Source organism: Nicotiana tabacum, chromosome 22 (assembly GCF_000715075.1).
Source record: "Nicotiana tabacum cultivar K326 chromosome 22, ASM71507v2, whole genome shotgun sequence".
Lineage (NCBI taxonomy): Eukaryota > Viridiplantae > Streptophyta > Magnoliopsida > Solanales > Solanaceae > Nicotiana > Nicotiana tabacum.
Window position 1 is genome coordinate 9,701,229 of NC_134101.1, and position 72,089 is coordinate 9,773,317.

The 72,089-nt window shown below is 34.4% G+C and overlaps 5 long non-coding RNA genes across 21 annotated transcripts in view; 3 read left to right on the top strand and 2 right to left on the bottom strand.

Annotated features, from left to right (window-relative positions):
* Positions 1–21,364: 21,364 nt before the first annotated feature.
* Positions 21,365–24,238, bottom strand: LOC107760051 (uncharacterized). Its single transcript, XR_001642333.2, has 3 exons — positions 24,108–24,238; positions 23,445–23,628; positions 21,365–21,646 (listed from the first exon to the last, which is right to left on the bottom strand). It is a non-coding gene; the product is annotated as an uncharacterized LOC107760051 (long non-coding RNA).
* Positions 24,239–25,815: 1,577 nt separating this feature from the next.
* On the bottom strand, positions 25,816–35,054 carry LOC107760049 (uncharacterized). Of its 13 annotated transcripts, XR_012704854.1 has the most exons (7): positions 34,539–35,054; positions 33,865–33,996; positions 30,376–30,787; positions 28,296–28,965; positions 27,175–27,271; positions 26,411–26,873; positions 25,816–26,328 (listed from the first exon to the last, which is right to left on the bottom strand). It is a non-coding gene; the product is annotated as an uncharacterized LOC107760049 (long non-coding RNA). The 13 variants fall into 13 exon arrangements; XR_012704851.1 differs by having other exon boundaries at positions 26,411–28,725; positions 28,852–28,965; XR_012704852.1 differs by having other exon boundaries at positions 26,411–28,473; positions 28,632–28,965.
* A 796-nt stretch (positions 35,055–35,850) lies between these two features.
* On the top strand, positions 35,851–37,250 carry LOC107760048 (uncharacterized). The gene is made up of 2 exons (XR_012705340.1): positions 35,851–36,068; positions 36,459–37,250. It is a non-coding gene; the product is annotated as an uncharacterized LOC107760048 (long non-coding RNA).
* A 9,699-nt stretch (positions 37,251–46,949) lies between these two features.
* Positions 46,950–55,462, top strand: LOC142176442 (uncharacterized). 3 transcript variants are annotated; one of them, XR_012705061.1, is made up of 3 exons: positions 46,950–47,162; positions 49,454–53,996; positions 54,119–55,462. It is a non-coding gene; the product is annotated as an uncharacterized LOC142176442 (long non-coding RNA). The 3 variants fall into 3 exon arrangements; XR_012705062.1 differs by having other exon boundaries at positions 50,436–53,996; XR_012705063.1 differs by having other exon boundaries at positions 50,756–53,996.
* Positions 55,463–65,157: 9,695 nt separating this feature from the next.
* LOC142176437 (uncharacterized) overlaps positions 65,158–72,089 on the top strand; it is an 8,555-nt gene continuing 1,623 nt past the window's right edge. The window contains exons 1-2 of one of the 3 annotated variants that reach the window (XR_012705054.1): positions 65,158–65,370; positions 67,655–72,089. The exon at positions 67,655–72,089 is cut by the window's right edge and continues 108 nt beyond it. This is a non-coding gene — a long non-coding RNA (uncharacterized LOC142176437). The remainder of the gene's footprint in view (positions 65,371–67,654) is intronic. The other 2 variants (XR_012705055.1, XR_012705056.1) reach the window with 2 other exon arrangements.

Below are 72,089 nucleotides of genomic sequence, written 5' to 3' on the forward strand. Positions count from 1 at the left end.
AAAGCAATGTAGTTTTATGATAATTTAGCATTCAAGTCACAACTTTAAAAAACACCGACTAACAAAACAAGTATGATGACTATGCCATACCAATATAACTAAAGACTTACCATACATAAATTGTGATCAGATAATATTATCCAGAAAAGGACAAAAACCCTATCGGTAGGACGCGACAAAGAGGTCAGAGAGAAGTGAACGGATCCTTATAGTAATATTAAGGTGAAATTGGTCATAAATTTGAAGATATAAGAACCAAACATGACTTGTAAAGAAAATGGAAGCTATAGACTGGAAAAACTCGCACTTACTGTTGGATAGTCCAATTGTTCCCTAATAGCAACTCCACTTTGCAATGCTTAAACGACTTTAATTGTTGCACATCAATTTTCGTCGTCTCTCCCTTGGCATAAGTTTCAGCTACATCGGCCCTCGATAAAGCATTTAGCTCCCTTTGGATCAAATCTGCCACAACAGTGTTAGCATTGTCCGTTGTCGAAACAAGAGCACTTTTAAAAAACATTGCCTCTATATATCATAGAGGCGTGAGCTCCTTCCAACGCTTCACGAGTCTCATGCTCTAAACCTTGAATCTTCTCGGTTGTGGCAGTAGCTTCGGACTCGGCTCTACGAGCCCTCTCCCTTAGATTTTGAGTCTCTGCCCTCAGGTGTTCTTCCGTCTCCGAAGGAGATAACATTTGCACCGGAAGCGTGGTAGCAGCCCGCCTTGCCAGATATGTATCATATCCAGCCTTCACGTACATGAATACACCCAATACTATAGAAGTAACACTGAATCGGACCGTATCTTCTTTGAAATCTCTCAATGTCAGCCCAAATAACAATCCAGCACTCGAATTTAACAACCCGAAATCAGTATTGAGAGGCATCAATACCATGATAAGAATGAAAGTTGCAGTGGTGAAACTAAAAATTGACACAAATAATTGGTCAGAAATTGGAGCACACGAGGTTATTGGTTTGCATGATTTGCCCACACATTATATTCTTCTAAGACCTTGCATTGAGTGAACAACCAGCCTATCAACCTTCCAAGAAATGGACCCAGAAGTTTCAGTTGCTTCCCATTAGCAGCCGACACAATAGCAGGTCGTTTACCGAAGAATGATGCTTCAGCTGAACGATAGCATAATATGACAGTAAATAAAACGCAACACATCCCGCCGGCAGTGCCATAGTAGACAAATATCTCTTCCCCTTTGTCATGTTTGTAACCATGTAAGGCAAGGGCCAAAATAGAAGTAAGATAGGAGATTATTGATAGAACTCCGCGTAGGAAAATTTCACATCCTTTCAACCCAGCCATAAAATATGGTCAACAAGAAGTGCATTGGCCAAAGAAATATGATAAGAATTGTTAGGAAAGCTTCCCAAAACTCTATAATGGCTTCTCTCATGGCTAACTGTTTGTGAGAGAAAATGAGAAAGAAGGAGCTACATATAAGCACTGTGTGCCCGTACGGAAATTTTTGAATTTATTTGCCTAAATAGATTCATACGCAGTATTTCTTTTTTAAGAGGCTATATTGTTTGCGTGAGACAAAAAAAAACGTAGTGTGTGATATTCGTTGAAATATAAGCAAAACTTTGCAAAACTCAAGCAGCTCTACATTTAGGACCCGGCCATAGATTTTGTCAAAATAAACTTGGGTTTTATTTGTCAAACACATGTTTGGCCATAAATTTTATCTATATTTTGGCCAAATCACAAAAAACCAGCTCAATAGCTGGTGTTGGGCAAAAATATCACTATTATATTTTTTAAAAATTGCCCCAAACTTTTATATTTTATAAAAGAGCCCACCATTTATTATTTTGTAATATTGTTGCTTCGTCCTCTCGGTCATCTGATAGTGTATCATGTAGTTCATTATAAAAATGATAATTTTGTATCAAATTTATTTATGTTCAGGACTATGGTTTCGATAATATAATGAATGTTATTGATAATGGTACTGTTGAGTATTTGTGATAATTTTTAGAACTTGTGGGTATAAGTCATATTTCATGTTTTACCAAACTAAACTTTAACCAAAACTGATGTCCAAACACATTTTCATTTTCAAACAATACTTCACCCAAATCAGATTTTTCAAAATAAATTTGGGAATCTATGGCCAAACGCTAGCTTAAATTATTCCTCAATCTTTCAAGCGAATATCTCATTGGCACCTATCCCCTTTAATTTGACGGCATTTAATTAACAGTTTTTTACCCTCTTGATTTTTTTTTAACTATTATTTTAAAAAATAGCATCATTTATTGTTTATTCCATAAAGAGCACTTTTTTTCATTATTAGCATATTACAAAAATTAAGCCCAACATTCATCTTCTTCACTCTATTTTTAAAATCTGATGCATATGTGAATACCACCTAAATTCAAGATGTATTGATTTATACGTCTTTTATATTTTGTATATCAAGTATCACTTTAATTCAAAATGTATTTTTATGTATATAATTTTTGTATATTTATTTGTGAAGTGCCATCTTATTTTAAGATGTATTTTTAATGTATATTTCAAATATATTTTATATGTCAAGTGTCATTTTAATTCAGGATGTATTTCTTATATATATGTTTTTTGTATATTTATATGCCATCTTAATTAAATTTAAGATATATTTTTTAATGTATATTTCATATGTCTAAGTGTCATCTTAATTGAAGATGTATTTTTTATGCATATTTTATATGTGTTAATTTAATATATATTTTTATACCTTTTGTATATATTAACGTATATTATTATCGAAGTAAGATCTTTATGTTAAGAAAGGAAGAAAGAAGGAAGAGAAAAACTTAAGAAAGATAATTAAAAAGAAAACGAATGGAACAAAGTTAAAAAATATATTGGCTTAGACAGAAAATAAAATTAAGAAGATGAATAAAAAGAAGGAAAGCTAATAGACAAAGAGGAAAAAAAAAAGCATAATTTTTGTACAAAGAATTATTGACTTTCTATTCAAATTGCTTATGTTTAGAGATTAATAATTAATATTCCTATTTTAATGGAACAGTATGCTACAAATATAAATATTTTCCTGCCACAACTGTAATATTAGATTTCATGCTACGGATTTGTTATATTTCTTTTAAATTATGACAGTTATGTAAAGTTCCCTTTAATTAAGCAGTGTAATATGTTCATCTTTATCTAAATTGGCATTTCATTAATGTTTAATAGTACTACTTTAATTTATTCCCTAATTTAACAAATTAAACCGTATGTTAACAAAGATGAGACTAAAAAACGTAGTATGATTTGCAAGACGTATTTTTATCCAAGTAAAACAGAACATATTGTTCAAGCGGAAATCTCATTAGCAGTTGTCACCAATATATATAATATGCTTAATATTTTATAATTAAATAATATTAGCATATATGATCAGCAAAAATAATATATATATATATATACCAATATATTTTTTGGAAACACATATGCATAAAGACAAACACATAACATAGGTGATAAAAAGAAAGTGCATTTATTATATTAAAAAAGAAACAGAAAAAGAGTAGTTCCTACAATAAGGGTACGTACTGGTCATGAGTACCAGGTGCAGATATCGATGCACAGCCCCTCGCCCCTAACCCTAATCCCTGCAACATGATAATCTGTATCCATCTGGGGGCTCGTGAAAAGCACAACCTTTAATTTTCTCCTTTTTTCTGCTTCAAGAACTGAACATGTTAATTCCTCCATTTCTTTTTCTTTTTCTTTTTAATTAACTCAGTTGACATAGAAGAGATATAAAATTTGTGGTACTACCAAATATCAAAAAGATTAAAAAATATGCATAAAAAAGATTTTTCAAAATCCAAACGAAAACATTGTATATCTTTTTAAATTAGTTTTATAATAATGATCTTGTTGATTAGGAAGAGATGTTATAAACATTGCATGTCACATAACTTCTCTCATAGTTCTTTCCTAATTAAAGGATGTTCACAAATAATATCACTATAAGTATTACGGTTGCATGCATGGTGATATTCGTATTCAAAGTCTTTTATGTTACATAATATGCACTTCACTAATACCTCCGAATCAAATGATAGAGTGTATAGAGTAAATTAGACTGAAGAGCCGTTTGGCCATAAAAAAAAAAATATATTTTTTCGAAAATTTTTTATTTTTTTTCGCAATCAATGTTTGTCCATAAAATTTACAATTATCGCTTGAAAATGGATCTTGAAATTTTTTGATAATTTAAAAAATTTCAAAAAGTTATTTTTCAAAATTTTCATTCAAATCACTCATAAAAATTCAAAAACAACTTAAAATTATATTCATGTCCAAACACAACTCTAATTTTTAAATAATATTTTTATTTTTAAAAAAATTATTTTTTTCGAAATTTTTACCTTTATTATGTCCAAACGCCCACTTAACGTAATCAACTTGTGAATAGTACGCTCCTCGAAAGAAACCACCCTCATTTAAAAGATCCTCTGGTTTAGCGAAAAAGAGGGAAGTGAATACCCCCTTTTTATTCCTTGGAACCAGAAAGTTAAATGATGAGAAAGACAAATCAAACAGCCTCCTAGATCTTCTTCTTAACAGAAGAGAAAAGCAAAAATGTTCTTCTTCTTAGTAGTAATAAGAAAAACGATAAATCACATCAACTCAATAATTCGAGATAAATTGAAAAAAAAATTCGATTATGATTTAGTTTGATTTGATTTGATGTTAGAAAAAAAAAAATCGATCATAATTAGTTTGTTTTGATTTTAACTAAAAAAAAGTCAAATCAAAATCAAACCAACCCGATATTACATATATAAAAGTTTTAAAAATATTTTATACATAAACATAATTACTGTAATATAATTTATAAATATATTTTAAATTTTTTCATAGTTCTCTCCTTTAATATATTATTTCAAGATTTAGAACTTTTGAATGATCAACTATGCTTTATAACCCATAAAAGTAAGTGACTCAAATAAAGTCCAAAGCAATATCAAATCAATAAAAATGCTAACAAAAAAATTCGATTCAAAGCTAGGAATGATAATAGTATTGTATATTTATTTTCTTAGTTTTCATTACTTTAGATAGTGAAAATACATAACTTACTTTTAATATTATTTTGTCATGTAATTAATGGAGTAGTTAGTACTTATTAGTCGCACTTATTTTTAACATGACTTTGTACTTTTAGATTATTTATTTTTATTATGACTTATTAATTAGCAATATTTATTTTATGCGATTTGTTGAGTATTTTAGTATAATTATGACTCATCGCACATTATTTTTGTATTACTTTATTGGGTAACATCTTATATAGTTTTATCCTACTAGGACCTAAGAAATATTAGAGAACAAATTATAAATTTTATGCTATGAATATTTTGTCGGAAAAAATCCGAAAAACCCGAGAAAATCGAAAAAACCAAGAAAAAATCGAGATTGAAAAACCCGACGTCCGCTGGAAAATGCTTCAAAAGAAACATTTAGGCAAACACTTCATAGATTTATAAATAAAATATTTTCTTTCACATCTTTATGCAAATTTAGGTAAAATCTAATAAATTTAACCAAATGTGTATCAAAAAGATTTTAAAAAAAAAAGGAAAAATTGAGATATATGCAAGGTTGTGGAATAAGGCGAGGCGTAAATAGAGAAAACTCTTCTTTATAGTAAATTCAAGTCTGCCGTTTTAGTTAATTTATTAGTGTTTGCAACAGGTAAAAATGTCACCAAGAAACCTATATCTTCTATACCAAATCACACCCATGAAGGGTACAACTTCGGCTCAGTGACAGCTTCCTGAAATGTTTTACTTTTCTTCTGTCTTCCTCTATTTTCTTCTCATTAGAATATTTTCATTGTTATTTCCGATATTTCAAAGGAAAATAGTTTTAAATTTTTTACTAATATTCTATTATTTAGATAAAAATAACGAAGGAATCACAATATCGATTATGTAAAGTACACCGCCTTTATGAAACTAATATTTCAACATTTATTCTTAATTAAATACTTATTTTCTTTGATAGGGAGTTTTTTGTATTTAAAATGAGACTTTCATACTAACATCCCCCAAAATTGAATAATTTATTTTGATACGACATTTTTAAATATGCTCTCGTACAAATAAAAAGTCATTGAGTGAAGGGGAAAAAACATAACTAGGCAATATTTAAAGAAATTTTTCAAAATTATAGCAACATTAGTTAATTATCATCCACGGCACTTAAAGATTAACATATCATAAAAGCTTTCAAATAAATGTTTCTAAAATTTAGCTGGACAAGAATCAACCCATAGGAAACTGTTCTTATTTTTTCCCTCAAATTTCATATCTTCCATAATTGATCCAATCATTCCATTCTTTTTTTTTTTTTGACTTCCCTTTTCTAATGCCTTTCTTTCTTATTTTCTTTTTATATATGCAAAATTCTTTCTTTTTGTTTCCTTCTTTGGAGTTTAAATTTGGATAATAACATATATTAATTTAACATGTTACAACTTTGATTGGTGGTGCTTATATATTTTTTATTTCAATGTATATGTGATAAATTATATAATTATGATATATATAAAGTATAATACACATCTGTATAGAATAAGTATGGTATATTTTGTTTATTTATATGTATTATGATGTATATAAATAAGTTATATATGTGGTATAAAATATATATAAAAATATATATGACATATTGATGGAATATTTACATTATGAATTATCACAATATAATATACTTGAAATATATTAAAGGTATATTTTGAGTAAAACTAAAATTGTACATAAAATAGTTTAAAACCCAAAAAAAATACTAAAATTCTCATTGTGCAGAGGGAGTTATTTTTGAGATACTCCTATTTCAGAATCTTTGATATATTTGGGTATGTATTATTTATGGAAGAGAAAAAGAAACTATGGAAGAGCGAGGGAAAAGGAATTGTAGTAAAAAGTATGTTAATGTATGGGATCCCTTAGTTAATGGATTATCAACGTGAAAGTGCTAAAAAGATTTTTTTTTTTAAATGACGTTTTTTGAATAAACAAAGCCTACTATCATTTACGAGAATAAATTTTAAAAAGGGAGCAACCATGTAAAAATTTCATAAAATAAGGGGTTTGTATATAAACTAGAAGAGGAGGTAAAGCCCGTGCTGCACACGGGTTCAGTATTAAAAATCTAAAATTATTTTTGAAGTGTTCGAATAATCTTTTCAAGTGTTTAAGGGAGATTCTATAAAATATTTAAGTATTTTACTGCTTATGTGTGTATATTAGCTGATGAATATTACGGGCCCAACAATTTATGTTATATTATCTTGTCTAAAATGTGTTTCAAGATTTTTGCATACTCATTAAGAAAATCAATTGATAATAGTAATTATAAGTATATTTTTTAACTAAAATTATCTCTAGCCCTGTGCTCTCCACTTAATCAAGTTTGTGGTATAGTTAAAAGTAAAATATTTACAAATATGTCTAGGCACCTAGGCTGATTGCTACTCCAACGAATAAAAAAATGCTTTTTGTCAATATAGTTTATTCTTTGTTAGACTATCATAATATTTTAACTACTTAATATCATCTTATGCTATATTAAAAATAGACTACTATATGGTTGTATGGAGTGAAGAGAGTGCTATATTAAAAAAATATACAAAGGATTTTTTTTTTGCAATATAGTCCGATATAAATATTTAATCAGGTGCTTTTCACCGAAAATAAATAAATCGTTGATCAAATTAAAAAACATGTTTCAATATTTTTTGTCTTATTTGTTTCACGGATAAGAGTGAGTTGCTCTAGTGGTGAGCACCCTCCACTTCCAACCAAGAGCGGTTGCTCTAGTGGTGAGCACCCTCCACTTCCAACCAAGAGGTTGTGAGTTCGAGTCACCCCAAGAGCAAGGTGGGAAGTTTTTGGAGGGAGGAAGCCGAGGGTCTATCGGAAGCAGCCTCTCTACCCTAGGGTAGGGGTAAGATCTGCGTACACACTACCCTCCCCAGATCCTACTAGTGAGATTTTATACTTGATTGTTGTTGTTGTTGTTATTTCACGGAACTAAGTAAATTGTTGATCAAATTGAAAAACATGGTTCAATATTTTTTATCTTATTTGTTTCATTTTATATGATAATATTTTTTCTAATCTTTTCCAAAAATAATGATATCTTTGGCATCCAATACAATATTGAGAATTTTGTACGCTATGTGATTAGGAATAGTTAGTTAAGTATAACTAAAATCAAAATTGAATTTAAATTATTTCAAATAAATTAGAACACCTTTAAGAGGGCTATTGAAACGATGCACAACGAATATATGGTGTAAATGAATAAATACATCCGTCATTCATTTTCTAACTATGGAAAATTTAATTTAAACACTTTGTTATAATATTAAATTCATACTAAAATACTATTACTATTCCTAAAAAAATACTTAGAAATTTTGTAGCATCAGATCTATTTGTTTGAAGACAGGTTCACATATTTTCAAAGGGAAAATTTTGAAGTACCCTTGATCTTCGAATTTGTTTGCAGCTGCCATTGTTATCAATATAAAATAAATTAGTATAGAGAAACCATTTGTGGTTCTTTTGGACAAGTGTGACAGAAATGTGTGTTTTAAAAAAAGAGTGACATTTCTATATATAGCGCTCTTTTAAAGAGCGTTATACTTTAACGGAGTTTTGGCCGTTAAAGTATAGCGCTCTTTAAAAGAGCGCTATAGAGCGCTATATATATAACGCTCTTTTAAACCGCGCTATATACATAGCGCGGTATATAACCGCGCTATACCTATTTTGTGGGCCCACCAATAAGTCTCCTGCGTTTAACTGACATAACAATAATTCAAATGGGTATAGCGCTCTTTAAAAGAGCGCTATACCTAAAAAAATTCAGCCCACCGAGCTAGGCATTGCCTTATTTAAAGGCGTTAGGATTTTACAAAAATCCATTCAAAAATATTCCTAACTCTTGTTCAAATTTTTCTTCTTGTTAAATTCTCAAGCATTTTTTCATAATGTCTGGAGAGCGAAAAGTAAGGGTTTCATTATATTGGGGGAGGGGGAGGTGAGGTTGTGGTGGCGAATAACTCTGTGAGCTATAGTTTATCTCCACAGTATCATGTTAAGTTGCCACTTACAATGGAGTACGATAGATTGGTATCGTTGTTATTTAATAAAATGAGTGTGAGAAAACGTTCGGTGAACCTTAAAGTAACCGGAAGATATCCGTATTTCGTCACTCCGCAAGGGGTTGCTTGTTACGTTGTGTTTAACATCAACGATGATGAAACTTTGAAGGATTTTTTGAAGACTCCAGATGAATACCGAAAATTTCTTGTGATAAAAATGTTGGAAATGTACGTCAAGGTCGAAGACGTTCGCAATAATGAGATTGCGCATAGTAGGGATAACCCTCAGTCATCAGGTGGTTATTCTGGAGCAGTTTTTGCCGGACAGGTTCCGGATGAAAGAGTTTGCCCTAATTTAAACTTATCACCACGGGTGAATGAGGAGCGAGAAAATAATTTTTCTCCTACTTTACATAATCGACAAGACGAGTGGTAAACTTCAATTTTCCTTAGTTTTACGATGTATATTTTTATTGTATTGAATTTGTATTAACACTCATATATTCCACATGGAATACCGGCCAAATATGACTTTTACAAGTTATGAACCCACACCCAGTTGGAATATGCGTAGTTCTGGTGTGTTGGATCATGATGGTCCATCCGGGAGTCATCACCAACAGGATAATATCCATCAAGGAATGTCAACACGTTACGACTTGTAAGTGAAGTGATACAACTATGTGAAAAGTATTTGTTAATTTCAGTAGCTTATTATTTTGTTGTTTGTGCAGTGAAAACGAGCAAGTTAAACCATTTGTCCTCACTCAATTGCCCGAAGATGACATATTAAATCGGGATCTGGCAGATGCACAGAGTGAGGAAGAGAACAATGATTATGATAACAATGTCGATGATTCCGGAGACGACACACCCTTCCCTCGTGAGGATGGTGATGAGGAGGAAGAGAATGAAGGGCCTGATTTGATGAGGGAGTATGGTCCACGCCCCGTTAGACCAAGAGTGTACGAGTCCCAAGTGTCGTTTCATTCAAGGAAGATTCCCTACCGTGATAACTTACCAAGTATGCCGGATGTGGATGCTCTCACAAGGGATTTTGATGAAATTCGGACAGCAATGTGGGATGATTCTAGACCAACGGTGCTGGCAAAGGGCATGCTTTTTCCTGATAAAGTGCGCCTAAGCAGGGCGGCAAAAATGTACAGCGTAAAAGAGTGTCATGAGATGATGGTATGGGAGTCAACTCTGGAGGTATACAAGGTTGTTTGCCGTAGATGGTTTACGGGTTGTCATTGGATACTGCGTACGAGTAAGAAGAAAACAGGTTTGTGGCAAGTGGGTAAATACATTCCCACCCACAGATGTGAAATGGACACATTCAATGGGAATCACAACAACTTGGATATTGACTTGATTTCTCTTGTCCTTATTCCACACCTTGAAGCGTCCATAAGGTATAAAATCAAAGAGTGCATTACATCAGTCCACCAGGAATATGGCCATACCATTATAAAAAGAAAGGCATTTCTCGGGCGCAAACGTGCGTTTGAAATTATTTGTGGTAACTGGGATAAGTCATTTGTAGCTTTACCCAAGTACATGGCCGCACTGCAACACTTTAACCCCGGGACGGTTGTTGAATGGAAGCTTGAGCGGAGTCCGGAAAAACCAGAATATATATTTAATTACGTGCTCTGGGCATTTAAACCAGCAATTGATGGTTTTCCATATTGCCGGCCGGTAATATCCATAGACAGCACTCATGTCTATGGAAAGTATGATATCAAGTTGTTGATAGCTGTTGCAGTAGATGTTAATGGACAAATATTTCCTCTAGCTTTTGCTATTTGTGCCAATGAAATCCAAGAGACGTGGACGCTGTTTTTGAACCATTTGAAAGAACACGTCGTCAAACAGCGTTCCGGCATTTGTCTAATATCTGATCTGTATGGTGGTATCTTAAGTTCTGTAGAGAACTTGCCTGCATGGCAAGAACCTTATGCCTACCATCGTTACTGTGTGAGTCACTTTGAGGCCAATTCCAGAAGGCACATCCCAACAAGGATCTGCATGATTTGATGTGGATAGCAACAACAGACCACTAAGAGCATAAATTCCGGAGACACATGGAATCTATCAGGCAGGAAGATGAGAGAGCCTATCATTGGTTGATGCGATATGAGCTTCACAAGTGGACTTTGCATGCGGATGGTAGAAGAAGATGGGAAATTCTGACTATAAACGTGTCAGAGTCTTTCAACGGGTTATTGAAGTCGGCAACCCTTTCAACAAACCTCTCTGCCATCTGCCTGTCACTGCCATGGTGCGGATGTCATTCAAGCAGATGGCGGAGAGGTTTATTGAAAGGGTTACAGATGCAACGTCATTGATGGAAAGGAGTGTTGCATTTATGCCACTGCCGATGAAGAGATTTGAGAAATGCAGGCGGCGAGCACATTGGCATTCATTTTTGCAGTATGATCACGACAGAAATATTTTTGAAGTTCGCACCGCTATCCATCAAAATCGAGGGAATAATGTACATATCATAAATGAATCTAGAAGGTTATGATCTTGTGGGAAATGGTCCATGTACCACATGCTGTGCTCACATGCCATCTGGTGTTTTCAACATACAGGTTTAGTCCCAACCAACTACGTTGATAAACAATATAGTGTTGCTGCTTACTTAAACACTGATAGTGGGCAGTTGCAGCCAGTAGGTGCTAAGCATTATTGGCCGCCGGAACCATTTAAAATGGTGTGTAACAAGTACTATTTGCGTCGAATACAGGTGCAGAAGAGAACGCGTATACGGAATCAAATGGATGTTAGCGATACCGTTTATGCGCGCAAATATGGTATATGCTCGCAAACAGGACACGGCCGTCGAAAATGTCCTTCGGCTAGTTTGGGTGGCGGTAGTAATCAAGCTCGTAGTGGGTGTTCTTCTAATGTTCCCAACTATCAATGAGTTTATGTTGTAATAAGTATCTGTTTTGTTTATGTTGCAAGATGTATCAAATAAAATTATGTTTTCATTATTGTTAAATCTTATTGATATTTAACATTTTCCAGTTGAGTAAATTAATGCATTTCTCTCTCCCGTTCATGTAATCAACAATAGTATTGGATTAAAAAATAAAAAAATATGTGAATATATTTGATAAATATAGTTGATAAATATAGTTCAAAAATAGTTGAGTTAAAAGTAGATTTTTGATAAATATGTCAATACACATAGCGCGGTTAAATACCACGTTATGTGAATATATATAGTGCGGTTAAATACTACGTTATGTATATTGTCTTGTCGAACTGAAAAGCTGCCCGTCTGAGAAAAAGTTATTTTGTATCCAAAAGAATCTTTAACACGCACCGGTTAAATACTACATTATGTGAATATATATAGCGCGATTAAATACTACGTTATGTTTGTTTCCTTGCCTATAAATAACGGGCGCATTCTAGTTATTTTTTGCGCTTAACAATAACCAATAGCAAAACTTTCCATAAAAGTTAGGTTCTTATTTTACGCTTTAATAAATGTCTGAACGCCTTTATGTACCAAGGTGCCAGTGCGGCAAAAAATGTATGATGAATGACTGTTGGGTTGATGGTGAAGATAGACGCCGCTACTGGATGTGTGTGAACAAGTTTTATAGGGTTCCCGACGAACCTTTTTGCAATTTTGAGGTATAGATTGATGAACCATGTAAGCAGGAATGCTACAAACGATCTTTGCGGTATCTTCATGATTTGACCTTAAAACAGTGTGAATATAAAAAAGAATATAAACGAGAAATTGTAAAATTGAAGGAGAAACTGAAAGAGGCAGAATTAGAAAAAAAATAAGATGGAAGAGAAATTTAAGTGGTTGGAGCAGAAAATAATGGGCGGTAGTGACTAAACAATGATATGTATGTGTTGAGTGTACTACTTTATCTTTATGTTTTCCGTGTCATGTATTTTTATTAGTTATACTGAATTTAAATTATGTTAAATTGCTATGCTTTGTGTTTGTGTTGTAGTTTTAAAATAAAGAAGGAACGGGGAAAGAAAAACATAATGCGCATATTATGTAAACATAAAAAACTGTTGTTATTATTTACATAAAATAATATTCACATAAAATACAAAAAAAAAAAACAATGTGTCCCACAACCAGTGTGCTTCAATGCAGCCGCTGGCCTGAGGCGCATCCCATCCCGCCCGACTAAGCTATTAGGATCATCCTCATCACGGCGCCTCTTTATAGCAGGATGCGCTGCAGCATGATCATCGGTGGTGCTAGCAGGATCGGTAGAAGGGGCCGTCGGTCCAGTAGAAACTTACAGAAGAATAAGTCAGCTCAGTATAGGAAAGCATATATTAAGTCATAACAATTTAAATTGTCTTACCATGGTCTCGTCGGGCTCCTGAATATAATCATCTGTCGCAGCCATATCAGCATCGCACAAATGGGTCTCCGTGACGGGCAGGGATGAAGCCTTAATAAAAAAATTAATAAAGTTATGGAAAATAAATGAGAAAAGAAAAAACAAATTTAAATTTAATACTAATAAAAACATACATGCGCCTGTGATGATGAGCCATAACTCAGTCGGCGCCCACTATCCAATCAGCAGTGGTCGATGAGCCTAGGAAGTATGCTAGCCAATCCTCTCCGATAAGGTCCGTGCCCGCGATCAATAATGGACCTGATGGGTTCACCTGCGAAGTCCATGGAGTGAGCTGCATCCCAAGGCTATATGACGGCATACTGGTGGGATACTCGTCCGGCTCATGTAGGTCACCCGGCAGATCAGCATCAACATCATCAATAGGGGACTCAACGCCCCCTTGCTGGGGACCACCTCCTGGCCGCCCACCACGACCCCGTGCGACAGCCCTGCCTCGTGGGGCACCCCCACCTCGAGGGGCAACCCTGCCTCGTGGGGCACCCCCACCTCGAGGGGCACCCCTACCTCGTGTGACACCCCTACCTCGCTGGTACTGCTCTAGCACCACATAATAAGGGTCGTGTCCCAAGCGCTGATCCTTTCGAACTCGCTGTAGTGTCCGGGTAGCCACCTCTGCAACCTGCCGGCCGTAATCGTGCAAAGCGGCCGCTCCCTCGCCGGCATGTTGCTGCATTCGCAGTCTTATCTGGTAGACTATATGTAGGCCAAATAGCCTGCACAACATATAAAATATAAACTACATAACACTAAGTTACAATTATATAATTAATAATAACAGAAGACATACCGGGGCCTCATGCCGCCCGGCGTATAGAACGTACCAACCGACATCTTGATGAATGGGATTCCCGGCAAAAAGTCGGGTAACGCGGGGATACCAGGGCATATAGAGCTGAATAGTCTCCGTCTGGATATGTGAAGGGGGCGGAATCAGGTCAGCTCGCCAGTCCCAAGTATGGACCTGCGCCTCTAGCCATGCTACATATGCGTCGTCCCCCCTGGAACGATCATCCCGCTGATAATGTGTGGCCTCCCATGTAAGCCCCCTCGGTATATACTGCGGACGGCCAAACTGGCGAAGTACCCGCTCCGTGGCATGATGCTCCATAATATCGAAGCACATCAGCAGGACGGAAGTGCTCTAAATCAGTCGATCGGTCGAGTAATAATCGGGCAGGCCACCTATCAAGTCGTCATTGTATGGCGTCCAGATGAACTATCAAATAACTACAGAAAATGTGAGTATGCGCAACACATGTGAAGCTATACTAAGTAAGTTTAGGTACATATTTACATGTGCACCCTCCAGCATATCTAACACATCCCTGCAAAAGGGGAGATTATGTCGAGCCTCGTAATCTCGTACATATCCACACCGGAGAACCCACCTCCTAGCTAGAGGGAGAAACGGAGGTGGTACATCAGGAGGTAATGGTGGTAGAGGTAGCTGCAATTGCAGGAACCGCTCTGAGACCCAAACCTAACATAGAAAGTTGACGTAAAGTTTAAGATAAATTTTGACTAAATAGAATTGGAAGGAATGAACAAAGTATTCGAATATGTTGTCACCTGTAGAAGTGGAAAAAATCCACATACGTCATGCTGGGTGCCCATGCTCTCCCGGCACAAATGCCTGTACAAGTAGGCGAGAACAGCAGCACCCCAGCTGTATTGGGGTAAATCATCTAGCAGCTGAAGATGATGAAGAAATCGCAAGCTGACTAGGTTCCCCGAAGTGTTCAGGAACAAGACCCCCCCAAACCAAACAGAAGGAGCAACAACAACCTCGTATACCGGTGACTATGCAGATCATATGTCTCCCCGGTGATGTCGAATAGCTGTCAAACTCATGCGACTAGCCCCTGAGTGTGCAGTCTCATCCTGTGGCCTGAAACCAGTGAGCTGCTGTAGCATGTCCAAATATTGCCCACGCGTCATCTCTCTCATGGCCTGAGATAGTGCAACGGACAGTCCATCAACATGCATCCCATATAAAACCTTCACGTCCTGCAGCGTGATGGTGGCCTCGTCAATGGGCAGGTGGAAAGTGTGCATCTCCGCCACCGCTCTATTAGGGCCGTGATCAAAGACCAGTCGAGCTGCAGCCGCACGATCTCCAAAATTATGTAGAAGCCCGTATCCCACAGGTGTTGGACTACACGAGGATAGAGTTGTCTGTCCTTCATAAAATCCCACATGTCGTCCACTCTCCTGGCGCGGAGAATCTGAGCCAGTAACTCTCCCTCCCATACGTAGGCGGACCTATGATCGCCCTGTAACACTAATAGCTCATCGGAGACAGGTCCGGGATGCATATGCGGCACGTCCATGTCGTCTACTGTAAATTAAACAACATTAATTGTATGTTTGATCTGTAAATTAAATAATTATTTTTTATAATTATACAATATTTAATTGGACAGAGTATATATCTATGGGTTCCAGGCTCGATATTTGATGCCCAGTAGGACCAAGCTATCCTGAGTTCTTGTATGTGTCAATTTTATTATTTTCGTAATTTTGTATGTTTGATCTGTAAATTAAATAATTATTTTTTATAATTATACAATATTTAATTGGACAGAGTATATACCTATGGGTTCCAGGCACCAAGCTATCCTGAATTCTTATGTGTGTCAATTTTAATATTTTCATAATTTTGTATATTTATTTTGTAAACTAAATAATTAATTTGTATCATATTTAATTGGACAGAGTATATACCTATGGTTTCCAGGCTCGATATTTGAGACCTAGTAGCACCAAGCTATCCTGAATTCTTATGTGTGTCAATTTTAATATTTTCATAATTTTGTATATTTGTTTTGTAAACTAAATAATTAATTTGTATCATATTTAATTGGACAGAGTATATACTTATGGGTTCCAGGCTCGATATTTGAGACCCAGTAGCACCAAGCTATTCTATGTTCTTATGTGTGTCAATTTTAATATTTTCATAATTTTGTATGTTTATTTTATAAATTAAATAATTAATTTTTATCATATTTAATTGGACAGAGTATATACCTATGGGTTCCAGGCTCGATATTTGAGGCCCAATAGCACCAAGCTATCATGAATTTTTATGTGTCAATTTTAATATTTTCATAATTTTGTATGTTTGTTTTGTAAATTAAATAATTAATTTTTATAAATTGGAAAGAGTTTGTGTTTGATCTATCAGTATAAAAGATACTTAAACTACAGGGATTCTACGCTAAAAGGCTCTACATTTTACTACGCTAAAAGGGCACTAGTCTTTAAGCAAATAAATAATCTAAACTAGATAAAAATAACAAATACATTTTAATCACAAAACAAACACAAAACACTAATATCTTAGTCCGGATAAAAATAACATACTAGTTTAATCGCAAAAAAACAAAATTACAAAACAACATGGAAACATATTCAAAACAACTAATATGCATTATTATACGAGTTTCGACATAAACTAAATCGGAATACCTCAATTTATGTTTTTCGGAAAGTCGATGAATTGTAAATTTGAGCCCGAAACGAAGAAACCATAACAATAGAAGGTTTGGCTAGGATGTGGGACCTACAAACTTATCTTTTTGTGTGACGGGTGGGGATCCACTACAATATTTTTAGAAGGAAATTTGGGGGGGAGGGAAATCAGAATTTTGAAATCGGGCGGGGTGGGGTGGGGGGTGGTCATCTGGTTCGAATGTGGGGAAGAGGGAAGGGGACCGTTTATTTATGTATAGCGCGATATATAACTGTGCTATACATATATAGCACGGTTTATATACCGCGTTATACACAACTGTCTTATTAACCATATATAGCGTGATTTATAGTAATATTATTTATATATATATAATGATATTTAAAAGAGTGTTATATATAAAAATGTCACTTTTTTTTTTAATACACATTTCTGTCACACTTATTCAAAAGAACCACAAATGGGTTGTGAACTCTTTTAACGAGAGAGATGTGAAATGATAAAATTTAGTGGGGCCGGTTATTGATAGCTTAAATTCTTATATGTGCAGACGTGTAAATCTAAATTGCAAATAACAGTGTGAAATGACAAATTTAAGTGGGGCCCATCAGATCATGACAAGTCTTCATGCAAGTGGAAATGGGGCTGATAATTTGTGCTTTACAATTGGCTCTAAAGTTCTCTTTATTCACCAAATTGTGTGATGGCAATTTCCGTAATAATATTAAAAAAAAGAGGCAAGTATATAGGAGAAGGAGAAAGAAATTGTCAATTGGAAATTTGGAGTAGGTTTATTATTCTGAATGTGAAACCTACTTCTTTGTCCGCCACGTTGGTTTGTATAGCAATGTATCACTTTAAGGAAAATTCCAGTCTTTGCTACTACTCTGCAAAGAAAAGAGAATTTATCTATTAGTCGTTTTGCCGTCGGCGGATATGTGGCCCACTTGAGTCCTCGTAAGTCGTAAGCAAACCTGACTTTTGTCATCGTCCTTACTACTCGCATATTGTTCTTTTTCATAGTTACCTACCCCTAATTAAAAAAGTTACGCTATTCTTGAACGAAATATTTTGTGAAAAATGTGATATTTAATTCAATATTTATGTACGTATAACATTTTGAAGATGAATAGCTCACAATTAATGCACAAGGTTATAAAAGAAGGAAGAAAGACATAAACGGTTCAGAAACAAGTCAGGGCGGCGGTACCTGAAAGGGGTAATAATCCAGTGCTCAGGCGGCCACAGTGCACGACGCAGCTCCTAATAGTGGCAGATATCGATGTCCAAAGGTTACCCCCGTATCACCTATTTTGACTTACCTGCGCTGTGAGAAACTGAAAAGACACTAACATATTCTACTACGCCATAATAGTAGTATGGTAGACAAGAAATACACCTTTTTTTTTTTTTTTTTTTTTTTTTTCGAATCGAAAAATCATCCCAAATCAAAAAGTTAAATTAAACAGATAAAAATTCTTGATTAGGTTTAATTTAATTTGTTTGGTATTGAGAAAAAAATATTTCGAACCAAACCGACATATAAATATATAATTTTTATATTTACTTTCGAGACTTTATATTGAATTTTCTTTTAAAATATGTAAGAAATATTTGGGATTTTCATAAGAAATGTAATATTTAATAGAACTACAAAGTATATTTATTTTTATTTATTTTAAATAATGGGTTGTATCACTTTCTTTTAGGTGTTATTGAAATGCGTTAATTATCTCTTTGTTCTTCCATACTCATATGTCAAGATTTATTATATTTTTTTTCGAATTGAAAATAGTATTTCGATAATTTAAAATTAAATAGAACATATCATTCATATTAATTTTTATATTAATTATTAAATTCGATTAATCTTAAAATTGTACATTAGCAAAAAATTATTGTTAGACGAATATGAAAATAACTATCATGTGTTACTAAAATAATTCTCCCATAAGAATATTTTAATAGATCACATGTTTGTCAATTTTTTTTAATTTTTAATAAATATATATTCACTTATCAGAATTTTATATATAACTTTAATAAAGTAAAATTAAAATAATATTTATATGACAAAAATCCCGAAAAACCCAACAAAACCAAACCAATCAACACCGATAGAGTTTGGATTGGTTTGATTTTGATACATCAAAACCAAACCAACCAGGTCCATATTTACCCTTAACTGCTACCATTATTTACTCCATATCCCTTTGTCAGAACTTAATTACATTGTACTTATCACTGTCATGATTGTATATGTATAATTACATAATTATAAAAACTTTTTTTCAAATGATCCTATCGAAATATATTAAATAATATAATAAATAATAGCTTACAAATAGTAAGTATCTTTCAAATAAATAATATATAAGAAATGCTAGACACTAAAAAGTAAAAGCATTAAATAATTATAAAATTATCACACCTCCTTTTTTTCGGGGAAGGAATTTTTTTTTTCATTTTAAGTGACATTATTAAAAAATAATTAATTATTTTATTTATAGAGCCGCTACTTGAAATAATTTATTAAGGTGTCCCAAGTCACCATTTACTTTAAATTCCAATTCAAGAAAAATTAACTATGTTTTAAGTCTCCGAAACATAGAAAATCGGATAAGGAATTCAGTTAACCCGGGAGAAGGTCTGATTATTACATATTTTATACATGTGTGTGTTTTTTATCCCCTCCGCTTTTTAATTATATATTTAGCCATTTTAAATATTTATGAAATTATTTTAAACAAGTACGATGTCGTACACTTATCGTTTCATACATATCACAAATCGCACCACGTAAAATATACCCGCAATTTATGATATATTTATTTTTATTATTACTTTGAAGTTAGGATCAAGTCACGCAAGCGTGCACTCGAAGTTGGAGTTACGTATCATGACTATGCTACGAAAACTGCACTCATAATCTGATAATTTATTATTAGTAGCAAACTACAATGTTCAAAAGACTGTTTATGCTTTTTAAGTTGTTTGAGGTTATCTGTAGGTCCGAAATTATGGAAAGTATTGGTGTAAGGATTAAACTACAAGTTTTTAGCATATACGAACCTCGAAATATTAAGACTTGTTTAGTATCAGTACACGAGATAAATCTGATAGTTAACATGAAAAGGAAATTGGTTCAAACTTCAAACTTATTAAAAGGGGCTGCCCGGCTGATTATTTTTTAGAGACCATATTAGTTGTTCAATCTAGGTTGTCTTGATATTACATTGGTTAATATTATATTAATAGCCTAAGAGTTGGGTATGATTAGAGGCCCATGTTGGGATTCTTGATGATAGTTGATATTACTAGCATGTTTGGCATAGTCGGAGAAATAAACTTATTTTGAGAAGTGCTTTTGAAAAAAGTGCTTTTGAAAAAAGTACTTTTGAAGAGAATCAGTTTGTGTTTGGTTAATCACACTGAAAAGCACTTTCGAGCAATATTATATTTGGCCAAGATTTTCAAAAAGTGCTTTTAAATATCAAATTACGAATAAGGACATAAATAGATTTACTTAATAGTTAATATTATAAGTAAATAAATAATCTTAAAAATTTGTTATTACATGCAATAATTAAATATTTTTATTTTATTTAAGTAAAATATGAAATTTAAAATTACTTAATTATCTTAATATAAGTTAAATATATTAAAAATCATTCAACAATATAAAAGCATTCACCCCTAAAGTCACTATATATTAGAAAGTTATCCTAAAAATAATAAGAAATATTTATACATTAATATCCTAAGTATTAGATTTACGGTTATTTTGGTATATATTATATTTTGTTAAGGGTATATTTGGTAAGAAAAAAAGTCAAAACTGCTTCTGCTTTTTGGAAAAAACTACTTTTTTCTGCTTCTCAAAAACTGCTTCTGCTTCTTCCCAACAGACTTTTTTTTCCCAAAAAAGTTTGACCAAACACCTCAAGTTAGGGGAAAAAGTGCTTTTGAGAAAAAAAAGAAAAAAAAACACTTTGAAAACTTGGCCAAACATGCTATGCATTGGTTAATAGTATATTAATTCCCATGGCCGCTGATGTTTGACCCGTCTGAGGTCCCAACACTAATAGTATATTACATAGGTCAAATTAAATGTTCAGCAACCAAATAAAACTTCTACAGCTCAATTATCATCCAGAATTCCAGGAAATATGAAGAAGAGGAATAGAAATCGAACTAACTTTTGAAATCCTCTTGTGTTTTGTTTTTTGGAACCTTTTGAATTTTCAGATCTCCGATTTTGGAAAAAATGCAGGGTTTCGTGTGTATGAGTGTGAGTGAGGTGAGTATCAGATGCATGTAAAAATTGATCAAATATAGACAATATCGCTGGATATAAGTTAGATACAATTTGAAACAATTATCCACTCCCGAATATTGTATGACCAGCAAATGATACACTTTTTACGACAATACACAAATGACAGTTTTCTTCCATTATAATCAGTCACAATAGTAAAAGTTTAGGCTTCATCTTGACGGTCTTGCAGGTGAATTATATGTTACCTTCAATGTTCTTGGGAAGCTCCCCCTCCTTATCATTCTTTCTCTTTCATGCTTATTTTATTCTTGACATCCTCCTCCTAGATAAATAGAGAGAGGAATCACTGGAGTAAGACAATCATCAACAAAAAATTTTAACATGGATAATGATACTCTAAAAAAGTCACCCAAATTCCCCCCAAAAAAACCATGATTATAAACTAATGCAATATTTGAAAGAACCAAGATTTAAATGAGTACACGATCCACAGATGGATCGGTGAATAAATTCAAATGCTTTCGAGTTTCTGGCAAATTTTAGGTGCAAGCTTATTATGATAATATATATCCATATCACATATACATATCTATGTGCTTGTATTTAGTACACGAGAGAAGTTCCCATTCTTCCCATGTTATAATTATATGAGCACTCCTTTTTTAAGAATAATATTTCTTTGACTACAAAGAATTTTCACAATACAATTTATGGGGAAAAGGATTAATCCTTAATCCTTACATTGGCATAGTGCCACTAATACTTCCGAATTACAATAACCAGAGACAGGTATTACAACCTGATTTCAACTAATAAGATGGAGTAGTTGTTACGACAGTCCTCCTAAATTTGATATAATATTTCTTATTTGAGTGTTCCTTGCTCAAGAACTACCTCATATTTCCAAGTTAAAAGGCCATCACGTGCACTTGATACAAACTGGGATTCATGGTATAAACTTACGAGGAGCTACATAAACAGTACGGTAAAATGGGAGTCTCACTTCACAAACAAAAAAAAGGGGAACATGAAAATCTCAAATAATCACTTTCTTATTACTTTCACATTGTCATGTTTAACCATTGATATTTTATGTCCCAGCAGAGTACTGCATAATTATCAGGCATACAAATTGACTTCAAACCCGATTAACACAAGCGCTTTCTTTCATTTCTAAGTGCCCTAACTTTTAGAACCGATCAATAAATATCAACACCTAATTGTAAACATAAAAATCAAAAACTTCCTCTCTGTTTGGTCACTAATCATATACTTTATGTAAAAGAACAGACTTCGTAAATTCCATCACACAAAATGCTTTGATTGAACTATAATTTGACAACGTAAACGAAATGAAGCACCACCAGTAGAAATGAATGTCCTATATAGAGATTTTTTTAATGAAAAATATCCTATATGGAGATTTTAACATCTTGACCACCTTCCTACTATTATTTCATATTATTTTGATTGAAATAAGATCAGTATTTTAAGAAAACATCCATTCATAAACTAAATTTTGATGACATAATGTAGTAAGAAGAAACATGAGAAAATGAGGGCATGAAAAGTGAATGTCACTGGATGGTGGAAAGAAAGAATACAAATTGCAGAAGCAAAATTTAATTGTGGTAAATACTTACTTGTCACTGGCATATGAGAACTACATCAAACAACGTATCCTCAGCAGTTGTCCAATACCATTAATAAAAATACCAGGAGGAGGTTTCCATCAAAGGTTGAACTAAGATAATAATGAAAGATAACAAAAAAAATTCTCTGGTATGAACTGGCCTTAGCTACTTTCTTTTTAGCAACAAGGGGATATGTGAATGAGAGGCTCATCTTACAGACTGAAGTACGTGGCTCCACTCCCCAAACCAATAGTTCTATTCCGTTTTATCCCAAGAAAGTATTTTGGCTACAAAATATAAGTACGTAACTCCAAATAAGTAGCACTAAATATAGAAGGCATATCATCAAACATCACAAGTGCACAATCCACTTCAAAATTTCAGTAGTTAAGCAATGAAAAGATTATATAGGTGAAAGAAAAATATATCATATAACTTCATATATGTATTATGAAGAACAGGTGTGCAGAAATCAAGAGAACTAACCTTCCAGCATCAATTTTCATGCCTCAGATTTTTGGTAGGACAGTTTAATTCTGCACTAGTTAGTTGGTATCTGTTTGCTTAATTACCATCTTACTCTAGACTACAGCATCAAACCAGATTGGATTCTTTCATAAGTACACTCTTCGTCCCAACTCAACCATAACCCTCTGGGGTTTCCTGAGTTCTGGTGAAGTTCACATTTGTTCAAATGAAGCAGAGAAGATATCATGAATCAATTTCAACCAAATTTGGCAATATTATTGAGTAAAGACAAAGAAGGGGAACAATCATAATAGATGAGCAAAATCATGAATATGAAGCTAATATATTTCTCCTTGTTTAAAATTGAAAAAAACACCAAAAAGTATTTAAGCCTAGACAATTCATATATGCAAAGAAACAAATTGGGAAATAAAGAAAAAATCAGAATAGAACTCAACCAAGCAGTAGGATCGATGAACTAAAGGGTAACAATAGACGAAGTCAATAGCTGGAGATAGTAGTGAAAACTAAGAAACAAAAAGAAGCACAAAAACCAAATGCTCAGCAAAGCGCAATAAAAAATTGACAAAAGGCAACGTAGTTTACAGTCCAACTGAGAACATTGAAAGAAGATCGAAAGAAAGATATAAAACAAATTCAGAACGACGGGAGGAAACTAACCCAGGAGCAGAGGCTAGGACGGCGAGCAGAGCGGTTTGAGTCTGGTAGGTTGATGGAGCTCTGCTTTTTGCTGTAAGTTCGAAGGTGATGTTGTGGCCTTTGCATTAAAACTAAGGCGGCTTATCGGGCGGATTAGGCGGTTAATTTTTCTTAACGGTTTGGTTTAACGGTTATCGGCTTTTAAATGTATTAATCCGCTAGTCACCCGATAAGATATTGGGCGGATTGGTATCGGTTTAGCTCTTATCGGGTGGTTATGAGGCAGTTTATCGGCCTAATCCAATCTATATTGCGTGCATTAATTATTTGCTGACCGCCTAGCATATAAATTCAGAATAGGAGTTCAGACATACATGTCTGTTAACACCTACATAAGAATGATGTTGTGTGTCATGTGTTGTAGAGTGAAAAAAGCAAAACACATTGTAGGCTACATTACATCCCAAAGCAGACTACATATGAGTCCAGACATACATGTCTGTTAACGCCTACCATTAAATCCCAAAGCAGACTACATTACATGAGTCCAGACATACATATGTCTGTTAACGCCTAGCATATTAATTCAGAATAGGAAATTCCAGTCTACATTCAAAGTGAGTCCAAAATACATATTTCAAAATGATTATTCCATAAGTGAGCAGTCTATACAGAAATGTTTGGCCTGCAGCTAACGCCTAATAGTGCTTGAATTTCTGCAACTTCAAAGTTCAAACAACAGCTTTAAATTTCTAACTTAAACTCTCAACCAGGTATTTCACGCTGTATCATTAACCATACAAACAGCACCGAGCAAAAGACAGTTATGTATAGAAATAGGGATGGATTATAAGCAGTAAACAATTTACAGGAAACGCAAATGCGCTCTTTCCCCAAAACATAATTCAAGACAGTACTATCGTCAATATTGTGGGATAAAAGTTGTGGCACAACACTACTGTTCTTCTATTAAACATAGACAACATGCATTAGTTTAAAAAAACAAAAGCAGAGGTGAACCATAGATAGCAGCTTAAACAATCTTGTTGTAGGGTGGGAGAATAAGCTAAGCTAATAGCTGGAAGAAGTGGAAGAGTTTTTGATATTTATATATATATTCTTAACTGGTTAACGGATTATCCGTTAAGAAAATTGAATAATCCGCCCCCAAATCGATAAGCCGTTAATAAACCGCCCCCAAACCGATAAGTCGTTAATAAAAAAATTTCAATCCGTTCCCCGTTCGTTAAACCGTTAACCCGATACCAATAAGCCATTAAGCTTCGACTTCGGTTCGGTTTTCGATTTAGGTTCGATTTTAAACACCCCTAATTAAAACACACGTGGATTGCAGTATTGTTGTGGCTATACAATTAAGAGACATGAGATCTGAAAGCCTATATACGTGAAAAGTCAAAAATGCCCTTGATTTCGAATTTATAAACAATAAGCACACACGTCGAAACTTGAGCGTTTCTATTATACTAGATGGGATTGGGGCCCAACTATTTGCATTATACTGGGATAATATTCAGCTGAACATGAATTATATATCTTAACAAAATAAAACAGAGGTGCTCTCACAGGTCTTCAACTAAGAGCAGAAGCGAAGACCAACACCCATATAACTCAATCCACCACAGAGTTACAATTCTTTATGGCGCAAAGAGAAGCACCATAGCCACCAACACCAGCTTGAATAATAACCAAATCATAATCAAAAGCCTTTGAAGAAGCTCTAACATGCATAAAAAAGGAAGTAAACATATAATGGAATTCCTTAAGGTCATGAAATAATACTATTTTGTAGCCTAAACTCATATTAGCTACCATTAAATTACTTTCTAATGGTTTTTCCGGAAAGAGTTGTCAGTTTTGAATAGTTTTTGTAGATAAGCAGTATGACTAACTATACAATGACAAATTTAAGGGAGGTTGCACGACTTGGCTTTTTAGGCGGTAGCTGATGATGTTGCAGTTGCTTTTGAAAGGTGTTGAAGCATTTTTGTAACTTCAACTATATCATTAAGATAGTATTAGGCCAAACTTGGTTTCTGATCAACATTGGATGCAAACACTTGTACTTTATCAAGCAAAAAAAGGTTTGATAGATGACTTGCAATTCTCTCAAACATGTCTTTGTCGGATATGCCATCGCTTATGCATGGAAAAAAAAGTTGTCGCTACCCTCTGCTCTTCATTGATGCCATTAGACTCCGAACAACTATGCCTCGGCTTAATCCTGCAATAAATGAATAAGGTTAGTATCCACTTTAGTTCATCGAGTTTGAAATATTATTCAACCATCATCCTTTTTCTCATACATGTGGTTTCACCTCAACCATGTGTTGACAAGCTCATTATCCAGTACACTCTCCAAATGATGAAGAAGCTCTTTTGCTTGCCATATACCAAAGTCAGAATCGGGTTCTTGATGATGTTATGCCAGAGCACTTTCCTTTTGATCTATTGACTAACCATCTCTTGCTTCTGTATAATGCTCCATAATAGGTAATGTTGCTTTTTTCAGTCCATGTCTGCAGCTGTTGGGCGTGATTCCCATTGTAAATCATATTCCACATATATAAAGGATTAAATTAAAGAGATACAAACAGCTAGTTGAAAAAGACAGAAGAAGATAAATAATCTAATCTGTGTTAATGAAACCAAAGTAGCAAAAATATCAAACCTTTTAAAATAACCATGTTCAGGTGATAGCCGAGTCTTGGACATGGAGATAACCAGTGGCTCAAAGAATCCTTACCCCTGCCACTCACTGTAAAATCCCTACCCACATCCACCAAATTATATGAAAACTATCTATTGTAGAAGCTCTGTACCAATTCCTTTTTTTTTTCCTTACTTTCGTGTTCTTTCAATAGTATACATTCCTCTTTAAGTATTGTAAACCCACTTGCATTTGTTTTACATTTTTCAACGCTACAAAAACATAGGATGCTTTTGAAATTTTTTCTGGAATCGAAATTAAACAAAATGACACCAAATTTGAAACTAATGGTAGAACGTTATATTGTGTATAATAACCATTCAAAACTGAGATGACTTCTTTACCAAGGAATTTATTCACCTTATCGTCAGGCATCTTAGTACTATCGCAGTCAAGCAAGATAGGCCTACTATTTGTCTTGTTATAAGAAAAGCAATGTGTTGCACCCGAAAGCTTCCTGAAATTAGGACAAAAGGCAACAAGTATTTCTTAAATCTATCCCTTTCTAGAATTAATTCATTTCAAGATTTCTAAGTAAGTTCAAGTGGATTAGCTTAATCCCTTCCTAGCATAATGCTAATTATTTTGCGAATTGGCAGGGTCTTCCAAGTTGTTCTTCCTCTTAGAAGTCTCATTCTTTGGTTAATTTGCCCTTTCATTTGAAGCAGATCATTTATATATAGCTAAATGCTTGTTGCTTTACTGACAAAGCAGTCCATCCAAGGGAAGACAGGTAAAACATAATCCATAATGATGTGAACCATTTGGAGAAGGTAGTTCAATAAGAAGATCTGGAGATAGTTAAGGCACATGTGGAACACCAACAACAAAATATAATTCTTTTATAACATGATTAGCGAAAGCCATCTCTTCCCCTGGCCCTATCAGATTTACTATTATGTGAACATGTGTCAATGTGCAATAACCAACAAAAGTGTTCATCACAGTAATCCAATTTTCTCTGTCTTGGAAATGAGTGCATTCTAAAGCTTCATTATTTAAAACATAGATTGAGGTTTTCCCTACCAGTGCATTACCACTAAAGTTGAAAAAATTGTACCAAAAATTAGAGATCGAAACACACTGTTTTAATGCAAATACCAAAAAATCTTCAACACACAGAGTCCTAAGAACGTAACTAACCTCCCCTCCTGACACAAAGAATAATAAAAACAATTTCTACATACCAATTTTCACAATAAAATTTCTGTAGAAATCCTTAAATCCACACCAATATTCACAATAAATTTCCGTAAAAAAACTAAAATTCAAAGCAAGCACCATTGTGACCCCCCCCCCCCCCCTTTCTTCAGCTCCAACGAAGCAGCAAAAACCCATTTATTAAGAGTTTCAGCAACTGTGCAAATTCAAAATAGGGGAAAGTCAAACAGATTTTTTCTCTAAAATGAAAATTCCTACCAGAAGAAGAGCGGAGATGAAATAGTACAGATCAGTGAAGTAAATTGAAACGAAGTGATTACCTTGATGCAACAAAGACAGAGCAGCGAAGAAGTCCAAACCCCAATTTATCTTGTGAAGAAGATGGTAGAGCATCCACAAATGGAAGTTGATTTAATTTAAGCTATGAATGCGAAAGTACGGCAAAATCCATGGAGGAACAGGGTTGCAACTTGTATCGCAGACAATAAGTTGAGAATACTAAAGAGAGAGAATCACATGAGCTGTGTAGCGGTGCTGTCAGATTGTATAGGTGTAAAATGACTATGCAACCCTCGTTAATTTAAGTAGCATGCGTTATAAGATATAAGGACATAATAGAGAACTCAACACAAAATTAGACTGAAATGACTAAATACCCCTTGGTCGGCAAGCAGGGATGTCGACGGAGAGCTGCTTCTGCGCTCTTCTATATAAGTAGAACTAGATGGGATTGGCCCGGGCTTATACGACCTATTATAAGAACAATAGCAGACAGCAGAAAGACATTAGTCATTCCTTGCTCAACTTTCATATTCAATTTTCTTAGTTCTTTTTACATAGCAGTGGTAGTTAAAGTTGAACGTAGTTTAAGTTTACGGCAAAAAGAACAGCAGCACAATCCCTTTTCACAGCTTGGAGTCACATTATCCAGTAGTTCCTCATTCCAAAGTCTATCTCCTACTGCTTGAACAACATTCTATAGGTTTAGTCCTGCAACAATGATTAGTCAAGAATGATGTAAAACATTATATTCAGTAGTTATGGTTCCTTTAGATATTTGCAGCAGATAACTTTTTTTAGTTTTAGATTCAAGAATTGTATTTGAGTTCTGTTCAATTTTTTATTCTTGTTTGGCTATGTTTTGTCCGGTGAACCAATTAATGAATTAGGAACCAATCAGATGAGTAAGCTATTAAAAAGGAGTCAGCCGCATTGTTGTCTTAGTTATTCAATTAGCATATTAAAAGTTGATGTTTTGTCAGGTGAACCAATTATTGAATTAGGAACCAATCAGATGAGTAAGCTCTCTGTAGCATCTGTATTCTCTTATTAGTAAAAGAGCACACGTAAGCTAACTCAAAGAGAAGTACATCGCAAGCAAAAGAGTATAATTTGGCGAAAGCAATCAAGCCAAAGCAAATATGCCTTGCCACAGATTTCCTCCAAATCAAACCAACTGTACCAACCATATTTAGTGGTATACTTAGTGAACATATTGTGGCAATACTAATCTTTTTTAGATAAATTAAGAGTGACTATGAAAATTTTACTCAAAACAGTCTTCAAAATTGATTGGTAATATTATTGGGGTATTTAAAAAAATACATATATCAAGTGACGAAGCCCTAACACACAGCTAGACACACAAAAATTGAAGTTACCACTCAGATAGCTGCATAATATGTTTGGATAGTGCTCATAAATAAGTTCATTCTGAAATGAACAATGAATTATCAAGAAAGTGTGAAAGCATGTGATTGGAACACTCACAGTTGATTTTTATGACAACTAAAAGAGTCATGTCTTTATTTGGGTGAAAAAGGACTGTCAATTTTGTTCATATGATGTATGAGCTTTCATTTCCTCTCTTTCTTTGTCTCTAAATTGAGCAAAGCTCAAAGCTTTTCCTTCCAATCACTTTCTTTTCTTTTAGTTGCATTTGTTTTAGTCCAAAATAAGGCTTGTTGTTCAAACAAAATCAAATAGATACAACATTGATGTATATATTGCGCATAAGAAAACTTTATCCCTTTTTCAGAAGGATAACAGTTTAGCAACGACGATTTGTAAGCACACAAGCCAACCCTTATTAATAGTATAATCGCAAAAGGTTTGTTTCAACAAGAATCACTGAAATGAACAAGCAAAACAACTGGCAACAGAATATTATAATCTCTTTGCCTTCGTTAAGAATATCGATTAAAAGCAGCAGATTAACAAAGAATTACCGGAATGCTTCATTTGTCTTATATAGAAAAATTATCCGTCTTCAGCAAAATTTAATGGCGTATTTCTTTAATGGAGATAATTCACAACAACTCCCAAACATGTATCATTCAAAAAAGAAAACAAAACAGCATATAGTTACAAGTGTAGTAGAAAAGTTGAGTTTAGCATTACCTCAGCTGATGAATGTGAGGACAAGCATTTGTTGTAGTCAGCAAGACATGAGAATTTAAGCAGAAGTCATTCTACTCATACTGACAGTTTCCTTCCTCCCTCTTATCATACAAGCCAGTAAACCTTCAGTTTCTACAAGTGTAGAAAAGCATTTCTTCAACAAATATCAACATCATAGCAAACATCAACATTTACCATAGAATTTAACAAACTCTCAAAAGACATTGTGTTTCCTCTGAGAAGAAACTTTATATTTTTGTTGACCAAGTATGTGCAGGTAGCATCGGATGACTTCAGGCAAATGATTGTACTCTTTACAGAACCCAACGGCTTTGGTATGTTGTAAAGCTAGAGTAATTGGCAATGTAACTTTTGAGCAAACCAATTGAAAGAATGCCTATAGTCAATATACCTGCACTTACAGAGATGTCAAAATTATAAACCATAATCTAATAGAAAAAGTTTCCACTAAATAACAAAGATGAGGATGTTGAGAGAAACATATGTACTCTTTGTCTCACTCACTCTTTCTGAGCTCATGTGAGCAAGATGAAAATAAGTCTGATAATTTAGAGAGAAAATGACATGACTTTACAATAACTTTGAAAAAATTGAAATAATGATGGCAATAGACAAAGTAAAAAGAAACAAAACTAATTTAATCCAGTGGCAACCAATTGAACTAGTTCAACCATATGGAAAACATCCTCGACCACTACGTAATTGCTTAATTCTCAAATCAAAATCGAGAGTATAGAATCTGAATTACTAACAAATAAGATACATCAATTGATTTTGAAGATTTTTCTCCCAGTATATTTTTCCTTTCTCCTAACAATCCGGTGTTGTTTTGACAAACATACATTGGCATACTGTTGCACTCTAAGTTGCTCTGACATGGCAGTTTAGGTGCCGCACCCGTGTCGACACGACACTAGTATGGGTGTGGGTATGGGATCCGTACCGGATCTAGGCAAACAATTTTGGGTACTTTGACCCCGACGGACAGAAAAATTCGAGACGAGATACAGTTTGATTACCGAAATCAGAACTAAAACTAGGGTAAATTTGAGAAAATAGCATATCTTATCTAGGAAATCAATCTTTTACTATCTACAACTTGAGAATAAAAAGGAAAGTAATGGGAGTGTTGAAGCAATTTTTTGGGGAACAAAAGATTCAGGAGTCATACAAAGAAAAGAAAGAATAAAGAAAGGAAAAAATTGAATGAACATTGAAACTTAAAGAAGACCATGTGTTTTCCATTCATTGTAAGAGGGATAAGTGATGACACACGTGTTATGTAAAGTTGTAGTATAGATCTTTAAGATGGAATGACACAGAATTACTAAATTATCCATAAAGCAAGTTAGATTTCCAGAAATACCCTTCGTCGTACAGCAGACCTTCACTTATTATACAGAAGATTAGTGGAGGAGTAGCCCGGGCAAGTGAATAAAACTATTTTATTTTATTGTACATTCTGCTACCTTTCCAATTTTAACCATAATATTCTATGAACTTTCACTAGTGAGGTCTGCGCCAGCAATTTGGATTATGAAAGTAAACTTTAGTTTGTAAATCTATCCACTCTAAGATTTAAGTCTCGAGTACTATATACATTGAAAGTAAATATTTTAATACTATTAAATCTGTTTCATAACCTAATTTGCTTTCGCCATCTTTTTCACTCATAGTCAGGCAGATAAACTAATGTATATTGTAGAATACTGCTGCTCAACTACATCCCTGATCCATCACATCTCTACATGAGATGTCTTACTTCTATGCATGTAGCATGAGAAGAAGTGATAAAATATATTTTCATGTTACTGCCTGCATTAGTTGTCCGTTTTTAGTAGAAATTGATTTTCAATAGCTATTACGCTGTATGTTTATTTATTATAGTACAAAAGGTCTCTTGTAAAGCTATTTTCGCGTAAATAATTATCTATTTTAGTACTTCCGAGCACTTAAAATAGTCTTAATATTGAGCATTTACTAAGTGTACATATAATTCGTGTCTATGTGAAGGCACCAACTCTCCAGGTGCCATGAAGAAGTTTTTACAAGAGATATGAAGCTGAAAGCCTGAAACATACCAAAATGATGTTGTTCCCCTTTTATTGTTAAATGGCAAGTACAAAATGATGTTATTCCATATAGCTAGGAACTATTAAATTAGATACGGCAAGAATAGTGGCAGCAATGGTGGTCCTCTTGGTTAGAAGAGCTAACTGTTTCACTATCATTTATATCTATCATCTCCTCCGTAATATTTGTTTGGTTAGCCTCCATATGGAAACAAACTAAATATTGGCCAAAGGGAGTATAATTTAGTACAAACCATGCACTCTCTCTACATTATCATTCAGAAAAACATACCAATGACCTCAAGTTCACACTTCTCTTTCGGAAATCAAGTAATGAATGTGAAAACTAAAAGGCAAAAAAGTTTTGCTTAAACATGTGCACAACCATCTATTTCTACTTGCCCTTTCCAATTGAAAACAAGTATTCATTAAATAAATCTCATCGTTTTTAATTGGTAATATATGTAATTTATAATCTAATTATAAGATCCTCTAAACCTAAAGTCCTACCGCCATAACAACAGAAATAAAGCAGAAAGTTTTGCAGAAAACACTAACAATCTCACTGCGGCAAACTTTTGCTAACCAAATCACCTGATCACCCTTTCTAAAAAGAGCTTTGACTGGAGACTGAATATTCTCATAGGGATAAAATCCCAACTTTGACCATCACATTTTCAGTCAAAAGCTTGAAATACATCACAAAGTGCAAACTTATTAAAGGAGAGCTAGGGATGTTTCATATTATATAATACGCGTTTCCACTTGAATACTTTCAGTTTTGCAAAGATATCTCTATTGGAGTACCTAATCATAAATTTGAATCCAAAGTAAAAATATATATAGTACTATCTTTTCCCTATAAAACCATGCTAAACGTGTGTTTTAACCAGGCCATCGTATGATGCCTATCATTATCCAAAATCTGGTATTAACTTTTCCAAATAGCAAGGGGGGATTATCAAGCAATTCAATTTTTCCTCTAGTTGATGCTAATTGGCAACTAATATGATAAAAACTTGTGGCAGATTAATCACAACAATACGTCCATAAAACACGCGAATTTAGTAACCAATAGTGACAGAAAGTAAATCATATATAAAGAAACAGAGAAGTAGATGCACTATCATAAAAAGAAAAAAAATCACAAAACCTATAGACAAACTTGTGAAATAGTAACAACTTGTCATTTGATCAGAATCAAAACACAATAGTCTCTTTGCTTCCATTAAATATTGCAAAGGAAAAAAAAATCTTAACACTTTGAATTCTGTAATAAATTCTAATTCAAACTCCAAAGCAGAATGAAGCATAAATCTATATTTGCTTAATTAAATATATAACATGAGAGGTGCCATATATATAGAATAAGAGTGAATTGTAATCAGAACTACACCTTTCTCTGTTGTATAAATAGAACCAGCTGGCGACACGTGAACCAGACCAACAATAGAATGAAGACTACAATTCCAGCTTCAGATGCTTTCAAGGAGAGGAGCGAGTTGATGTTTATTCCGACATTGTTTATCTACAACAAGAAAACATGGAAATAACATGGTTGCCGAGTTAATCTATGTGTATGAGCATTAATAAAACAAAGAAAGCAATTAGAAACTTCACAATCACTTTAGGATGTAATCAAATTTTATCTTAACTTTTTTATTTACGCAACTAATTGCAAGTAGTAGTTGAAATAACTAACCATTATAATTTTCTTACTGCAAAGAAAAATATTTACAACATATAAATGAGCTCAAAGAGTTTGAGTTAGATTTCAATGGAACAGCTAGAGTTAGAAGAAGAAAAGGATCCTTCGATGCATTCGATTCTGATAGTTTAATCGCAACCTCTATCGAGAGGGCAAATTGTCATAGACTTCAGGCATGGAACAAAGGTGCGCGAATAATTACAAATTGAAATAATACAGTTGACGTGCAAATTATTAAATATAAAGGTAGAAACTTGGAATTTGTCTATCAATTTCAAGAACAAAATACAAAGTAACTGAACATAGACTATAACTAATTAGTTAATTACTCAGTAACCTTCAGCAATTGGCGATGAGCATACCAATTAAAAGCAAACCGTTCAGTTCCAAAAAGGTGAAACCTTGATTGCACCAGTCAGTAAACCTCAAGCTTTTTAAAATTCACCACTTTAGAGAGGAAATCCCATCCATGCAAGAGCAAGAACTTTTTAAGGACGAAATCGTTATGTCATAAACTGCAACTTTCGTGAACAGCTTATGTCAAAATTTGCATTACGGAGTTTATCCAAACTCGCTGACCATGAAGATCTTCCACTGGGGAATTTCATCAAATACATAGGTGGCATCGACGTTCTTCCCTCTTTATCACTATTTTTGTCCTAGATGGAAATTTTCACAGAGCAGAGAAGTACTACACAAAACTTAAAATCCACATACAAATGGAAAATTGGAGACATCCGATGAGTGAAGATTTCTGATAAGTTCCACTTAGAGTTCTCTCTCTTTGAAACCCTTGAAGAACAGTTGAAGAATGTGTTTATTCCCTGGGGTTGAGCCTAGAATGTGTCGTCGGTTTCCGTTTACATAATATGGTTTGATTTTTACACTTTATATTTCGATTTATTTGGTTCCATAACTTCATTTTATTCGATTTACCGTAATATTCTTAATTAAAGTACTCAAAAATACAAAATTAAAAATATTTGTTGATAGAAGTTTTGTCCAAAACTAGCAAATACCAACCTAGAGAAAACTTTCCCTAAAGTAATAAATTTGATCATTATAAATGTATTGTTACTTGGTTAGAGTTAATTAATAAAATTAGAGAAAAAAGGAAAGCAATATAATATATTTATATTATAATTAATAATATATATATTATGGAATATAATATATATTTCGATACGGTATCAATATTTTAATTTTCGTTTTAAACTAACAAATAATATTTTTTTATAAAAATTAAACCAAATAACATACCGAATACTAAAATTTTGGTACCATAATTTATGCACAGCGCTGGAAGGGACCTGTGTGATTGTGTCTCTGTAGAAAGTCCATTCAATTGCCAATAAAATGGAACAGATAGTAAAGTACAATTTACAGTGCTCTTTGCACAACCCATTAGTGTCGTGTGGACCAATATGGAATAATGTAAAGTTTTATGATTTTTTTGTAATTTCACCTGAACCGAAGCTCCTCCCGATACCCTTTATTGATAGTAGTAAAGTAAAGTAGTGTGTGTAAAATATATACCCATATGGGCCCAAACGGGTAAGATCCCAAAATATGGGCCTATTTTGGTTATAGGGTTGGGTCGGGTGGCATACTATGTAATTCTTTCTAATTTCTTTCTAATTAGGCACTCGACCCCTTCCTTTTCCCCCCTTTTTTACCCTAGACCGGACGCTTCGTCATCTGGCTTCTTCTCTTTTGTTGCTTTGGATCGATATTTTTTTAAGCCCTAAATCTCCGCTTTTGTCATCGAAAATTCTCTCAATTGCTTTGTATCTCGTTTCGTCCAGCTAATTGAAGCTCAACAGCAGCTTCTTCGTGCACAGTGGCCGCTTCTTCAGGGGTATGACAGGTTCCTAGCCTCAACTTTTTCTCAGGCGAGTAACGTCATTATTCGACTCCCTTTCTTTTTCCCCCATCTTTTACCCGTAAGACTAGATATAGGGAGGCAGGCAGTTTTTGATGGCCGTGGTTTCAATTTTAAAGTTGATTAGATTACCTGGTTTATGTACTTGTAGTCAATCAGCCGGTAAGTCTTTTGAAGTTACGGTGCTTTTCTAGCTCGGTTCGCAGATCAATGCCACAATTTCTTTTCTTATACTGTTTGGAGACATGAGGAGTTTCTCCTTTTTAAACTTTGAAGTTGTGAATTTTTGTGCAAAGTTGCCCTCTCTAATTGTGCTTGTTTATAGATTTGGTGTGCTCGATTTTGTGTGTTTAGTAACTTTATTTGAGATGCTCAATATGTTTTTCTGTGTTTCTTTCAGTTCGTCTCATAGTGGGTGATGACTGGCGGTGGTTTCTTCTTAATTTTATTCCCTTATGGTGTATATGGGCTGTCTTTCCAATTTTTGTGGAGGATGCCGGTCCTGTCACCTTTTTCAGTTACTATATTGTTAGCACTAATGCTTATCTGATTCCATGGTACTCTGTTTGTTATTGGCATCGCGAGATGTCGCCTTTCCGGTTAATTGGTGCTAAGGCGAAATTTATGATTGAGGTCATTCCTATGATAGTTGCAGCAGCCTTGCATCACCTTTTGGAGTACAATGTTGGTTATTTCGTTATACTGCTAGGCTGCACCGCATGTGTCTATATCTTTACCCACTTCATGCACGCAGCATATGATATTGGACTTTTTGACTTTTTGCTGGGATTAGCAATGCTTGTTCTTGTTCACTGGCTGAATGAAGAATTGTTAGTTGGTGTTTTGGTTTTGAGCTTCTGCCTTTGTTTAAGTTTCTACAGATACATGACGTATTGTGCTCCTGAATTACCTAATCATCCTAAAAAAGAGTTGGAGGAGGAGCTGCCTTGTTGATATGAAGGGGACATTTGCGTACCTTTCCAGTATCTCTTAAATTTATGAGTTACTTTTTCTTTTGAGATGACATGTATTTGTTCTAGCTTTATCTTTGTGTCCTTGTAGACGCAGCTAGGATTTCAACCTTATGGTTTCTGGATTTTAGAACGATGATTCCAAGTGTTAGTGACTGGGTTCTATATTTAATATTTGTACATATTTAATAAATTCTAAATACTAAGGATCTGTTTGGCCATAGATTTTGTCAAAATATATTTGAGTTTTTTTTTGGCAAATACATGTTTGTTCATAAATTTTATTCATATTTTGGCAAATTCCCAAAACCCAAATCCTAAAACCAACTCAAGAGCTGGTTTTGCCCCAAAATATTACTATTACATTTTTTAAAAATTGCTCCAAAATTTTGTATTTTATAAAAGAGCCCACCATTTATTATTTTGTAACAATGTTGCTTCGTCTTCTCGGTCATCTGATAGTGTATTATGTAATTCATTATAAAAATGATAATTTTGTACTAAATTTATTTATGTTCAGGATTATGATTTGCGATAATATAATGGATGTTATTGACGAAGGTACTGTTGGGTATTTGTGATAGTTTTAAGAACTTGTGGGTATAAGTCATGTTTTTTCAAAAAAAAAAGTGAAATATGTTTTGAAAACTCATGTCCAAACACATTTTCATCTTTAAACCAAACTTCACCCAAATCCGATTTTTCAAAACAAATTTGGTAATTTATGACCAAACGCTAGCTAAATACATTGTTTGAGCAAAAACTATTGGGATCGGCCGAACTCGTATTTCGGCTTGTGCCTCCGCCACTGTGTGTCCTTATCGTTGAACATAATTGTACATCACTGGAGAAAAGGAAAAACATTTAGAAACAATTTCAACAGGGTCAATGGCGAGCTATTTTTATTCATAGGAGACTGAAAGTAAACTTTAAAAGTGATCATATTCATGTATAATATGAGTATTCACATTATCCATCGATTAACTCATTCTAACCCACTCATATTCGACCCTACCCGTCAATTTGCCACCCCCAGGTAGTATGAAAGTAGATATAGGAGTAGTACATGCCTCATCTACCTGATTAGGGTGGCCTTTGCCAGCAGTACAAAAAAACATGTCCAAGTTGTCCTAACCTACTCCTGTTGGAGAAATATTTCTCAATGGGATGGATATTAGATAAGTAAATTACAAAACAGCTAAATTATATATTAACTTATCTTACGAATTATGCAATGCACATGAATGACTCTGGCAGGGCTAATGTACTATTGTCTTTTTCCCTATATCTATTACTTTGCCAAACCTGTAACCAATAACTATACACATGCAAGGAAAAAAAACAATAATAAATCATACACTTGGATTTTAATACAAAAGACGAGCACATTCAATTTCCGATACTGAGTGTAGTCATGTCCTTCAGTAATACGCAGGAATGGGACCGAATATTTATTCCCCCTTACTCTTTTTTACCAGTCTCAAAGCAAGAGGATGAACATCATTTATGGTATACAAACATATAATATATTACAGTAAGACATTACTATAACAACATCCTTATATAACAACATTTTTCTATAAAAGTCAAATTTTTTCGGAGCCAATTCTCATGTTCTATTATAATTATGTTTTCTATAACAGCAATTCGTTATAACATCCAAAAATATTCGGAACAAACAAGGTTGTTATAAAGAGATTTAAATGTACATATTTGGTCAGAAGTTATATTATAAGTAGGTCTACACATATATTATAACAACAACAACACCGACAATAAATTGGGGTCTGGGAGAATAGTGTGTACGCTGACCTTACCCCTATCATGAGATGGGAGAGGAGGGTCAATACATATATTGATAATACAAAAAAAAAATCTACAACTATCAAGTTACCTAAAGACATAACTACAAGTATAAGATTGTCAAAAGTAAAAGCAATGACATGAAAAATAAGACATATTATCTGTTAAAACCAGTTAAAATAAATTGTAATATAAGTATTATTAAAATATAAGTTAAATTCGTATACCAATGCTCTAAAAAACGTTATGAAACTAGAGACGTATACCTACTAGCTAGTAGTACTAATTTTACAAATAATAACTAATCCCCCACCTTTCAGCTCTCCCCCAATAGCCTCCTATCTCTTTTTTTCCGAAGAAAAATATTTATCATTATATTATAAAATAAAAATTATAAAGTAAATAAACCAAACACAAATATAGAGAAAGACTGATATATTATTTTAACTTCAAACTGATGTACAGAATAAACTGTCTTGGCTCTCTATTTATAAAAGAAATAAAGTTGTTGCGAGACTTTTTGGGAAGTTGTTGGAAGATTTTTTTGAAGCTGCTTGCATGAATTACTACGAGTATAAAACTTTTCCTTTATATGATTAATTAAAATGATGGACGAAATGTACTAACCACTCGGATTATACTCATTTGTTTATTTTGTAGTAGAAAAATTAACCTAAATAATTATTCGTTTAATCACTTAAATTAAAAATAGTTGATGGATGTATGATAAATATATGCATAATTCATGTATAACCATATATAATTAATATATAATATCAACTAAGAAAATTAAACAATAAATCTGGGAAGCTCTTTTGTAAAGATCAGATTATGACTGATATAACAGTCATAGGTATGAAGAATATTAGTCAACTTGACATTTGGTCTTTGCATAATATTTTTGGAAAGATATCTAATTACCAAGGTAATTTGTAATCAGAGATTTCAGTTTGACCCGCTTGCATTGGGCTTGACCAAAGTCTAACGATTGAATAATGAAGCAAAAACAAAAAAAATGAAACACTAAGGGAGTTATAAAAGTTCATCGCACTTAATGTTATTTATTTTAGTTTCACTTTTCATATACTCTCTTAAAAAAGGAAGGAATTTGGAGTTGTTGAAAATATAATTAATTAAATAAAAGTATGATACTCTCTAATAAACTTAAAATTTGAGATAAGATGATCACACTCTTATATTTTTCGGTCTCAGTTAAATATTAATTTCTCAATAATATATTATTTACGTAAAATTTAAATAATTAGAAACTACATTAAAAAATTATTATGGCAAATATTAAGTATTTAACGAATGTATAAAATGTCAGATTCAAGAGGTCACTGTTACAATTTGTTCTGGTTTGAAAATGATGCCACTTAAAAATATGTTTCCTTGTCACAATTGAAATGTTCATACGACATGATCAATGTATACGGTAAAAATCGGCCCGATTTCACTATATGATCGAAACAAGGACGTTGCATTGAAGAGCTAAGGTATTGAGTTCGAGATCGAAGTCTCTTTCGAGATTGAGGTCGGTATCAATCGAAGCCGGGAGATATAGACTTCGAGTAACATCGGGGACAACTTATTAACGAAAAGAGTGTGATATTCTGATTGGTCGAGGATCGTGGCGTGAATCTCGGAACGGACCAAATCAGAAGCTGTTAATTAGCTGTTTATACGATTTTCTTCTGTAAGACATACCATAATTAGGTTTCATCTACCATATAAAGAGGAGTTCCAATCATTTGTAGGATTATTCTTCACTAAAACAAAAGCGATATAGCTCTTCTTTTCTGGCTCGTGTTCTTGTTCATCAATTTATTCAATCTTTACTGTTCTTATACTGTTATCACCTCGAGGTACCTTAATTCGAGGCTGGAGCTCTGTTTGCATACTGGTTTGGATTATTTACAGTTCGAAAGTCCACTTCCGGTCAAATTTCTCAAAAAAAAAATCTTCAAATTTCTAACTCTCGCCAAATGGCCCTAGAATGACCTACATACCTCTAAACCCATTTTCGGACACGCTCCCAATACCAGAATCACCATACGGAGCTATTCCCAGACTCAGGATCCCAAATGGACGTTGCTAACATTGAAATGCACTTCAACCCAAATTTATGAAATTCTTCCAAAATGTCAACTTCCACAATATGCGCCGAAACGCTCCCGGGTCATCCAAAACCCGATCCGGACATACGCTCAAGTCCAAAATCCTCATACGAACCTGTCGGAACCTTTAAATCCCGATTCCGATGTCGTTTACTCAAAAATCTAACCTTAGCCAATTCTTCCAACTTAAAGCTTCCGAAATGAGAATTTTCTTTCCGAATCAACTCCGAACTTCCCGAAATTCAATTCCGACCACACGTACAAGTCGTAATACCTGAAGTAAAGCTACTCATGGCCTTGAATCACTGAACGACGCGCTGGAGATCAAAGCGACCGGTCGGGCCGTTACAGTTTGCTTTGCTTTGGCATGCGATATAGTCGTGAACTCATGCTTCCTTTGGATTTGGATATTGCTGAATGTCGTTATTTGTCCGCCATTGAATATCTACTTCAAGATTCTTCCTTTTGCAGTTTCAGACTTCGGTGGTTGGATCAATTTGTTCGTTAATCCTTGTAGTATTGTAGCGGAACCACTCAGCGCATCCTTCTTGCGATATTGTGGCTTTGACGAGAAATCACTTAAATAGAGAACAAGGTATGTTGCCCCAAATATATACAGTCATCATATGAGATTTGCTCTTTTTTGCAATATCCAAGAAAGTAAATTATTCGATCCATCCAAGCAACTGGTCTTGAACATGCGTCGAGTGACCGGACCAACATAATAGAGATCAACAGATGTGACTGCATTAGGTCCTTACTTAGAACACCATTAATCTATCTAAAGGCTATCACAATAGTTGATTTTGAATATTGTAGTTTCCGATTTACAGGAGAAAGAGATGAAGGGCAGAACTGGTCCCACTGGGCGTGTCAATTTGTTTGCAACAAATTATATGTGATACAAAAATAAATTACAACCACAATATAAATATGAAAAAAAAAATTATTGATAAAATAATGCGGGTATAATTATATTTCTCCCTTGATTCTTTACTCTGATTTGTTATCCGTAATTCGAAGGCCTTAGCGGCGTATTTCTCGAACGTAGAATGATATGCATCTCCTTGATGTATTTGATTATCAAGAAGCATGTAGCAACACTCTATTTGGATCTTAAATGTTGCTAGAACTTTGAACAAAACATATTTGGCATGTCTTTGATCTCTTAATGAATATTCCAAGAGTTTTATGCAATTTTAAAGATCATATATTTGATCTCTTTGTGCATATTCCGAGAGTTTATGGAATTGTTGAGATGATCTCAATTTTTAATATGTCTTTTCAAAGGGAATATGTGACCCTTATTATAACTTTGATTTAGGGTTAGGGTAGAGTAGCCTCCAAGCAACCCTAGCAGACTTTTTGGGCTTGAAGACCGGCTTGTCTTGTAGAGGCCCCACCTAAATCAGATTAAATTTTAATGTCTACACACATAACTCGTACTTTCGGGGTTTATACCCTCAGAACCAAGTTTAGAAATGTTACTTACCTCAAACCGTCAAATTCTTTATTCCAATAAGCATTTGCCTCGCGAATTGGCTTCTGAATACCTCATATCTAGTCACAATTAATTCGATACAGTCAACACGAATTATAGGAATCAATTTCATATGAAAATACTAAATTTTCCTATTAAAATCCGAAATTCAACTAAAAAATCAACAATAGGGCCCACGTCTCGAAACCCGACAAAAGTTACAAAATATGAACGTGCATTCAACCACGAGTCCAACCATACCTATTTTACCAAATTCCGACATCAACTCGACCTCCAAATTCTCAAATCTTATTTTCAAATCCCTAGGCCCAAATTCTCGAATTACACCTCAAAAATACGTAATCTAATCGGATATTCAAAGATAATTCAATATTATTGACTAACAATGATTACAAGTGACTTACCTCAAATTTTTCCGTGAATTCTCGCTCAAAAATCGCCCTAATACGTGCTTGAAATGTCCAAAAGTGAGAAAAAATCTCGGACACTTCGATTTACACTACCCAGCATTTTCGCATATGCGATGCACTTGGCCGCATCTGCGGTTGCGCTTTTGCGGTGAAGCTTTCGCTTCCGCAACTGCCTTCGCTTCTGCGGACAAGAAGTCCGCTTCTGCAAACTCGCTTCTGCTTTAAAGCTGTCCGCTTCTGCGAAGCAGCCTCCCCTCTCGCCCTTCCGCTTCTGCGATCGCACACTCGCAGGTGTGACCCGCTTTTGCGGTCCACCTGTCCGCTTCTGCGATCACTGCCTCAACCCACGCCTGGCCGCTTCTGCGATGGAAAACTCGTTTATGCGAGGTCGCACCTGCGAGCAAAACTCCGCAGGTGCGATTGCACCAGAAGGCAAAAAAATTCAGTAGTTGTTTAAGTCCAAATTTTGATCCATTAGCCATCCGTAATCCACCCAAGAACCTCGAGACCCTAACCAAAAATACCAACAAGTCCTAAAATATCATACGAACTTAGTTGAGGCCTCAAATCAAATCAAACAACGCTAAAAATACGAATCGCACCCCAATTCACCTAATGAAAACTAACGAATTCCGACTTCTATATTCGATGCCGAAACCTATCAAATCAAATCCGATAGAGTTCAAATTTTGCACACAAGTCAGAAGTGACATAACAGACCTATAAAAAAAAATCAGAATTGAATTCCGACCTCGATATCAATAAAGTCAACTCCCGGTCAAACTTCCAAGCCTTCAATTTTCTAATTTCACCATTTCAAGCCAAATTAACTACGGACTTCCAAATTATTTTCCGGACACACTCCTAAGTCCAAAATCACCATACAGAGCTATTGGAATCATCAAAACTCTATTGCGGAGTCGTTTACACACAAGTCAATATCCGGATAACTTTTTCAACTTAAGTTTTCATCCTTGAGACTAAGTGCCTTAATTCATTCCAAAACCTCACCGGACCCGAACAAACTACCCCGAAAAGTCACATAATAACTGTAAAGCATAAAATGAATAATAAATGAGAGAACATGGCTGTAATACTTAAAACGACCGGTCGAATCGTTATATTAAAACTATAGTAGTATTTGGGCAAAATAGACAATTTTTCTTCCATATATAATAAAGCGATCTTAACTCCAAAAAGTTCACCCTCTCACGTACATTAGATAGACATATTACTTATTTATTATTATGACTATATTTCTTCCTAAAGACACATACACGCCTAAATATTTATGAAACTTAAAAGAGTATAAAACGAAGGCAAGATTTTATTTATTGGAAATCAACGAGGATTTGGGTATTGGAAACATAGATTATTTTAGAAAACTACCGTGAGATTTGGTTACATATTATATGTAAAGTATTAAAATAAACTAGAAATAAACCGAACAATATGAAAAAACATGTAATGCACCTAATAATCTAAAAAATTATGGAGTAATTTATATGAAGTTAATTACCACAAAGTTGAGTTGGCCTATATATATAATTTTATACCTTTTAAAAATTAAATTATTCCTTCAACAAATAAATCTATATTAAACAGTTTATATTAATTTAAAAAATCTAATAGGATTGACAATCATTTTTTTTTTTTATGATTTTACATTTATTCGTTAACTTTTATTATATAACTCAAAAATAAATCTTAAAATAATATTTATTTGACTTTCTTTTATATTTTGTATTCGTTGAGATTAGGTAAACGTGCAACGCGCATACCATAAAGGCTAATACTATATTAAAAACACGAAAGACCTTAGCGAAATGTCGTTCGCTTTTTTTATCCTTAAAAATAGATTTCACATTAGACAAATTTGACATTTCCTTATATTTCTAATTTTAGGACCTTTAAAGCTAACTAAATCTTTTTAATTAAATATTTTTCTTATTTAGATTATGTAAGAACTCCTAATATTTAGTAATTTTAAATCTTTCCATAATATTTTCTATATATAAGGAATCATATTACTTCGAAAAGAATTAGAGGGAAAAGATTATTTCAGAAATAAATATATATCCTTTAGGATTCCTTTACTAATATTGTCGTAAGAAAAGATAATTATACTTCTTCTTTAAAGAACACATAATATTATCTTTGTTAACAATACGTAAACTTATATAATTGTATTATATTATTATCTTTGTTCTTAACTCAAATGGATAATAAGAATAAGTGCAAATATTATGTGTTCTTAGCTCTTGGGTAGGAATAAGAAATTTATATTGTTTTGTGAAGAACGTGTACTAAGCAGGCACCTCCGTCTATGATTAAAAATTTAAAATATTTATAACAAATAATATCTTAATAGTACTTTAACTTTAAATTCTTTTATCAAAATTATGAAGAACACGTAATATCGATCTATATCGTTGGGAACTTTAATTTCTATCCATCCATCCATGCATCTATCTTTACGCAAAATAGCCGGCGATATTCATTGTTTACCTTTTCTAGCCATATGCATATATTATATATAATTATATACATATAATACATATGTGTATAATTATTCATCTATATAATATATTGGATGGACGACTGTTTGGGTTAATTCTTCATCTATATATCTATCTATATCTATGTTATACTAAAAGAACGAAGTCACTTAGCGAAATATCGTTAATTTTTTCTACACTTAAATTAATTTCACCCTAGACAAAATAGTCAATTAATCATTCTTCTAATATTTAGAAAAAAATATTTAATTATTTTTCCTATATTTGAATTTTTTTTTAAAATTATTTTCTAATATTTAGGACTTCTTTCCGTCCTTTTTCCTAATATCACAGTGCGTAAGAAGAAAATTGATGTTTATCGAAAACTTTGAAGAAGAAAAAAAAACCTTTGACCACTTTCCTCTTCCTTTTTGACAACCCAACGATAGCCTTAAGTTTCATATGTACTTGCATCTCATACGACTACAAAATTATATAGCTTGAGAATATAATTCCTACAAGCAATTTAATTGTCTCAAAGTATCCCCAAAGTGTTTAACAATTCCTAATTTAAATAGAAACTAAATATACGGAGTTAAAATAGTCTAATATGAAATGTAAAATAAAATAATTGATCTACATGATAGAAAAAAAATGAATATTCCTAAAATATCTAACGTAAATAAAGAAAAAGAAAAAAACAAATTCTTAAAATTTCAGTCATAAATAAATGAGAAAATACTTTTTCAAGAAGGAATCAAATTTTATTCAATTCCTAAAATCCTAAGTTTAATAAAATAAAAAAATATCTTTTCAAGAAGGATTAAAATTATTATCAATTCTAAAATTTCCTAACATAAAAGAGAAAATTGTATACCTTATTAAAAAGAGAATTCTAGCTTATTTTGTACAGGCTAATAAACAAATACTACAAAATTTATGTACCGTAATTTCAATAAAGCGTATGAGGATTGAGGATTTTTGTGAGGCAATGTTTATTTCGTTATAGAATTACTAACATAGAATCAATATTCATCATATTTAGGAACTTTTATTATTTTTTAAAATTTTATTTTATAACTCAATATATATATATATATATATATATAATAGTGTTTTTCTTAAAAATATATTGATATTATTTATTTTTAATTTAAATTTATAAAAAGTAACTAATTATTAACTATCCTAACTAATTTTGTTCAAAAATTTGACATTTGTTGATTTTTCAACGTAACATTTAGCATCATCATATTGATTTACTTCTTCTATTCTATATAGATAGAAGATTTCAATAGCACCCATTCGTAGTTAAGTATGATTCTTTCATAAAATTTTAGATCTGGAAAGGTTCCAATTTCTCCAACCTAATTTTTGATTTGGATATCAAAATCTTAAACTTTATAACAAACCTAGAGGAGGTGGCACTAGAGTGGGGAGAAGAATAGGAGAAGAGAGTGGCGGGAAACTTTTATTTTTTTCAAAATTTATACAATATGGGCCCAAACGGGTAAGATCCCAAAATATGGGCCTATTTTGGTTATAGGGTTGGGTCGGGTGACATACTATGTAATTCTTTCTAATTAGGCACTCGACCCCTTCTTTTTTTCCCCCTCTTTTACCCTAGACCGGACGCGTCGTCATCTGACTTCTTCTCTTTTGTTGCTTTGGATCGATATTTTCTTAAACCGTAAATCTCCGCTTTTGTCATCGAAAATTCTCCCAATTGCTTTGGATCTTGTTTCGTCCAACTAATTGAAGCTTAACAATAGCTTCTTCGTGCACAATGGCCGCTTCTTCAGGGGTATGACAGGTTCCTAGCCTCTAAACTTTTTCTTGGGCGAGTAACGTCATTATTCGACTCCCTTCCTTTTTCCCCCATCTTTTACCCGTAAGACTAGACGCTTTGTCATCAAACATTTTTCCCTGTTGTTGCTTTGCATCCATATTTTTTTTTCAAGCATATATCTCCGCTTTGTCATCTAACATTCTCCCAATTGCTTTGGATCTCGTTTCGTCAAGTAACTGAAGTATCGATTCTCTTTTCTTCCTTGCAGCAACTTGTGTTTTTTAAATCACAGTTTTGCAATTTTGTGTGTCTCTCTATCTATCTCTCTCTCTCTCTCTCTCTCTCTCTCTCATATATATATATATATATATATATATTAAATTTTCAGAGCGTAAAATTCTCAGCCTTTAAAAACCCTAAACGTACATTGGTTGAAGCTTTCTATAATATTTTTTTTGGTTGGTAATTATGTATTTTATTAATCACCAAGTAGAGGAATACAAAGTACAACCCAGCAAAACTCAGTTGGCTGTTCTAAAAGAAATACTCACAAAAGCCTATACAAAGGTGTTATCTATTTATCCTAGTTGTAGCATGAAGTGTCAAAAACAGACACAAATTAAAAATAGTATTGCTGTAGCATGTGATTCATATCTCCAGTAGCTCTAAAGTTGCAGACACAAGAAATCTCCTTAGCAAGGGTGAGTTGATCTCTTCTCTCCCCTTTAAATATTCTCAGGTTTCTTTCCCTCCAAACTGCGTAGGCAAATTCTGCGTAGGTCATCTTTATCAGCTTAGCCCTCTTAGATTTTCCCCTAGCTTGTATAATGATCCATGTAAAGAATTGATTCCATGAAGATAGAACAACAGGTTGGATTTGCATCCATTTCATGAGTCTGCTCCACAAGTCTACAACAAATTTGCATTCTCCAAATAAATGGTCTCTAGTCTCAGTAGTGGTTAGGCAAAGTACACATTGAGGATTCACTTTTATTCCCCATTTTGCAAGTCTATTCACAGTCAGCAACTTATTTTGACATTGTAGCCACATAGTAAATAGAGCTTTAGGTCTAGCAGCATTTTTAAATATCAGGTTCTTCCATCCAACTTTTGGGAGGGCAGGTAGCAGTTGTATATAGATTTGTTTGATAAGTCTTTCTCCTTCCGTCAAGGGTTTATACAGTTGAGCAATTGTACTCCTAGCACCCAGTATCTTCCTCACCATCCAACTGGATTGTTGTGGTATAGGTATATCAGTTATCCTCTGGCCTTTTATATAGTAGGAATGTATCCATTTCACCCATAACCTGTCTTGTTTATGCTCTAGGTCCCAGAATATTTTTGCAATAGCTGCTTTATTCCATATCTGTAGGTTAATCAAGTTGAGACCACCAACAGATTTAGGTAGACATATTCTTTCCCAAGCAACCAAAGCCTTCTTGGTAATTGTATTAGCTCCAGACCACAAGTAGCTTCTGCAATATGCTTCTATCAACTTCAGAACTTTCACGGGTATTATGAACAATTGAGACCAATATGCTTGTATCCCAAATAAAACTGTCTGTATCAGCTGAAGCCTTCCTGCATAGGAGAGTTTTTTTGCAGTCCATGAAGTAATTCTAGCCACAATCTTATCAATGAGGGGATGCCATTGTATAATTGTCAACTTCTTAGTATCCAAAGGGATCCCTAAGTACTTGAACGGCAACTCCCCATGAGTGTAACCAAAAACCTGTAGGATCTCTTTTTTAATGTTTGCCTCCACTCCTCTGAAATAGACAACACTTTTTGATAAGTTTGCTTGTAGGCCAGATGCAGCAGAGAAGATGAGGAAACAGTCATTCAATGCCTTCGCAGATTCTACATCCCCCTAGTAAATAAGAGCAGGTCATCTGCGAAACTTAGATGAGTAATATCTAGCCTTCCACATCTTGGATGGTACTTGAAATGTTTCACTTGCTTCAGACCGAGGAGGATTCTGCTCAAATATTCCATAGCTATGGCAAAGAGGAAGGGGGACACGGGGTCCCCTTGTCTCAAACCTTTAGCTGCATTGAAAGGCTCCAATGTTTCTCCATTGAAAAGAATCAAAGTAGTTGACTGTTTTACACAAGTCATTACCCATCCAAAAAACTTTGTTGGGAAACCTAACTCTTCCATAATCTACTCTATGTATATCCATTCCACTGAGTCATATGCTTATTGCATGTCTACCTTTATCATGCACCTAGGAGAGATATGTTTTCTGTTATAAGCCTTTATCAGTTCATGAGATAAAATGACATTATCTGCTATCTTTCTTCCAGGTATAAACCCAGCATGTGCTTCTGAGATAATGAAAGACATTACCTTTTGCATTCTGGAAGCTATGATCTTGGATATTAATTTATATATGTTAGTTTACAGATATGTATAGTGTAGTCTTGTTCCACATTGGAAGATGAGTAATATCTCTTTGTAGTGTATAGCTATAAATAAGGACCTCTTGTATTGTATTTATCATACAATATCAATAACATATTTTCTACTGTGCCTTTTCACATGGTATTAGAGCATTAGTGAGAAAGGATCGGTGTGCGTCATTCCAGCGTTAACCGGGAAGAAAGAACTTAGTCATCGTGCAATTTTTCCGGTGACCTAAGGCTTGTCTAAGTGAAAGTCACTTTATGTCGGTATTGTGCTAAAACCAACACCACCACGAGGTAGATCACTATCCGACAACCAACCCCTGAAATTTTATCCGGCAGAAAAGCCGCCACACTCCTCCACGCGCCGGCAATAACTTTTCCGGCGAGGGTTCCGGCCACTTTTTTGCGAAGCTTCTTCAGGACAGTGTGCTCTCCTCAAAATTTCGAGCCTACCCATCTAAATTTAAATCAAATTTCGACCACTTTTATATTTTTCCGGCGTGAACAATGACCTTTTCGGCCATTTTTTGAAAATATTTCTTCAGGACAACTTGCTCACAAAGGAATTTCGAGTCTATCCATCCTGGCTACGATAAATTCTGAGAACTTTGGAACTTTTCGGCGAGCAACAGTATTTCTGGCACAGAACAATGTTCTGTTTTCCTGCTATAAACAGTATTTTTCAAGCTATTTCTTCAGTTTTCTCACATGAGTTACTTATTTTCACTATTTCAAGTTAACCCTACTACTACAAATTGTAGCGACATGGGAACCGATGCTTTGAATAATCGTATGGTTTCTTTAGCAGAGTATATTGAGTTCCTTCAGTATAAAGCATGTAAGCAGACATCTTCTGAGATACCTTCTGTTGTTCAAACAGGTAATAATAGCATGACTTGTTTCTCTCAATCTTCATCCTCTGAGTCTTGAGTCATTGATTCAGGTGCATCAGATCATATTTCTGGTAACAAATCTCTTTTCACTACTATTTTGTATTCTCAATCTCTTCCAAAAGTCACAATGGCCAATGGGTCTCAAACCATGGCAACTGCAATAGGTCAAGCAAGCTCACTTCCTTCCTTACCTTTAGATTCAATCCTTTATGTTCTCAATAGTCATTTTAATCTCATAACTGTTAGTCGCTTAGCCAAATCACTTAAATGCGATATTTTATTTCTTAACGACCATGTTTTTATACAGGAACGCAGTACGGGGCGGATCATTGGTACCAAGCGTGAATCAAACGGACTTTATTACCTTATCCTTGCTAAATCACATGGACTTACATCTTGTCTTCCTTCTACAACTTGTCCTGTTACTGATTCACCAGATTCAGTTTGTCAAAACTTCAAAAAATGGTATATGGTTTATCTCACTTGTAAGCTCTAGAGTGTGAGTCATGTCAGCTCGGTAAGTATACTCACTCCCATTTCCCTCCACGTCTTGATAATCGAGCAGAGTCACATTTTACTTTAGTCCATTCAGATATTTGGGGTCCTAGTCAGGTAAGTTCCACCTTGGGATTCCGCTACTTTGTCAGTTTCATTGATGATTATTCCATGTGCACTTGGATATTTTTGAAAAAAATTCAATTTGAGCTGTTTTCTATTTTTCAGGCCTTCCACGCTGAAATTCAAAATCAATTTGGGGTTTCTATTCGCACATTTCGTAGTGATAATGCCCGAGAGTATTTGTCTTCCCCATTTCAGCAGTTTATGAAATCTCATGGGATTATTCATCAAACATTTTGTCCGTACACATCTTAACAAAATGGGTTAGCTGAAAGAAAGAATAGACATCTTATTGAAACTGCTCGTACCCTACTCATACAATCTCATGCTCCGTTGCATTTTTTGGGGGATGCAATTCTTACATCTTGCTATCTTATTAATCGTATGCCATCTTCAGCTATCCAGAACCAAGTTCCATTCTCTGTCATGTTTTCCCACTTACATTTGTTCTCTCTTCCACCCCGTATCTTTGGAAGCACTTGTTTTGTCCATAACCTTACTCCAGGAACAGATAAGTTAGCTCCTCGTGCTCTTAAGTGCATATTTCTAAGTTTCTCGAGAACACAAAAGGGGTATCGATGCTATTCTCCTGACCTCCAGCGATACCATATGTCCGCTGATGTTACATTCTTTGAAACCCAATCATACTTCACAGGTTCAGGTAATCACTTAGATATTTCCGAGGTACTACCAGTTTCATCTTTTAGAGATTCAGTCACTCCAGCTCCACCACTTACAACTCCAGTTGTAGCTTCACCACCTACAACTCCAGTTCCACCACCTACAGCTCCGGTTGTAGCTCCACTACCTATAGCTCCAGTTCCTCTACATAATCCAGTTCAACCTTCTGCAGCTCCACCACTATTGACTTATCATCGTCGTCCACGTCCAGCATGAGGCCTAGGTGATTCACGCCCCACATCAGATTCTGCACCTACTGCAGACTTGTCTCCTTAGTCAACCAATTGCACTCCGCAAAGGTGTACGATCCACACATAATCCTAATCCCCACTATGTCGGTTTAAGTTATCGTCAAGTCACTACTGATGTGATAGGGATGGGCCATTCCTCATGATCATCTTGTTTACAGCAGGCAGACTAGCAGCAGATGATCCCATCAAGGCTTTGCAGAAGTAAATAATTTCTAATTTGATCTCCTCATGATCCTGTAGCTTTATTCCTGTTAAGTTTTATTCCTGTTAAGGAATTGAGTTTCAGAATTTGCTTTCTTTGTTTCTTCTCCTTCATCACTGCTGAAAAATATTTACTATTTGAATCCCCCAACTTTATCCAGCTCTCTAGCCTTTTGTTGAAGGATACTCTCTTCAATTAATGACCACCTTTCTAATTACTGCAGGCAGATTTTTTCTTGATCAACCAATGCATCAGTATATTGTTCTGCGAGTTGTGCTTGTATATCTTTCAGAGCTATTCTACTCTGATCAATCTTCTCCGTTATTCCTTTGTACTCTTTTGCGTTCAATTGTTGAAACTTTGGTTTGAGCGTTTTCAGTTTCAACCAGATATTCTTCATCCTGCTACTAGTTTTATTATTGGCCCACTCTTCTTCAACAATTTGTAAGAAGGATGAATGATCTGCCCAGACATTGAAGAATCTAAAAGGTACTTTATTGTTATTCATAGTGGTCCTGATGGGAATAAGCATAGGAGCATGATCAGACACAAATGGTTTCCCATATTGCAAGATCAAATGGCCAAACTGCATCATCTATTCATCATTTCCCAGTGCCCTATCAAGCCTACTACATACCCTAGCACTTCCAAGTTGCTTATTAGACCAGGTGTAATATTCTCCATTCCGTGGCAATTCATTTACCAGCAAATTGTGATAGCAATCAGAAAAATCTTTGATTTCTGCCCATAGTACAGGGGATTCAGACATTTTGTCTTGAGGGTATAACATTGCATTGAAGTCTCCACATATCAGCCATGGTTTAGTAATTTGAGGAGCCATACTCTGTAGTTGTTCCCATAATATTTTCCTTTGCTCGATAGTATTGCATCCAGAGATTACTGTTAGGAAACAATCCATAGTCCATACCATCATGTCTTTCCATTATCTGGCAGTGAATATATTGAGCATCACTAAACACTGCTTGTATATCATAGGCTCTATCATCCCAAACAACCCAAATAGACCATTCACTGCATCTTTGTAGTTGTTGATCATCTTCCATCCGGGAGCTATCTTATCTGCTACATATTTGCTTTATTTTCTTTTACTTTTGTTTCTACTAGGCCAGCTATCTTGATGTGGTTGTCTTGTAAATATTTTCTCAATTCCTTTTGCTTATACCTCTTATTTATTCCTCTCATATTCCATATCAACCAAGTCATTGGGTATTGTGAGGTCCTCCACCTTCATCAGGAGGCATTTGATCATGATCTCCTATATGAAGAGCTTGAAACCCGTTTTTCATTGGAACAGAATAGCTCCCAATTGGTCTTACCTCTTCATCATTCTTTACCACTGCTTTACCCCTTGTATTTTGTTGTTTGTGATGTTGAACTTGCGCAGGTGTATTACTAGCTTGCTGAATCATACTTGTTGATCCCACAGTCCCTGCTCCATTTTTCTCATTTTGCTGTTGAATATTTCCCCTGATTTCCTGTTTAACATTCTGCTTATTTGTGTTGTCATTTTGCTGCTTTAGTCCCTTTACTTGCCAGGTGGGAATTGTTCTTTTTGGCCTCCTCCTGCTCCTCCTCCTCCTTCTTCTTCTTCTTCTTCTTCTTCTAGGCTGTTGGAATCTCTCTTTTTGTGCAGCCCTCTCTTCATACTTAGCTATAATGTTTTTGGATAACTAATTTTTACTTTCGTCCTTTGATATCATCTACTGCTCTCTGATTCCCAATTACATGACAGACCTTCAATTTTGGCTAATTAATTTATTTTACTAGTGTTCAAGGTAAAGTTGGTGCCTTTTTCCCTCTGTGAATATTTTTCAAAGTACATTTCGTGCCTTTTCCCCCTTGTGAATATTTCAATTATTCCTGCATTTTTTTTTTTTTTTTTTTTTTTTTTTTGCAGTTAATTTTGTCAGAAGTGGTGAATCAGGTTATTCAACATATCCTTTTCATCTTGTCCCCTTTCTCGGTTGACAGCAAAATACAAATCAATATGAATATGACTCAGTATCTATCTGCAGCGAGATGGGTGATGTTCTCCCCCTGTGCGCCTCTCCCCTCCCCTGCGTTGAGCCTCCTCGCTTTCACAGCATTGTCAGTGTTTCCTATCAGAAGTGCAGGTAGATGTTGATGACCGTGGTTTCAAATTTGAAGTTGATTAGGTTACCCGGTGCATATACTTGTAGTCAACCAGCCGGTATGTCTTTTGGCTTCTTCAATTGAAATTTATCCTAGCAATCTCTATAAACATATACCAACAGATAGTTACAATGCTTTTCTAGCTCGGTTGGCAGATCAAAGCCATAATTTCTTTGCTTAAACTTTGAAGTTGTGACTTTTTGTGCAAAGTTGCCCTCTCTAATTGTGCTTGTTTATAGATTTGGTGTGCTCGATTTTGTGTGTTTAGTAACTTTATTTGAGATGCTCAATATGTTTTTCTGTGTTTCTTTCAGTTCGTCTCATAGTGGGTGATGACTGGCGGTGGTTTCTTCTTAATTTTATTCCCTTATGGTGTATATGGGCTGTCTTTCCAATTTTTGTGGAGGATGCCGGTCCTGTCACCTTTTTCAGTTACTATATTGTTAGCACTAATGCTTATCTGATTCCATGGTACTCTGTTTGTTATTGGCATCGCGAGATGTCGCCTTTCCGGTTAATTGGTGCTAAGGCGAAATTTATGATTGAGGTCATTCCTATGATAGTTGCAGCAGCCTTGCATCACCTTTTGGAGTACAATGTTGGTTATTTCGTTATACTGCTAGGCTGCACCGCATGTGTCTATATCTTTACCCACTTCATGCACGCAGCATATGATATTGGACTTTTTGACTTTTTGCTGGGATTAGCAATGCTTGTTCTTGTTCACTGGCTGAATGAAGAATTGTTAGTTGGTGTTTTGGTTTTGAGCTTCTGCCTTTGTTTAAGTTTCTACAGATACATGACGTATTGTGCTCCTGAATTACCTAATCATCCTAAAAAAGAGTTGGAGGAGGAGCTGCCTTGTTGATATGAAGGGGACATTTGCGTACCTTTCCAGTATCTCTTAAATTTATGAGTTACTTTTTCTTTTGAGATGACATGTATTTGTTCTAGCTTTATCTTTGTGTCCTTGTAGACGCAGCTAGGATTTCAACCTTATGGTTTCTGGATTTTAGAACGATGATTCCAAGTGTTAGTGACTGGGTTCTATATTTAATATTTGTACATATTTAATAAATTCTAAATACTAAGGATCTGTTTGGCCATAGATTTTGTCAAAATATATTTGAGTTTTTTTTTGGCAAATACATGTTTGTTCATAAATTTTATTCATATTTTGGCAAATTCCCAAAACCCAAATCCTAAAACCAACTCAAGAGCTGGTTTTGCCCCAAAATATTACTATTACATTTTTTAAAAATTGCTCCAAAATTTTGTATTTTATAAAAGAGCCCACCATTTATTATTTTGTAACAATGTTGCTTCGTCTTCTCGGTCATCTGATAGTGTATTATGTAATTCATTATAAAAATGATAATTTTGTACTAAATTTATTTATGTTCAGGATTATGATTTGCGATAATATAATGGATGTTATTGACGAAGGTACTGTTGGGTATTTGTGATAGTTTTAAGAACTTGTGGGTATAAGTCATGTTTTTTCAAAAAAAAAAGTGAAATATGTTTTGAAAACTCATGTCCAAACACATTTTCATCTTTAAACCAAACTTCACCCAAATCCGATTTTTCAAAACAAATTTGGTAATTTATGACCAAACGCTAGCTAAATACATTGTTTGAGCAAAAACTATTGGGATCGGCCGAACTCGTATTTCGGCTTGTGCCTCCGCCACTGTGTGTCCTTATCGTTGAACATAATTGTACATCACTGGAGAAAAGGAAAAACATTTAGAAACAATTTCAACAGGGTCAATGGCGAGCTATTTTTATTCATAGGAGACTGAAAGTAAACTTTAAAAGTGATCATATTCATGTATAATATGAGTATTCACATTATCCATCGATTAACTCATTCTAACCCACTCATATTCGACCCTACCCGTCAATTTGCCACCCCCAGGTAGTATGAAAGTAGATATAGGAGTAGTACATGCCTCATCTACCTGATTAGGGTGGCCTTTGCCAGCAGTACAAAAAAACATGTCCAAGTTGTCCTAACCTACTCCTGTTGGAGAAATATTTCTCAATGGGATGGATATTAGATAAGTAAATTACAAAACAGCTAAATTATATATTAACTTATCTTACGAATTATGCAATGCACATGAATGACTCTGGCAGGGCTAATGTACTATTGTCTTTTTCCCTATATCTATTACTTTGCCAAACCTGTAACCAATAACTATACACATGCAAGGAAAAAAAACAATAATAAATCATACACTTGGATTTTAATACAAAAGACGAGCACATTCAATTTCCGATACTGAGTGTAGTCATGTCCTTCAGTAATACGCAGGAATGGGACCGAATATTTATTCCCCCTTACTCTTTTTTACCAGTCTCAAAGCAAGAGGATGAACATCATTTATGGTATACAAACATATAATATATTACAGTAAGACATTACTATAACAACATCCTTATATAACAACATTTTTCTATAAAAGTCAAATTTTTTCGGAGCCAATTCTCATGTTCTATTATAATTATGTTTTCTATAACAGCAATTCGTTATAACATCCAAAAATATTCGGAACAAACAAGGTTGTTATAAAGAGATTTAAATGTACATATTTGGTCAGAAGTTATATTATAAGTAGGTCTACACATATATTATAACAACAACAACACCGACAATAAATTGGGGTCTGGGAGAATAGTGTGTACGCTGACCTTACCCCTATCATGAGATGGGAGAGGAGGGTCAATACATATATTGATAATACAAAAAAAAAATCTACAACTATCAAGTTACCTAAAGACATAACTACAAGTATAAGATTGTCAAAAGTAAAAGCAATGACATGAAAAATAAGACATATTATCTGTTAAAACCAGTTAAAATAAATTGTAATATAAGTATTATTAAAATATAAGTTAAATTCGTATACCAATGCTCTAAAAAACGTTATGAAACTAGAGACGTATACCTACTAGCTAGTAGTACTAATTTTACAAATAATAACTAATCCCCCACCTTTCAGCTCTCCCCCAATAGCCTCCTATCTCTTTTTTTCCGAAGAAAAATATTTATCATTATATTATAAAATAAAAATTATAAAGTAAATAAACCAAACACAAATATAGAGAAAGACTGATATATTATTTTAACTTCAAACTGATGTACAGAATAAACTGTCTTGGCTCTCTATTTATAAAAGAAATAAAGTTGTTGCGAGACTTTTTGGGAAGTTGTTGGAAGATTTTTTTGAAGCTGCTTGCATGAATTACTACGAGTATAAAACTTTTCCTTTATATGATTAATTAAAATGATGGACGAAATGTACTAACCACTCGGATTATACTCATTTGTTTATTTTGTAGTAGAAAAATTAACCTAAATAATTATTCGTTTAATCACTTAAATTAAAAATAGTTGATGGATGTATGATAAATATATGCATAATTCATGTATAACCATATATAATTAATATATAATATCAACTAAGAAAATTAAACAATAAATCTGGGAAGCTCTTTTGTAAAGATCAGATTATGACTGATATAACAGTCATAGGTATGAAGAATATTAGTCAACTTGACATTTGGTCTTTGCATAATATTTTTGGAAAGATATCTAATTACCAAGGTAATTTGTAATCAGAGATTTCAGTTTGACCCGCTTGCATTGGGCTTGACCAAAGTCTAACGATTGAATAATGAAGCAAAAACAAAAAAAATGAAACACTAAGGGAGTTATAAAAGTTCATCGCACTTAATGTTATTTATTTTAGTTTCACTTTTCATATACTCTCTTAAAAAAGGAAGGAATTTGGAGTTGTTGAAAATATAATTAATTAAATAAAAGTATGATACTCTCTAATAAACTTAAAATTTGAGATAAGATGATCACACTCTTATATTTTTCGGTCTCAGTTAAATATTAATTTCTCAATAATATATTATTTACGTAAAATTTAAATAATTAGAAACTACATTAAAAAATTATTATGGCAAATATTAAGTATTTAAGGAATGTATAAAATGTCAGATTCAAGAGGTCACTGTTACAATTTGTTCTGGTTTGAAAATGATGCCACTTAAAAATATGTTTCCTTGTCACAATTGAAATGTTCATACGACATGATCAATGTATACGGTAAAAATCGGCCCGATTTCACTATATGATCGAAACAAGGACGTTGCATTGAAGAGCTAAGGTATTGAGTTCGAGATCGAAGTCTCTTTCGAGATTGAGGTCGGTATCAATCGAAGCCGGGAGATATAGACTTCGAGTAACATCGGGGACAACTTATTAACGAAAAGAGTGTGATATTCTGATTGGTCGAGGATCGTGGCGTGAATCTCGGAACGGACCAAATCAGAAGCTGTTAATTAGCTGTTTATACGATTTTCTTCTGTAAGACATACCATAATTAGGTTTCATCTACCATATAAAGAGGAGTTCCAATCATTTGTAGGATTATTCTTCACTAAAACAAAAGCGATATAGCTCTTCTTTTCTGGCTCGTGTTCTTGTTCATCAATTTATTCAATCTTTACTGTTCTTATACTGTTATCACCTCGAGGTACCTTAATTCGAGGCTGGAGCTCTGTTTGCATACTGGTTTGGATTATTTACAGTTCGAAAGTCCACTTCCGGTCAAATTTCTCAAAAAAAAAATCTTCAAATTTCTAACTCTCGCCAAATGGCCCTAGAATGACCTACATACCTCTAAACCCATTTTCGGACACGCTCCCAATACCAGAATCACCATACGGAGCTATTCCCAGACTCAGGATCCCAAATGGACGTTGCTAACATTGAAATGCACTTCAACCCAAATTTATGAAATTCTTCCAAAATGTCAACTTCCACAATATGCGCCGAAACGCTCCCGGGTCATCCAAAACCCGATCCGGACATACGCTCAAGTCCAAAATCCTCATACGAACCTGTCGGAACCTTTAAATCCCGATTCCGATGTCGTTTACTCAAAAATCTAACCTTAGCCAATTCTTCCAACTTAAAGCTTCCGAAATGAGAATTTTCTTTCCGAATCAACTCCGAACTTCCCGAAATTCAATTCCGACCACACGTACAAGTCGTAATACCTGAAGTAAAGCTACTCATGGCCTTGAATCACTGAACGACGCGCTGGAGATCAAAGCGACCGGTCGGGCCGTTACAGTTTGCTTTGCTTTGGCATGCGATATAGTCGTGAACTCATGCTTCCTTTGGATTTGGATATTGCTGAATGTCGTTATTTGTCCGCCATTGAATATCTACTTCAAGATTCTTCCTTTTGCAGTTTCAGACTTCGGTGGTTGGATCAATTTGTTCGTTAATCCTTGTAGTATTGTAGCGGAACCACTCAGCGCATCCTTCTTGCGATATTGTGGCTTTGACGAGAAATCACTTAAATAGAGAACAAGGTATGTTGCCCCAAATATATACAGTCATCATATGAGATTTGCTCTTTTTTGCAATATCCAAGAAAGTAAATTATTCGATCCATCCAAGCAACTGGTCTTGAACATGCGTCGAGTGACCGGACCAACATAATAGAGATCAACAGATGTGACTGCATTAGGTCCTTACTTAGAACACCATTAATCTATCTAAAGGCTATCACAATAGTTGATTTTGAATATTGTAGTTTCCGATTTACAGGAGAAAGAGATGAAGGGCAGAACTGGTCCCACTGGGCGTGTCAATTTGTTTGCAACAAATTATATGTGATACAAAAATAAATTACAACCACAATATAAATATGAAAAAAAAAATTATTGATAAAATAATGCGGGTATAATTATATTTCTCCCTTGATTCTTTACTCTGATTTGTTATCCGTAATTCGAAGGCCTTAGCGGCGTATTTCTCGAACGTAGAATGATATGCATCTCCTTGATGTATTTGATTATCAAGAAGCATGTAGCAACACTCTATTTGGATCTTAAATGTTGCTAGAACTTTGAACAAAACATATTTGGCATGTCTTTGATCTCTTAATGAATATTCCAAGAGTTTTATGCAATTTTAAAGATCATATATTTGATCTCTTTGTGCATATTCCGAGAGTTTATGGAATTGTTGAGATGATCTCAATTTTTAATATGTCTTTTCAAAGGGAATATGTGACCCTTATTATAACTTTGATTTAGGGTTAGGGTAGAGTAGCCTCCAAGCAACCCTAGCAGACTTTTTGGGCTTGAAGACCGGCTTGTCTTGTAGAGGCCCCACCTAAATCAGATTAAATTTTAATGTCTACACACATAACTCGTACTTTCGGGGTTTATACCCTCAGAACCAAGTTTAGAAATGTTACTTACCTCAAACCGTCAAATTCTTTATTCCAATAAGCATTTGCCTCGCGAATTGGCTTCTGAATACCTCATATCTAGTCACAATTAATTCGATACAGTCAACACGAATTATAGGAATCAATTTCATATGAAAATACTAAATTTTCCTATTAAAATCCGAAATTCAACTAAAAAATCAACAATAGGGCCCACGTCTCGAAACCCGACAAAAGTTACAAAATATGAACGTGCATTCAACCACGAGTCCAACCATACCTATTTTACCAAATTCCGACATCAACTCGACCTCCAAATTCTCAAATCTTATTTTCAAATCCCTAGGCCCAAATTCTCGAATTACACCTCAAAAATACGTAATCTAATCGGATATTCAAAGATAATTCAATATTATTGACTAACAATGATTACAAGTGACTTACCTCAAATTTTTCCGTGAATTCTCGCTCAAAAATCGCCCTAATACGTGCTTGAAATGTCCAAAAGTGAGAAAAAATCTCGGACACTTCGATTTACACTACCCAGCATTTTCGCATATGCGATGCACTTGGCCGCATCTGCGGTTGCGCTTTTGCGGTGAAGCTTTCGCTTCCGCAACTGCCTTCGCTTCTGCGGACAAGAAGTCCGCTTCTGCAAACTCGCTTCTGCTTTAAAGCTGTCCGCTTCTGCGAAGCAGCCTCCCCTCTCGCCCTTCCGCTTCTGCGATCGCACACTCGCAGGTGTGACCCGCTTTTGCGGTCCACCTGTCCGCTTCTGCGATCACTGCCTCAACCCACGCCTGGCCGCTTCTGCGATGGAAAACTCGTTTATGCGAGGTCGCACCTGCGAGCAAAACTCCGCAGGTGCGATTGCACCAGAAGGCAAAAAAATTCAGTAGTTGTTTAAGTCCAAATTTTGATCCATTAGCCATCCGTAATCCACCCAAGAACCTCGAGACCCTAACCAAAAATACCAACAAGTCCTAAAATATCATACGAACTTAGTTGAGGCCTCAAATCAAATCAAACAACGCTAAAAATACGAATCGCACCCCAATTCACCTAATGAAAACTAACGAATTCCGACTTCTATATTCGATGCCGAAACCTATCAAATCAAATCCGATAGAGTTCAAATTTTGCACACAAGTCAGAAGTGACATAACAGACCTATAAAAAAAAATCAGAATTGAATTCCGACCTCGATATCAATAAAGTCAACTCCCGGTCAAACTTCCAAGCCTTCAATTTTCTAATTTCACCATTTCAAGCCAAATTAACTACGGACTTCCAAATTATTTTCCGGACACACTCCTAAGTCCAAAATCACCATACAGAGCTATTGGAATCATCAAAACTCTATTGCGGAGTCGTTTACACACAAGTCAATATCCGGATAACTTTTTCAACTTAAGTTTTCATCCTTGAGACTAAGTGCCTTAATTCATTCCAAAACCTCACCGGACCCGAACAAACTACCCCGAAAAGTCACATAATAACTGTAAAGCATAAAATGAATAATAAATGAGAGAACATGGCTGTAATACTTAAAACGACCGGTCGAATCGTTATATTAAAACTATAGTAGTATTTGGGCAAAATAGACAATTTTTCTTCCATATATAATAAAGCGATCTTAACTCCAAAAAGTTCACCCTCTCACGTACATTAGATAGACATATTACTTATTTATTATTATGACTATATTTCTTCCTAAAGACACATACACGCCTAAATATTTATGAAACTTAAAAGAGTATAAAACGAAGGCAAGATTTTATTTATTGGAAATCAACGAGGATTTGGGTATTGGAAACATAGATTATTTTAGAAAACTACCGTGAGATTTGGTTACATATTATATGTAAAGTATTAAAATAAACTAGAAATAAACCGAACAATATGAAAAAACATGTAATGCACCTAATAATCTAAAAAATTATGGAGTAATTTATATGAAGTTAATTACCACAAAGTTGAGTTGGCCTATATATATAATTTTATACCTTTTAAAAATTAAATTATTCCTTCAACAAATAAATCTATATTAAACAGTTTATATTAATTTAAAAAATCTAATAGGATTGACAATCATTTTTTTTTTTTATGATTTTACATTTATTCGTTAACTTTTATTATATAACTCAAAAATAAATCTTAAAATAATATTTATTTGACTTTCTTTTATATTTTGTATTCGTTGAGATTAGGTAAACGTGCAACGCGCATACCATAAAGGCTAATACTATATTAAAAACACGAAAGACCTTAGCGAAATGTCGTTCGCTTTTTTTATCCTTAAAAATAGATTTCACATTAGACAAATTTGACATTTCCTTATATTTCTAATTTTAGGACCTTTAAAGCTAACTAAATCTTTTTAATTAAATATTTTTCTTATTTAGATTATGTAAGAACTCCTAATATTTAGTAATTTTAAATCTTTCCATAATATTTTCTATATATAAGGAATCATATTACTTCGAAAAGAATTAGAGGGAAAAGATTATTTCAGAAATAAATATATATCCTTTAGGATTCCTTTACTAATATTGTCGTAAGAAAAGATAATTATACTTCTTCTTTAAAGAACACATAATATTATCTTTGTTAACAATACGTAAACTTATATAATTGTATTATATTATTATCTTTGTTCTTAACTCAAATGGATAATAAGAATAAGTGCAAATATTATGTGTTCTTAGCTCTTGGGTAGGAATAAGAAATTTATATTGTTTTGTGAAGAACGTGTACTAAGCAGGCACCTCCGTCTATGATTAAAAATTTAAAATATTTATAACAAATAATATCTTAATAGTACTTTAACTTTAAATTCTTTTATCAAAATTATGAAGAACACGTAATATCGATCTATATCGTTGGGAACTTTAATTTCTATCCATCCATCCATGCATCTATCTTTACGCAAAATAGCCGGCGATATTCATTGTTTACCTTTTCTAGCCATATGCATATATTATATATAATTATATACATATAATACATATGTGTATAATTATTCATCTATATAATATATTGGATGGACGACTGTTTGGGTTAATTCTTCATCTATATATCTATCTATATCTATGTTATACTAAAAGAACGAAGTCACTTAGCGAAATATCGTTAATTTTTTCTACACTTAAATTAATTTCACCCTAGACAAAATAGTCAATTAATCATTCTTCTAATATTTAGAAAAAAATATTTAATTATTTTTCCTATATTTGAATTTTTTTTTAAAATTATTTTCTAATATTTAGGACTTCTTTCCGTCCTTTTTCCTAATATCACAGTGCGTAAGAAGAAAATTGATGTTTATCGAAAACTTTGAAGAAGAAAAAAAAACCTTTGACCACTTTCCTCTTCCTTTTTGACAACCCAACGATAGCCTTAAGTTTCATATGTACTTGCATCTCATACGACTACAAAATTATATAGCTTGAGAATATAATTCCTACAAGCAATTTAATTGTCTCAAAGTATCCCCAAAGTGTTTAACAATTCCTAATTTAAATAGAAACTAAATATACGGAGTTAAAATAGTCTAATATGAAATGTAAAATAAAATAATTGATCTACATGATAGAAAAAAAATGAATATTCCTAAAATATCTAACGTAAATAAAGAAAAAGAAAAAAACAAATTCTTAAAATTTCAGTCATAAATAAATGAGAAAATACTTTTTCAAGAAGGAATCAAATTTTATTCAATTCCTAAAATCCTAAGTTTAATAAAATAAAAAAATATCTTTTCAAGAAGGATTAAAATTATTATCAATTCTAAAATTTCCTAACATAAAAGAGAAAATTGTATACCTTATTAAAAAGAGAATTCTAGCTTATTTTGTACAGGCTAATAAACAAATACTACAAAATTTATGTACCGTAATTTCAATAAAGCGTATGAGGATTGAGGATTTTTGTGAGGCAATGTTTATTTCGTTATAGAATTACTAACATAGAATCAATATTCATCATATTTAGGAACTTTTATTATTTTTTAAAATTTTATTTTATAACTCAATATATATATATATATATATATAATAGTGTTTTTCTTAAAAATATATTGATATTATTTATTTTTAATTTAAATTTATAAAAAGTAACTAATTATTAACTATCCTAACTAATTTTGTTCAAAAATTTGACATTTGTTGATTTTTCAACGTAACATTTAGCATCATCATATTGATTTACTTCTTCTATTCTATATAGATAGAAGATTTCAATAGCACCCATTCGTAGTTAAGTATGATTCTTTCATAAAATTTTAGATCTGGAAAGGTTCCAATTTCTCCAACCTAATTTTTGATTTGGATATCAAAATCTTAAACTTTATAACAAACCTAGAGGAGGTGGCACTAGAGTGGGGAGAAGAATAGGAGAAGAGAGTGGCGGGAAACTTTTATTTTTTTCAAAATTTATACAATATGGGCCCAAACGGGTAAGATCCCAAAATATGGGCCTATTTTGGTTATAGGGTTGGGTCGGGTGACATACTATGTAATTCTTTCTAATTAGGCACTCGACCCCTTCTTTTTTTCCCCCTCTTTTACCCTAGACCGGACGCGTCGTCATCTGACTTCTTCTCTTTTGTTGCTTTGGATCGATATTTTCTTAAACCGTAAATCTCCGCTTTTGTCATCGAAAATTCTCCCAATTGCTTTGGATCTTGTTTCGTCCAACTAATTGAAGCTTAACAATAGCTTCTTCGTGCACAATGGCCGCTTCTTCAGGGGTATGACAGGTTCCTAGCCTCTAAACTTTTTCTTGGGCGAGTAACGTCATTATTCGACTCCCTTCCTTTTTCCCCCATCTTTTACCCGTAAGACTAGACGCTTTGTCATCAAACATTTTTCCCTGTTGTTGCTTTGCATCCATATTTTTTTTTCAAGCATATATCTCCGCTTTGTCATCTAACATTCTCCCAATTGCTTTGGATCTCGTTTCGTCAAGTAACTGAAGTATCGATTCTCTTTTCTTCCTTGCAGCAACTTGTGTTTTTTAAATCACAGTTTTGCAATTTTGTGTGTCTCTCTATCTATCTCTCTCTCTCTCTCTCTCTCTATATATATATATATATATATATATATTAAATTTTCAGAGCGTAAAATTCTCAGCCTTTAAAAACCCTAAACGTACATTGGTTGAAGCTTTCTATAATATTTTTTTTGGTTGGTAATTATGTATTTTATTAATCACCAAGTAGAGGAATACAAAGTACAACCCAGCAAAACTCAGTTGGCTGTTCTAAAAGAAATACTCACAAAAGCCTATACAAAGGTGTTATCTATTTATCCTAGTTGTAGCATGAAGTGTCAAAAACAGACACAAATTAAAAATAGTATTGCTGTAGCATGTGATTCATATCTCCAGTAGCTCTAAAGTTGCAGACACAAGAAATCTCCTTAGCAAGGGTGAGTTGATCTCTTCTCTCCCCTTTAAATATTCTCAGGTTTCTTTCCCTCCAAACTGCGTAGGCAAATTCTGCGTAGGTCATCTTTATCAGCTTAGCCCTCTTAGATTTTCCCCTAGCTTGTATAATGATCCATGTAAAGAATTGATTCCATGAAGATAGAACAACAGGTTGGATTTGCATCCATTTCATGAGTCTGCTCCACAAGTCTACAACAAATTTGCATTCTCCAAATAAATGGTCTCTAGTCTCAGTAGTGGTTAGGCAAAGTACACATTGAGGATTCACTTTTATTCCCCATTTTGCAAGTCTATTCACAGTCAGCAACTTATTTTGACATTGTAGCCACATAGTAAATAGAGCTTTAGGTCTAGCAGCATTTTTAAATATCAGGTTCTTCCATCCAACTTTTGGGAGGGCAGGTAGCAGTTGTATATAGATTTGTTTGATAAGTCTTTCTCCTTCCGTCAAGGGTTTATACAGTTGAGCAATTGTACTCCTAGCACCCAGTATCTTCCTCACCATCCAACTGGATTGTTGTGGTATAGGTATATCAGTTATCCTCTGGCCTTTTATATAGTAGGAATGTATCCATTTCACCCATAACCTGTCTTGTTTATGCTCTAGGTCCCAGAATATTTTTGCAATAGCTGCTTTATTCCATATCTGTAGGTTAATCAAGTTGAGACCACCAACAGATTTAGGTAGACATATTCTTTCCCAAGCAACCAAAGCCTTCTTGGTAATTGTATTAGCTCCAGACCACAAGTAGCTTCTGCAATATGCTTCTATCAACTTCAGAACTTTCACGGGTATTATGAACAATTGAGACCAATATGCTTGTATCCCAAATAAAACTGTCTGTATCAGCTGAAGCCTTCCTGCATAGGAGAGTTTTTTTGCAGTCCATGAAGTAATTCTAGCCACAATCTTATCAATGAGGGGATGCCATTGTATAATTGTCAACTTCTTAGTATCCAAAGGGATCCCTAAGTACTTGAACGGCAACTCCCCATGAGTGTAACCAAAAACCTGTAGGATCTCTTTTTTAATGTTTGCCTCCACTCCTCTGAAATAGACAACACTTTTTGATAAGTTTGCTTGTAGGCCAGATGCAGCAGAGAAGATGAGGAAACAGTCATTCAATGCCTTCGCAGATTCTACATCCCCCTAGTAAATAAGAGCAGGTCATCTGCGAAACTTAGATGAGTAATATCTAGCCTTCCACATCTTGGATGGTACTTGAAATGTTTCACTTGCTTCAGACCGAGGAGGATTCTGCTCAAATATTCCATAGCTATGGCAAAGAGGAAGGGGGACACGGGGTCCCCTTGTCTCAAACCTTTAGCTGCATTGAAAGGCTCCAATGTTTCTCCATTGAAAAGAATCAAAGTAGTTGACTGTTTTACACAAGTCATTACCCATCCAAAAAACTTTGTTGGGAAACCTAACTCTTCCATAATCTACTCTATGTATATCCATTCCACTGAGTCATATGCTTATTGCATGTCTACCTTTATCATGCACCTAGGAGAGATATGTTTTCTGTTATAAGCCTTTATCAGTTCATGAGATAAAATGACATTATCTGCTATCTTTCTTCCAGGTATAAACCCAGCATGTGCTTCTGAGATAATGAAAGACATTACCTTTTGCATTCTGGAAGCTATGATCTTGGATATTAATTTATATATGTTAGTTTACAGATATGTATAGTGTAGTCTTGTTCCACATTGGAAGATGAGTAATATCTCTTTGTAGTGTATAGCTATAAATAAGGACCTCTTGTATTGTATTTATCATACAATATCAATAACATATTTTCTACTGTGCCTTTTCACATGGTATTAGAGCATTAGTGAGAAAGGATCGGTGTGCGTCATTCCAGCGTTAACCGGGAAGAAAGAACTTAGTCATCGTGCAATTTTTCCGGTGACCTAAGGCTTGTCTAAGTGAAAGTCACTTTATGTCGGTATTGTGCTAAAACCAACACCACCACGAGGTAGATCACTATCCGACAACCAACCCCTGAAATTTTATCCGGCAGAAAAGCCGCCACACTCCTCCACGCGCCGGCAATAACTTTTCCGGCGAGGGTTCCGGCCACTTTTTTGCGAAGCTTCTTCAGGACAGTGTGCTCTCCTCAAAATTTCGAGCCTACCCATCTAAATTTAAATCAAATTTCGACCACTTTTATATTTTTCCGGCGTGAACAATGACCTTTTCGGCCATTTTTTGAAAATATTTCTTCAGGACAACTTGCTCACAAAGGAATTTCGAGTCTATCCATCCTGGCTACGATAAATTCTGAGAACTTTGGAACTTTTCGGCGAGCAACAGTATTTCTGGCACAGAACAATGTTCTGTTTTCCTGCTATAAACAGTATTTTTCAAGCTATTTCTTCAGTTTTCTCACATGAGTTACTTATTTTCACTATTTCAAGTTAACCCTACTACTACAAATTGTAGCGACATGGGAACCGATGCTTTGAATAATCGTATGGTTTCTTTAGCAGAGTATATTGAGTTCCTTCAGTATAAAGCATGTAAGCAGACATCTTCTGAGATACCTTCTGTTGTTCAAACAGGTAATAATAGCATGACTTGTTTCTCTCAATCTTCATCCTCTGAGTCTTGAGTCATTGATTCAGGTGCATCAGATCATATTTCTGGTAACAAATCTCTTTTCACTACTATTTTGTATTCTCAATCTCTTCCAAAAGTCACAATGGCCAATGGGTCTCAAACCATGGCAACTGCAATAGGTCAAGCAAGCTCACTTCCTTCCTTACCTTTAGATTCAATCCTTTATGTTCTCAATAGTCATTTTAATCTCATAACTGTTAGTCGCTTAGCCAAATCACTTAAATGCGATATTTTATTTCTTAACGACCATGTTTTTATACAGGAACGCAGTACGGGGCGGATCATTGGTACCAAGCGTGAATCAAACGGACTTTATTACCTTATCCTTGCTAAATCACATGGACTTACATCTTGTCTTCCTTCTACAACTTGTCCTGTTACTGATTCACCAGATTCAGTTTGTCAAAACTTCAAAAAATGGTATATGGTTTATCTCACTTGTAAGCTCTAGAGTGTGAGTCATGTCAGCTCGGTAAGTATACTCACTCCCATTTCCCTCCACGTCTTGATAATCGAGCAGAGTCACATTTTACTTTAGTCCATTCAGATATTTGGGGTCCTAGTCAGGTAAGTTCCACCTTGGGATTCCGCTACTTTGTCAGTTTCATTGATGATTATTCCATGTGCACTTGGATATTTTTGAAAAAAATTCAATTTGAGCTGTTTTCTATTTTTCAGGCCTTCCACGCTGAAATTCAAAATCAATTTGGGGTTTCTATTCGCACATTTCGTAGTGATAATGCCCGAGAGTATTTGTCTTCCCCATTTCAGCAGTTTATGAAATCTCATGGGATTATTCATCAAACATTTTGTCCGTACACATCTTAACAAAATGGGTTAGCTGAAAGAAAGAATAGACATCTTATTGAAACTGCTCGTACCCTACTCATACAATCTCATGCTCCGTTGCATTTTTTGGGGGATGCAATTCTTACATCTTGCTATCTTATTAATCGTATGCCATCTTCAGCTATCCAGAACCAAGTTCCATTCTCTGTCATGTTTTCCCACTTACATTTGTTCTCTCTTCCACCCCGTATCTTTGGAAGCACTTGTTTTGTCCATAACCTTACTCCAGGAACAGATAAGTTAGCTCCTCGTGCTCTTAAGTGCATATTTCTAAGTTTCTCGAGAACACAAAAGGGGTATCGATGCTATTCTCCTGACCTCCAGCGATACCATATGTCCGCTGATGTTACATTCTTTGAAACCCAATCATACTTCACAGGTTCAGGTAATCACTTAGATATTTCCGAGGTACTACCAGTTTCATCTTTTAGAGATTCAGTCACTCCAGCTCCACCACTTACAACTCCAGTTGTAGCTTCACCACCTACAACTCCAGTTCCACCACCTACAGCTCCGGTTGTAGCTCCACTACCTATAGCTCCAGTTCCTCTACATAATCCAGTTCAACCTTCTGCAGCTCCACCACTATTGACTTATCATCGTCGTCCACGTCCAGCATGAGGCCTAGGTGATTCACGCCCCACATCAGATTCTGCACCTACTGCAGACTTGTCTCCTTAGTCAACCAATTGCACTCCGCAAAGGTGTACGATCCACACATAATCCTAATCCCCACTATGTCGGTTTAAGTTATCGTCAAGTCACTACTGATGTGATAGGGATGGGCCATTCCTCATGATCATCTTGTTTACAGCAGGCAGACTAGCAGCAGATGATCCCATCAAGGCTTTGCAGAAGTAAATAATTTCTAATTTGATCTCCTCATGATCCTGTAGCTTTATTCCTGTTAAGTTTTATTCCTGTTAAGGAATTGAGTTTCAGAATTTGCTTTCTTTGTTTCTTCTCCTTCATCACTGCTGAAAAATATTTACTATTTGAATCCCCCAACTTTATCCAGCTCTCTAGCCTTTTGTTGAAGGATACTCTCTTCAATTAATGACCACCTTTCTAATTACTGCAGGCAGATTTTTTCTTGATCAACCAATGCATCAGTATATTGTTCTGCGAGTTGTGCTTGTATATCTTTCAGAGCTATTCTACTCTGATCAATCTTCTCCGTTATTCCTTTGTACTCTTTTGCGTTCAATTGTTGAAACTTTGGTTTGAGCGTTTTCAGTTTCAACCAGATATTCTTCATCCTGCTACTAGTTTTATTATTGGCCCACTCTTCTTCAACAATTTGTAAGAAGGATGAATGATCTGCCCAGACATTGAAGAATCTAAAAGGTACTTTATTGTTATTCATAGTGGTCCTGATGGGAATAAGCATAGGAGCATGATCAGACACAAATGGTTTCCCATATTGCAAGATCAAATGGCCAAACTGCATCATCTATTCATCATTTCCCAGTGCCCTATCAAGCCTACTACATACCCTAGCACTTCCAAGTTGCTTATTAGACCAGGTGTAATATTCTCCATTCCGTGGCAATTCATTTACCAGCAAATTGTGATAGCAATCAGAAAAATCTTTGATTTCTGCCCATAGTACAGGGGATTCAGACATTTTGTCTTGAGGGTATAACATTGCATTGAAGTCTCCACATATCAGCCATGGTTTAGTAATTTGAGGAGCCATACTCTGTAGTTGTTCCCATAATATTTTCCTTTGCTCGATAGTATTGCATCCAGAGATTACTGTTAGGAAACAATCCATAGTCCATACCATCATGTCTTTCCATTATCTGGCAGTGAATATATTGAGCATCACTAAACACTGCTTGTATATCATAGGCTCTATCATCCCAAACAACCCAAATAGACCATTCACTGCATCTTTGTAGTTGTTGATCATCTTCCATCCGGGAGCTATCTTATCTGCTACATATTTGCTTTATTTTCTTTTACTTTTGTTTCTACTAGGCCAGCTATCTTGATGTGGTTGTCTTGTAAATATTTTCTCAATTCCTTTTGCTTATACCTCTTATTTATTCCTCTCATATTCCATATCAACCAAGTCATTGGGTATTGTGAGGTCCTCCACCTTCATCAGGAGGCATTTGATCATGATCTCCTATATGAAGAGCTTGAAACCCGTTTTTCATTGGAACAGAATAGCTCCCAATTGGTCTTACCTCTTCATCATTCTTTACCACTGCTTTACCCCTTGTATTTTGTTGTTTGTGATGTTGAACTTGCGCAGGTGTATTACTAGCTTGCTGAATCATACTTGTTGATCCCACAGTCCCTGCTCCATTTTTCTCATTTTGCTGTTGAATATTTCCCCTGATTTCCTGTTTAACATTCTGCTTATTTGTGTTGTCATTTTGCTGCTTTAGTCCCTTTACTTGCCAGGTGGGAATTGTTCTTTTTGGCCTCCTCCTGCTCCTCCTCCTCCTTCTTCTTCTTCTTCTTCTTCTTCTAGGCTGTTGGAATCTCTCTTTTTGTGCAGCCCTCTCTTCATACTTAGCTATAATGTTTTTGGA